The sequence below is a fragment of the Triplophysa dalaica genome, chromosome 9, assembly GCF_015846415.1.
Source record: "Triplophysa dalaica isolate WHDGS20190420 chromosome 9, ASM1584641v1, whole genome shotgun sequence".
Classification (NCBI taxonomy): domain Eukaryota; kingdom Metazoa; phylum Chordata; class Actinopteri; order Cypriniformes; family Nemacheilidae; genus Triplophysa; species Triplophysa dalaica.
Genome location: NC_079550.1, coordinates 5,690,717 through 5,762,522, shown reverse-complemented (window position 1 = coordinate 5,762,522; position 71,806 = coordinate 5,690,717). Strand labels below are relative to the sequence as shown.

The 71,806-nt window shown below is 37.9% G+C and overlaps 5 protein-coding genes across 6 annotated transcripts; 3 read left to right on the top strand and 2 right to left on the bottom strand.

The window, feature by feature from the left end:
* Positions 1 to 18,175: 18,175 nt before the first annotated feature.
* Positions 18,176 to 21,788, bottom strand: lipt2 (lipoyl(octanoyl) transferase 2). Its single transcript, XM_056756602.1, has 4 exons — positions 21,753 to 21,788; positions 21,345 to 21,429; positions 20,225 to 20,718; positions 18,176 to 19,158 (listed from the first exon to the last, which is right to left on the bottom strand). Exons 3-4 carry the CDS (start codon positions 20,667 to 20,669, stop codon positions 18,929 to 18,931), a joined length of 675 nt encoding a protein of 224 aa, XP_056612580.1. The 5' UTR covers positions 20,670 to 20,718; positions 21,345 to 21,429; positions 21,753 to 21,788; the 3' UTR covers positions 18,176 to 18,928.
* rnf169 (ring finger protein 169) lies at positions 21,789 to 30,989 on the top strand. The gene is made up of 6 exons (XM_056756601.1): positions 21,789 to 22,224; positions 23,050 to 23,123; positions 23,479 to 23,571; positions 23,727 to 23,833; positions 24,950 to 25,052; positions 25,793 to 30,989. Exons 1-6 carry the CDS (start codon positions 21,858 to 21,860, stop codon positions 26,966 to 26,968), a joined length of 1,920 nt encoding a protein of 639 aa, XP_056612579.1. The 5' UTR covers positions 21,789 to 21,857; the 3' UTR covers positions 26,969 to 30,989.
* A 517-nt stretch (positions 30,990 to 31,506) lies between these two features.
* On the top strand, positions 31,507 to 34,258 carry spcs2 (signal peptidase complex subunit 2). Its single transcript, XM_056756820.1, has 5 exons — positions 31,507 to 31,582; positions 32,199 to 32,282; positions 32,487 to 32,639; positions 32,843 to 32,985; positions 33,071 to 34,258. The coding sequence occupies exons 1-5, from the start codon at positions 31,544 to 31,546 to the stop codon at positions 33,255 to 33,257; spliced, it is 606 nt and encodes a 201-aa protein (XP_056612798.1). The 5' UTR covers positions 31,507 to 31,543; the 3' UTR covers positions 33,258 to 34,258.
* Positions 34,259 to 35,772: 1,514 nt separating this feature from the next.
* Positions 35,773 to 36,140, bottom strand: defbl3 (defensin, beta-like 3). The gene is made up of 2 exons (XM_056756001.1): positions 36,073 to 36,140; positions 35,773 to 35,942 (listed from the first exon to the last, which is right to left on the bottom strand). The coding sequence occupies exons 1-2, from the start codon at positions 36,137 to 36,139 to the stop codon at positions 35,773 to 35,775; spliced, it is 237 nt and encodes a 78-aa protein (XP_056611979.1). The 5' UTR covers position 36,140.
* A 2,747-nt stretch (positions 36,141 to 38,887) lies between these two features.
* abcg1 (ATP-binding cassette, sub-family G (WHITE), member 1) lies at positions 38,888 to 58,009 on the top strand. Of its 2 annotated transcripts, none has more exons than XM_056756801.1 (15): positions 38,888 to 39,214; positions 40,287 to 40,530; positions 47,101 to 47,218; positions 47,806 to 47,938; positions 49,178 to 49,228; positions 51,143 to 51,288; positions 52,112 to 52,235; positions 52,336 to 52,450; positions 52,919 to 53,067; positions 53,177 to 53,278; positions 53,494 to 53,662; positions 53,839 to 53,939; positions 54,645 to 54,803; positions 54,904 to 55,022; positions 56,863 to 58,009. In XM_056756801.1, the coding sequence occupies exons 1-15, from the start codon at positions 39,155 to 39,157 to the stop codon at positions 57,089 to 57,091; spliced, it is 2,019 nt and encodes a 672-aa protein (XP_056612779.1). In that variant the 5' UTR covers positions 38,888 to 39,154; the 3' UTR covers positions 57,092 to 58,009. The 2 variants fall into 2 exon arrangements, with proteins under 2 accessions (XP_056612779.1, XP_056612780.1); XM_056756802.1 differs by having other exon boundaries at positions 54,904 to 55,089; positions 56,863 to 56,930.
* Positions 58,010 to 71,806: the final 13,797 nt, after the last annotated feature.

Below are 71,806 nucleotides of genomic sequence, written 5' to 3'. Positions count from 1 at the left end.
TCTCCTAGGTGCTCAACGTCCTCTGTTATACTCCTTGTCTGGCTTACGTACCTCTTTACCGGAATCCACTCTATCAAAACCCACCAGAAGCAAAGACCTTCATAACAATGTCACTAGACAGCCATATTCAAAGCACAGGCACTTAGTTTAATTAGACCGATGAGGGAAATGCATCACTTCTGCTGCTGACACGACACGGGCATGAGATTCGTTTCTGTGCACGCCTCGATTTTATTCTGCTGGTGTCCATAACAACTAATGAATGGGTGAAGAAAACACCAGACTCTTTGGATACAAACACCACTTCTATCTGAAGAAGCACACTGCATAAATACACATACATTCATATTTATATGCACTTAAGTCAATACATACCGTATAACAATGTGTTGAAATATTGTGTGCAATATAAAATATGGAAGATGCATCACAGATAACATAATCTTATTTAGAAAAATACCTTTTAAAGCCCTCAAAATTGTTTATCACACACAATTTACATATTTCTTTATTATGAATCACAGCTATGAATCAAGATTATCTTCTTGCTATTGCTATAGTTAGAAGCCGGGGATAAGAGACAATATCAGATTAATAGTCAATTTGGTCAGACTTTCCTTGAAACATGTATCTAATATCCATTGTAAAGAGTTATTAAAAGGTCAAATGCATTATAATTATTCATAATGCGTGTTGTAATGCATTATATGTAGTTGTATAGAAATATAACCAATTTAAAATGTGTAGTGTAACAATGAATTTCTAATTGTTATAATGCATTAACTTTCATAACAATTATTTATAAGACATTACAATGCATTTAAAGGGGCATTACATTGATTTAAAACTATTTTTATAATGCATTATAAATACATGCTTCAAGGAAAGTATTACATCAATTTTTATTGGAGAATATTTTGGATACATCTGCGAGTTGATAGATTTTAAAGTCTGCGTTTCTGGAGGGTTCCAAAGAGAAATAGGTTGTAAATTCTGTTTCAGGTCCACCTTAAAGTTATAAAAAAAAACATTTTGCACGAAATGATTAAACATGCTCACAGGTTGAGTGTGGTGGGTGGAAGAATATAAGGCTTTAAAATGGGCATTATCAGGGTCTTTACTGGTGTCTTAGAGAACAAAGAAAATCCCATCTGCCTGGATAATATAAAAGGGATGCTGAGAAAGATGCCTGACACTAAAGCACTGTTGAGTCTGTTCGGCCTTCCATTTAGTGTTTAAGAGATGGAAAATGAAAAACCGTCGGCTGAAATGTGGTACTGTATTGTGCGTCACCAAGTGTCACGCTTTTCAAGCACTGACAGCAACCCATTTCATATCCAGTCAGACTGAAAGTATTTACTTTAACTCCAGTGTAGACTAAAATCAAGAAACGTCAGTCTAAGAAGTCTAAGAAACATTTAGAGCCACATGAGGCCGTGAGAGACACAAGCACAGGAATCTCTTAATGGGAGAATTTTTTCTTCAAGAGCTTCTGTGCACCCTGCAATTAGGGTGAAAGGCTTTTCCTAACTTCTTAATGTTTGCATAAGGCAATATTGGTAATTTATTGACAAATAGAGAGAGGGAGATTGCTCTTAATATGATGTTTTACAATGTATAAAACATTTCCATATACTGGAAACCAGTCTCCAGTTTCCTGGTTTTCTTTTTTTGCCATAAGTCATTATAATTAGTCGCCTTTTATGTTTGTCACTGGGATCTGCAAATCTCTAAGAAATAAAAAGAGTTAAAAAATACTTGTGAACTTTGACAACACAGTAATTAATCATTTAAATAGCACATAGATTTCCAGAAATACAGCGAATTTGTACAACAGAGGTTTCGGAAGGACAGCAACAATATATAAAGTGAATATAGTAAATATTATTCAATATATTGTAATTCTGTATATTAAGAATGTATTATTCTATATATTTTCAATATACTATATTAAAAGATTTTTTATTGACAGTTAATGTTTAAAAAAATATCTGTGTAAAGTTAGATATTAAGGAAGTTAAGGATGCTCTCTGGACTTTTGAATGCTTACTGAAGAGTCATATCTTCAGTTTGACCAATAAACAGGTTTTATACAAGACATTTCTGAGAATGGGTTCTTCATATCAATATGACCTACTTTAGCATTGTTGTGGTAATAATGGCTGCGATTTCACATTCATTCAGATATAACTGTTTAGTCATCTAGCAGATCCTCTTCATAATCAAAAAGCCATATTCAGTCTTAAACCCCTGATTTGTTCTGTAAACGGGCGAGGCATTCACTCTGAAGATTCAACCAATGAAGGAAACTGACACATCCTGCCACCAGAAAAGCCACCAAAAAAGTCATGTACAATTTTGGAGAGTTGTTTCTCATCAGAATCTGTCATCCTCCATTCAGCCTTATTAAGACCTTAATTTCATAGTGCATGCCGAGGCGTCCATTCCATTCAAAGTCCCGCCCCCCTTTTCTCCTTTCCACCCATGAGCACTGTGCATGAATACTAACGCGACCAGCTGACCGCTTTGATTGACAGGCTGTTCGACCCTGACCATCAGTGATGGGTCTGCATGCCCCAGTCCAATTACAGGATCCAGACCGACCAGAACCCTCAATCCCATGGTTGGCTGCCTTTGTACTGACATTCAAAATAACATAGCTGCGTGGCAGGAAAGGGTTCTGGTGCTCGGTTCACCTGAAGAAATGGATTATAGCCAAGAAAACATCCTGCCCCAGAAAAATGTAGAAAGAAAATCGTACTACTCACTGTTCTCGAAATACATTAAAAAATGGAAAATCTCCAACGGTGGGAACTTTGACTCGTTTTCCTCCTCCATTTAAAAAAATCTCAGTCGACCAGAAAGAGCAAAATGCTATAAAGCACTGTCAAGAGCATGTCAAACCAACAAGTTGGCAATATAATCTGGTTCCATAATTTATGTATTTGAATACACAATAATTCTTCACTCCCATGTTATCGTAAAGGGATAGTTTGTCAAGAGAGGAAAACTCATTGATTTATTATAGCTCACTGACATGTTATTCCAAAGCTGTATGACTTTCTTTCTTCTGCAAAACACAAAAGAAGATATTTTGAAAAATGTTAATAACTAAAAAACATTGACTTCCATTGATATTTCTTAAAATATGTTATTTTGTGTGCCACATAAGTCATACAGTTGACAGTACAGCCATTACAGTTTTCTCTCTTCATGTACAGTAACTCAATAAAAGAAAATCGTCGAATTTCTATATTGAAATAGTTTCTGTGAATGATTTACTCTGAAAAAAAAACATATTTTAATAAATGTCTTTTTAAATAGGTATTTATAGAAATATTCCTTGCGACAAAATGTGATAACAGCACCAACATTTTGAAAGAATGAATGAATGATAAAAAAGTAATTATCTGGTATTGAAATACATTACATTCTGAAATAATACATTGTGTGTGACATTACTATTATTGCTTCCACTGTTATGATCATAATAGTTTTAAGGGTATGCATATTGGAATCATTTGATGTGCCATATAAAATTAAGAATGATCCCCTGGTAAATGCAAATTAGGTTTCAGGTAATGGAATTAACATCAAGAAAAGAAGGGCCATAACAAAATATACTCGCTTCAAGCATTGCATTAAAGCCAGCAATGAACAAACATAGTATTTAACCACAATTCTTCTAAAAATGGACTTGCAAAACCACAAAATTCATTATTACTATGAACACTATGATCTGTTGCTACTACATCACAAAAACCAGGGACATCTTTTGAAATGTCAGCATTTGATAGCAGTTAAATCCTGCTATTGGAAAATATGATTTTCTCACACAGATTTCTCAAACATTATTTCCTAGGAGAACATTGATGGTTTGGACATTATGTTCTTTATGTAGTGTTCAGGGTGCTACGGTTCTTTCAGGAGAAATCCTGCCTTCCTCGATTGTACATAGTAGCACACTAAATGTTGGGTAGCTCAGTATTAAAAAACATTAAGTGTTCTCTTATTCTACTAAAGATTAACAACAAATTTACCTTTGACTTGCCTTTCATACATGCACCTTTAATTAAGATTGTGTTCCAGACATTCATCAAAGGCTTGTTTCTCCCTCAAGTGTACTGTCTCTCTGCAAACACGTTCCTAAATTGCTTTGGGCATATTATGTTTATTTTTTTACATTTAATTTCCTAAGCAAAACATATTGCAAATGAGGTTGTAATTGGCAATAAAGGCAGCATGTTTCATTCATCATGAAACAACGGAATGAATGGCTTACAATGTCGATAATTCACTACAATAACATCATACTCAGACACCAAGGAGTCTTAGTCTTGAGGAGCAGGAATCGATCAAAGCACTGTAGCTAATGGAGTGTGTGCCAGCACAAACACTTGCATATGTGTAGACTATATCAAGGAGCATGATCCTGCTCTCCAATCCAATATAAATTCAGTCAATGCACACATCGTAAAGCCCATTTTCAAACCACTGTTTACTTTCACATTTGCCCTCAATTCCTGATAATCCACTCCCTTTAGCTCTCTTATCAAACTAGCCACCAACAGATCAGCTCAAAATAGTAGTGGGTGGCGTGTTCTAACAGCATGCCACATGCATCGCTGCGTGTTCAGAGCTGGTTTTTATTCCCCTGTGTCTGTGTTATGTACACTGTACAAAAAAGTGAAGAATTTTCTGCTTTTTTTTTTTTAATTAAAGTAAATGTCAGAAAACGACAAAGAAAAGATTCCCTTTTTACAGTTAATTTGTGAATTACAGTCAAAAACTACAAAATTACAGAAAAGGACAACACATTTACAAGAAAAATATCCTTATATCGTAGAATTTTACATTAAAAATACATTATTTTACTGTATATTTCTGTTTATTTTTTAAGATTTGTTTTTCTCCAAAAAATCATAAATCATTCATTTATGACTAACTTCATTACAATCAAAGTCATTTATTTGGAGAAAGGAGGTTACGGTTACACTTAAGCCGCTTTAATGTTTGCTTACCTCAGGTAGCTTGAGATCCTGGATCAGGCTGAAATGTCCTCAAAATATTGTCTGGCATCAAAAATATCAATCCTGGCGAGGTGAAATATACATAGATGCATGAATGACATTTGGGACCGAACAGGAAAAGTTCAAGTTTTAAGTACAACTTAAAGGAGCAAAATGTAAAGTTTTTGCATATTCAAATATCACTAGCAATGTTTTATATTTTGTTCACTTCTGGAACATCACTTTTGTTGTTTCTACAGGAAAGGATTATTAGGAACACCTGTTCAATTTCTCATTAATGCAAATATGGTGGTGGTGTAATGGTGTGGGGGATGTTTTCTTGGCACACTTTAGGCCCCTTAGTGCCAATTGGGCATCGTTTAAATGCCACGGCCTACCTGAGCATTGTTTCTGACCATGTCCATCCCTTTATGACCACCATGTACCCATCCTCTGATGGCTACTTCCAGCAGGATAATGCACCATGTCACAAAGCTCGAATCATTTCAAATTAGTTTCTTGAACATGACAATGAGTTCACTGTACTAAAATGGCCCCCACAGTCACCAGATCTCAACCCAATAGAGCATCTTTGGGATGTGGTGGAACGGGAGCTTCTTGCATCCCACAAATCTCCATCAACTGTAAGATGCTATCCTATCAATATGGGTCAACATTTCTAAAGAATGCTTTCAGCACCTTGTTGAATCAATGCCACGTAGAATTAAGGCAGTTCTGAAGGTGAAAGGGGGTCAAACACAGTATTAGTATGGTGTTCCTAATAATCCTTTAGGTGAGTGTATGATTCACAACATACAAACTAGCTGTACATTTATAAGATTAGATGTAAAATAATAACAAGCATTCCTGTGAGATCAGCTTGAGAATTTAGGAAACTGGGACAGTTTTTGACATTGTTATGATGACTGTCAAAAACTTCCTCAGCTTAACAGAACTCACTTTTAAGATTGACAGCCCCTTCTTTCTATTTTCTATTGTTATATGGAAAAGACTAGTAACACAATAAATCGTTATTGCGTTCCAGGAAAGAATGACACTAGGATAAATATACAATTACAAATGTTTCATTTTGGGCTAAATATGTCTTTATGGCTGGGAGGTCATTTCACTAACCAATCAGTTCCCGTCTATTTTAGGGTCAGTTTATATTTAGGGTAAACTATAAGAATGCGGTTCCCAGACCGCTCTGCTTTACAATAAATCTCAATGTGCAGACTCTGACCATAAGTGGCCTATCTGGGGTTTATTTTGATATTTCCATTGTTCTCTGAAGATCGATGACATGCGGCACTTTTCAGTTTCTTCATTCTGTTCCTCCCTCTGACCATCATCTGAACCCCTGCTGCTCTAGATCTCAGAGTGGCACGAGGATAACAGAGTGTTTCCACACTGCAGCTTATGCCTGAAGCGCCGGCAGCTGCATCTTTATCACATCCACCTGTCTATCATCACGGCTGACTTAAGGACCGTTTTCACACATGCATCACTGATATGGCTCACAGCTTCCGTCATTATAACAGTGAGAAGAACCTTACATGACAGCGTATGCTGCATTGCATTCCACTTAGAATCTCGCTTTTTTCAACTTGGTAAAGAAGTAATAACAACTTAAAGCTTTATGTGGAATTTACAACTGATTCAGGTGAGCTGCAGGTGAATGACGTCACCCTAAACCCAGAGAGAAAGAGCAAATAAAGTGCAGTATTGTAGTAAAAAGCCTCTTTGGCAAATGTTGAAATGTGTAAACAATGCTACATAATGCATATCGACAATAATGCGCCTGCGGAACACATATGAGCATTTTTCTTGCTCTTGGTTGCCAGAAGCTAAACGTGTTTCTACTTCTGTTAAACTCCATTTTACATGCATCTGGTAGAGCATTTATTGGGTAAGAATACCCCACTTCTGAATAAAAACGCAATTTAAGCGCCATAAAAAGCTTTACAAACACACCACCCTGTTGAAATAAAACCAGCATTTGCTACTTTAAACTGATCCTGAGCTGGTTTTAAGATGATTTGAAACCAGCTCAAACCAGCTATCACAAGCATATGCTGATTTTCATCAGGGCATCTTGACAAACCAATCTTCATTAAGAATACATAATAAAAAATCTCAAGAAGTTTCTTAATTACATCAAGTCATTAATAAATGTTGTCCAGATGGTTCACGGCTGCTTGAGAGAATTGTAGCGGTAGCAGCAAATGTATTCTTCTTTTAACGCTCTCTCAGGGAGATAATGATGTCCTTCCAGAGCTGCTACTTTCATTTATTCATTATACCGCTGCTGTAAAATTGGTTGTCAGAGAGAGCTTTTGAGCAGAAGGGACAATGTGACCATATAGCACAATGCAAATGACAGCAGTTTGCTTGTTTATTACTGCTATATAGCTGACTACAGTGTTATAACCCTCAAGGGGGTGGTTACAAAATTCAGAGGACAGGTTGTGATAGGGTTGTATTAAGTACTTGCTTCTTGAAAAAAAAAAATGTATAACTGATGTTGTAGATGACAACGATGATCTCTGTATATTATGATTGGGATGCATATTGAGAATGTATGTTGTTTCATGATGATGATTTTTTACAGCTACTTCTCTCAATCCTGTTGTGATGGAGCAAATCAATGGATGGTAGGTGGTGGTTATATCTGCTTGTTCTCTGTTTTTATAGACATGATCTTGGGGGAATGATTAGTGTGCTGATTCGATCGAATAACACTTACTTTAGTTACATAACAGCATATGAATAAGAAATTAATGTTCAATACACGCAATCTATAAATGGAACAAAGAAGGCATTTAGGGGACTGAAAAATATATTTCTTTTCACCATGCACCTTTCTGCTCACCACGCTATAAAAAATAAAACATTTATCATGACTATTGTTTAAAGTGATAGATTACCAAAAAAATATCTCATCATTTATTCATCTTCCTGGGTTTCAAAACATGTTTATAACTCTTTCTTGAACACAAAATATATTTTAAGAAATGTCTATGAGAAATGATTCTGTGCATACAATGGAAGTCAATGGGGGCCGATGATGTTTGGGTATTAACATTCTTCAAAATATCTTCTTTTTTGTTTTGAAGAAGAAAGTCATACAGGTTAAGAATGACATGAGGCTAAATTATGATTTTTATGAGAACTATCCCCTTCCGGTAGCTCAGTGGTTAGAGCATGGTGTTAGCAACGCCAAGTTCATGGGTTCGATTGCAGGGATTGCATATACCTAAAACATATGTATAGTATAATGCAATTTAAGTCACTTTGGGAAAATGCGTCTGCCAAATGCATAAACGTAATAATTCTGGTGACGTTACTGCCATCTTTTAGCTCAGAAGAGAGCATTTTACACAATTTTGTTTGCAGCCATTTAAAAGACAGTTACATAAACATGAACCTATTCACAAAACAATCCCTAAAAAATATTGTGTTTCCATATTATGCCATTTTAAATCCCATGGGTGTGTTGGGAACTTTTCTGTTTTGTCTTTAAAAATCATGTTTTTGGTAAAGATACATTTGCATTTAGTCATTTAACAGAAGTTTTTATCCAAAGCGACTTACAAAGAGTTTAAGGAGCAATAAGTGATATGTCATACAGGATCAATAATAGAGTAGGTTCCAATACAAAGTTACTGGTTTTAACAAAAGTTAGACCACTACCTGTTGAGAGAAAGAGAGAGGGTTAGTGTTTTTATTATTATTTTTTCATTTGTTTACTAAGTATTCAAAGAAGAGATGGGTTTTAAGTAGTTTTTTTAATGTTGTGAGAGATGTTGTTGACCGGACCGAATTAGGAAAAATGTTCCACCAGGAAGGAGTTGTGAATGAGAATGAGCGGGAAAGCGATTTACTGCCCTTATGGGAAGGCAATACAAAACGCTGCTGGTTTGCTGAACACAGGGATCTTGATGGAGTGTGGGAGTGTGTGAAAGTATGCCAGTGCAGATCCAGTGATAGTCATGTAGGCAAGCATTAGTGACTTGAATCTGATACGGGTCTGGTAAGGGGTGTCACATGAGCGCTTTTGGGCTGTTGGAAGATGAGGCATGCTCCTTCGTTCTGAACCAGCTGGAGCGGTTTGATAGCCTTTGCCGTAGATACACACTAAAGCACTGCTATCTGCTGGTTAAACACTGTAAATACATTTAATTTAATGGATCATCTCAACCAAAGTAGAAAATTCTATGATCTTCTCACCCTTCAACCTATCGCATAGTGTCCCACAATTAAGAACCATTTTTGTCTATATAGTTCCATAAACCTTTAACGTCCACAGAACCTCTTTATTTCACAAATTCACAGAGATAAATATTTCTTTCAAAGGGACATTTCCCCCCTCCAAAAATCTGTCTTCATTTACTCACCTTGAAGTTGTTCTAAATCGGTATACATATCTTTGTTCTGATGAACTCTGACAAAAATATTTGGTAACAGTGCTTGGCCAACATTGACTACTTTAAGAGCCATTGTTTTTAAGAGTGTTGAGTTATCCCAAACACAAATGCTACAAAACATTTTTTATGACATGCAGTTATTTTCCATACAACAACAGTTCATGGTGATGTCTGTCCAGCTCCACAAAAGACAACCAACTTACTTACTTATGCCTGTTACTCCAGGAGGAGCATAGGCCACCGACAATATTTCTCAACCTCGTGCTGTTCTGTGCCAGCTTCTTCAGATCTTGCCATCTGTAGCCAGCTCTTTCCATCTTGGCTGTGACACTCCTCCTCCAGGTGTTTCTTGGTCTCCCTCTACCACGTTTGCCCTGTGGGTTCCACCGTAGTGCTTGGCATGTGATGCCTTTCTTCGGTTTCCACAATGTGAGCCCAATCCATCCCCATTTTCGTTTCTTTATTTCCACTTCCATTGCAGGCTGCTCTGCTCTTTCCCAGGGCTTTTTGTTCCTTATTTTCTCAGGCCATCTGATGTTGAAAATTTATCTCGGGCAGTGATTGGTAAAGACTTGTAGCTTGTTCAAGAGGTTTTTTGTTGTTTTCTACGTCTCAGCTCCATAGAGGAGTATGGTTTTTATGCTTAAGTTTTTTGGCCGTATTTTTGTCTTGAGTGTGTGTAAACTAGTTTGTTTCGAACTTTAAGAAAGGAGTCGGGGTCGGCGTGGCTGGGAAAGTAGTAAGACTTTATTTCTCTTTATTTCCGGGTTTCATACACTTCCGGTTCTTAAATAAACTGTTTCTATAATTCACAACAAACAGAGATTCTTTCTTGCTTCTCTGGCCACGTCTTGGCTCCTGTGATGCAACTTTCCCAGACGCTCTCTCTCGACTCTCTGCCGATCCGTCGGTTCCTTTTGAAGCGTCTCCTCGCCAATTACTATAACAAGAAGCAGGTGATTTCACTAAGTGGTTGATCTGCCTACTTACCGTCTTTCTCCCAACTCTCTCTCTCCCCGCAGACCGTGCTGAACCACGCCCACCTCTCCACAGTGTGATGTTACTTGTTCTCCTTATGACCCCCATCATGCCAAATGCTTCTCTTGCCATGCCTATTCTCCTCTTTACATCTCCTTCTGATCTACCATCACTCGCTACTTTACTTCCCAGGTAGATGAAGGAGTTGACGTGCTATAGTGGTTGATAGTTTACCATCAAGTTGGTCAACATCTTTTTATTTGCCTTGAGCGCTTTGGTCTTCTGTATGCTTATGCGAAGACCTGCCGCAGCTGCCTTATGTTCTACCTCACTCTCTTGCACTTGTTGGTAATTATGGGACAGTAATGCGATATTATCTGCAAAGTCTAGATCATCCAGTTGTGTGAACAGGGTCCAGTGGATCCCATTGTGGCTGTTGTTCGTGGCTTACCTCATGATCCAGTCGACCACTAAAAAGAATAGTAGTGGGGAAAGTAAGCATCCTTGCCTTACTCCTGTTGTGATGTGGAAAGCTTCTGTCTGCTGGCCCAAAATAGGTGTTCTTTTTATTGATGGTGATATACTTCTCTTGTAAATTGTAGTGTCTCAGTTGCCAGAGTACTTCCCTATTCAGACTATGGAATGCTTTCTCGAATGGTGACTTAAACTCTTGTGACAGCTCAAGAATGATTCACAGGGTTGCTATTTGGTCGGCACATGATCTATTTTGCCTGAAACCAGCTTGGTTGTCTCTAAGCTCTACGTCCACTGCTACCTTGAGGCGTTGCAAGATTATCCGGTTAAGAAATTTCCTGGTACGGATAGAAGCATTATACCCTTGTAGTTGTGGCAGAGGCTTAGGATGCCTTTCTAGGGTATGTTTACCAGATGGCCTTCTTTCCGTTCCCAAGCCAGTCTTCTTCCTTCCAGATCCTACCAAACAGGTCATATAGTATTTTTGCGGATGATTCTACATCTGCTTTAAGAGCTTCTGCTGGGATACTATCTGGACCTGGTGCCTTGATGTTCTTGGCTGTCTGGGTCAACTGAAAGGGGGATTTCTGCAGGTTCTATGTTTGCTCTTACTGTCTGAGATGTTTTCTTTTCTTGGTCCCAACTGCTGCTTAGCAGACCACTTTAAATGCTTCCTTTACCTGCTGCCAGTGGTTTTTAATAGTTCTGAGTTCCTCATCCCTTTCTTGTAGTGCTGTTAAACGGTTTCTAAGTTCTGTTTGAAAGTCTGTTTGTTTGTCTTTGATTGAGAATAATGACATATTGTAGCGCTTACCTATTGAGGTACTGTTGTGGTGCTTTTTCAACTTAAGTCTTAAGTTAGGTACCACTAGATGGTGGTCAGTGCCTGCATCCGCACCTCTTTTCACCCGAACATCCTGAAGGCCAATTAAAATGGTGAGATCCTTTTCTTTACATTTTCTCCTGGTTTCCTCTAGCTTTTGATAGAAATCTTCTTTTGTGTCCTCCTCGGCTTCATTGGTGGGAGCATAGCATCGGATGATGTTAATGGCAATGCGCTTATGTGAGGTCTTAAATTTGCCTATAATGATCCTTGGGCTCACTGGTTCCCATCCTAAGAGTGTTTTCTGAGCTTCATTTGATAGCATGATTGCTACCCCATCTGAGTGAGCCGCATTCTCTCCCATATGTCCGAGTATATAATTGATTCTCCTGACGGAAGCTTTATTTGCCCTGCTTCCTCCCACCTGGCTTTGGAAATTCCAAATATATGGATGCCATATGCCTTCATTTCATTTGCGATGGTCTGCGCTTTTCCTACACTCTCGGAAGAAAATGTACTATTTTGTACTAAAGAATGTACAAATTCTTGTCACTGGGATAGTACCTTATAATGGTACACATTTGTACCTTAATATAGAGAAACAAATTTGTGCCATTCCATTTTGTACCTTTAAGGACATGATTTGTACCATGAGTAACCAAAGTGTTCCTTTTGTATTTTGAAACTTGCTGGTATAATATTGTACCTGCAACAAAGGTACAAATATTGGCCTTGAAGGTAACTCCCCAGTGACTAGCACTTTTGTACCTTAACTATGGCAAATGTGTTCCTTTAAGCACTAGTACAGGTCATTTATCATTTTAATAAAACACATTAAACAATTAAAGTGAGAAGGCATAAATAAATAAATGTATATACATAGGTGTTTGAACCAACACTGTTCTTTAGCATACAGAAGAATCTACTTTACAATAAAATGTAGAAAAATAAAACACTTTTAAAAACATTTCTTTTTTGGAGTAAAAACCATTTTACTAAAACATGTATATATATATAATGTAAAATACAATTTCCCATCAACAATATAATACTTGTCAAAAACTGTTCACAATACAATTTAACAAACTTATATTGCTTTTCATGCAATACCAGTCATTAAAGTTATGGTTCAGACAAAAATTTAAATTGTGTCGTCATTCTCTCACCCTCAAGATGATACAAACCAGTTTACATTTATTTGTTCTGCTGTATACGTTTACATTTATGCATTTGGCCGAGGCTTTTATCCAAAGCAACTTACATTGCGTTTTCCTATTCTTTGTTTTTAGTAGTATCTGCAATCCCCTGGGATCGAACCCATGACCATGCTCTTACCTCTGAACTACATGAAAGCTAAATGTTTTTGTTCTGCTGTACTCAAAGTAAGATATTTGGAAGAATGTTGCTAACCAAACATATCTCAACCACCATGAACTATATAGTAGAAAAAAATGCGGGGCGAGATCTGTTTGGTTACTGACATTCTTTCAAATACCTTCCTTTGAGTACAGCAGAACAAAGAAACGTATAAAGGTTTGGATCAACTTGAGGGTGAGTGAATGATGACACAATTGTCGTTATTGCCTGAACTATACTATCAACATTACAATTTTAACATTAACATTTTAAAGCATAAATTATTCCTAATACAAACGAATGCGATGTTTAATGCAAAAACATCCAAAAAACATTGTAACAATTCTACAAAAACCTGTTAAGTGACTCCAAATATCTTGCTCCTACATACAAAACATCATCAACCATATAAAGGCCAAGTGCCGTGTAGTCCAGTTCATCTCATAGCATCATACAAAACCAGTCCTTGTCATATGAAACACTTGAAATTCATGAAAATGAGAATCAAACAAATGTGGAAGCAACAGCTTTCCACACAGTAGCAACAATGTGTCTATGTTGAAAACATAGTTAACCTGAAAGAATATTGGAACTTCCGCTGTATGCACAATAGACTAGTTTTTGCAAAATAAATGCAGACATTCATCAAGTCCGCAGCAGATAGAAAAATTTGGCTAATGAGCATGAATCAAGCCTATATGTTTAATTAGTTTTACTGCGGTAAAATGTCAATGTGAAGACTTTGGACAACCATAGGGCATGCTCTGAGTCTAGGACAAAAGATGAATAATCCAATCCAAAATTGGAAATGCCTTGTCACCAAGTGTCGTTACCTTCAACACATGCCTCTGGAGAAAGAGCAGGGTATTCCTGTTGTGCACATAATACACGCAAAAAGCAGAAAGAACTCCATCCTCGACTCCAACTGCTTGGCAAATTTCAGATCCCTCCATTTTCACAGTGCTGAAGATTCTCTTCTCATGAAGACCTGTTTCCAGTCATAAATTCCCAAAATCTGTCAAGTGGGATATGGTCTAGCTGGTCATCCTGAACAAAAAGAAGAAAATCAGTTTAAGAAAAGTCTGAAGTAAATTTAAAAAGCCATTCAATTCATAATAATAATAATTAATATCACTGAGTTTACTGGTATTTTAGTAAGGATGTGTGAATGCTGTTTTACCAGTGAAGAGATGGAACGCTGATGCATGTGTGAACAGCACATTAATGCAATTACCCATTAAGTCATTCTAGCAATCTTTCATAAAATGTACTTTCTAACTGAATTCCGATAGCACGTTAAGGCAGCGTACTTTAAACCAGGACTGCACCTCATTAGACATTCATGTAAAATTATTCAATCAACAGTATGTGCCGCCGTACTTAAAACGTGCTAAGATAAAATATAAAACTCACCTTTGAATTCTCTCTTCTCTTCCTCTGTTTGGTTTCCGGGTCATAGGATGGAGGATAGAGGAGCGTGGAGACGAGGAGGGATATTTAGAAGCACCCACAGACGCGCACGTGCAAGTCGTGGCCACAAGATAATGCTGTCATTCCCTCATCATACTAAGTCGTGGCCACAAGATAAGGATGTCGTTCCCTCAACATACTAAGTCGTGGCCACAACATAATATCGCATTCCCACGAGTTAATATCTCGTGGCAACAACATATTATCACGTTCCCACAAGTTAATATCTCGTGGCCACGACAAAACTAAGTGAAACTCGTATGTCCCCTCCCGGTCACCGTAGTTTCCCGCTCTCCGTTCTGACTGAAAATTCCGTAATGGCTGCAGTGACTTCGGCCAATCTCGTATCGCTTCCAATGCCTAATAGTCAGCGAAGTTCATGGTTAAAGTCAACACCCTACTGTCTATGCACCCGCGAGAACCTAATTTTAAAGTAATTAAATAACTGTATGTAGAATACAGGTGCGGATGCAGGCACTGACCACCATCTATTGGTACCTAACTTAAGACTTAAGTTGAAAAAGCACCACAACAGTACCTCAATAGGTAAGCGCTACAATATGTCATTATTCTACAAACAATATATCTGACAGCATTGGGTATATACGTAGGCCTAACGTTACGTGAACTCTCGAATTCACCGGGATACGCAAACCTCTCCACCGCGATAAGGTGCTGGTTCAAGGAGAGCACAAAAGACAAACCAGCATCATATAGTCCATACGGATATTTGTTCGTATTTATTCTTTACTAAAATAATTTCCTTCGGTCACAGCTTCAACTTAAATCTATAACACATCACATTTGATGTCAATGTGATCACAAAACAACCGATACCTTCATGACACATGTGGTAGAGCTGTTATTTTTGTTTCAAAATATTTGTTTTAATTGTTTGAGCTTAACAGACCAATAAGGAGGCTCAAACAACATCAAGTTAAAATGTGAACTTTGAGTTTCTGGTTTCAGAACAGCTGATAGGAGTTAGTTCTATCAACTCTGGGTAGACTTACCTTGAGTTAAAGGCTTGCACCACAACTACGACTATCCATCATGATCAATGGAGCTCCCATGTGATGATTAACCATGGCAACAGGACCAAAGAAAGCATATGGAGGATTTGCTAATGTGCTGATAATGACTTATAAAAAGATAAATGTTCCATTAAACAAACAAGTCAATCAGTAAATGAATGAATACATGAATGAAACAGAAATAAAACAGAAATAATCAAAAAAATTCTCCTCATCAGTGCTCTAGTGATGAGTGTTAGATGTCATGCTGTATATGACACTTGTTATGGTGTCAGACTTTCATGTCAAAGTTAGACTTATCAGTGGTTCGAACCCTGCTCGGAATAGATTTGGTAGGAATTGTTGCACATCTTAATCAACTGTTTATTACCTTTATAGCTTCATTTCTGCATCTACTGTGTGTCTGTATTTATTCATTTCTTTGTTCATGCTGTCAGGGTTCCTGTCTGGTGTGTCTTTGTTTTCACTCGTGTCAATGTTTTGTCTCATTGAGCACATGTTGTGGTATCTGCCGGCAGTTCGAGCCCTCTCCTCGCTGTACGTGTTCCCTTTGTGGGTCGGAGTCTCTACTGGGCTGGGTCTGCTGCCGCTTCTTCCGTGGGTCCATTCGGGTCGAGTGCTCTCCCTGTGGACATTCGTGGTTCCTGTGGACTGTGTCCGTGGTGCCTATTGGACTTTTTAATCTTTCTATGTTGTGGACCATAAAAAATATACCCATTTTCCCCGCAATTGAGTAAATGAGATATGTTTTGATACATCTAATCCACTCTAGAGAAACATGGTACAGTTTTAATGCACAGGGAAATGACAAAATTCCAATCTGGTCCTAAATTCCTCTCCTGAAATCCAAGTACATCCCTATGAATTAATGCAGCCTCTTCCCATACAGGATCCTCTATAAAATCACATATGACATTTTATTCACTGAGATTGTCTCTGTGTAATCAAAATGTGTTGCATGAATGACTGTATTAATGAATGAGGTACAGCACTTATGCCGACGACACACAACTCTATATAAGAACAAACTCAACTTCGTCTGCTGTCCAGCCATTGTCTACTCTAACTACCTGCTTGGAGGAAACAAAGGTGTGGTTGAATCAAAACTTTTTGCAGCTAAATAGCTCCAAACGGAAATCATTCTAGTTGGCACTCCAAACCAGGTCCGGACATCGAAATTAACCACTATTGCCTTCTTTGGTCAAGACTTTCCATTCACTACTACAGTTTCCAGCCTGGGTGTTAAAATGGACCGTAATCCGACTTTTGAAGCCCATATCAATCAGCTATGTAAGACATCTTTTTTCCATCTCAGGAATATCTCCAAACTTCGTTCCACATTGATATGTGGAGATGCAGAAAAGCTTATCCACGCCTTTGTTTCCTCCAGACTAGATTATTGCAATGCACTCCTCATCGGGATCTAAGGAAAATGCCTTCAGAAGCTGCAGTATGTTCAGAACTGTGCCGCAAGGATCCTAATGAGGGTGCGCAAGTACAATCATATTACTCCCATCCTTAAATGCCTCCATTGGCTTCCAGTCTCATACAGGATTCAGTATAAGGTCTCTCTCCTTACCCACCAGTGGATCTATGGCGATGCCCCTGTCTACCTCAAGGAACTTCTCACTCCACAAAGCTCAAGACGTAGCCTCCGCTCTGCCTCAGCATATCTTCTCAAACCCACTAGGACTAAGCTTCGTACTATGGGTGATCGGGCCTTTTGCTCAGCTGCTCCCAAACTGTGGAATGCTCTTCCTGACCATCTGAGGGCACCGCAGTCAATGAGTGCATTCAAATGTGTCTAAAACTTATCTTTTAAGACAGGCTTTTAATTGATTGAATCCTTGAAATTTTGTAGCACTTTGAGATTTCTGTAAATATAAAGGGCTCTATAAATAAAATGTATTATTGTTGTTATTATTATTACCAATTGTGCTTTAAAAAGGGGGAGGAGATCGAAAGTAACTCTGGGTTTACCACAGAAAACATGCTCCCGACCAGGTCCACATAGCTAGTTACTGTGGTTACTGACTCTGAGTATAAGTTACCTCTCGTTTAGAAACGGACTTGAGTTACCCCTCTTTCTCTGGTTTGACATACCTCACATTCTGAAACGGAAAACCCAGTTTCCCTCATTTCAGGGTAAATACAGTTTTCACTAAACCTCCTTTCTGAAACGGGCCTATGGTCACTTTCAACTGTCCTCTGCATGGAAAAAAGCTTATGTAAAGATCATAAAAAATACATTTTCTGTTCCACAGAAAAACCATGCTAGCATGTAAAGAGCTGCATGTGACCCACAACGCATTAGAAGACAAGTGAGATCGGATGATGGACGAATGATATGAAAAAGGAGAAGAATGAGAAATGACTTTAAGTATTCTTTTAATGCCTCCTGCAGCCTGGGCTGTTTCATGTAATAGAACTAAAAGCCTGTTGTCAAAGACATACTTTGACCTCTCAAAAAAAATGCCCATAATAGGTTAATTTAACCCAAAAGCTGTGTTCTTCCATATTTGACCCAACCATAGCTTAAAACAACTCAATTTTTTATAGTGTATAAAAACAAACCTTTGAGTACCTAGCAAATCCAGAAACACATTAAAATGTTCAAAATGCTTATTTATTGTCTGATATATATAAATGTATCAGCTTCAAAGGTGACGTTTTATCAATGATAAACATGTTCACAAGGTTTTGGTCCCAAGGACACGTATCTTCCGTGGAGGACAGGACGTGTAATTGAATCCAGTGGCCGTCCTTTTGCTGCCTGTTCACTCAGTGCCATACAGCAATGATCAGAAGAGAAAAAAACACGTCTATAAATCACCGCTGTTTCACCACCACAGGGCTGTCATTTCCACAAGCCTGACAGAAAATAAATCATGTTTACAAAAATGCCTTTACTAGGAGCTGTTCCAAAAAAATAATTACAGCGTCTACATTTTGGCACTGTTTTTAGACAAAGGAAAGGAGAGAAAAATGGTAACAAGGATTTGATACAAGGGAGACATCTCATCTTGCTGGAGCCAGCTCATCTTTATGAGAATGTCTCTCGTGATGTTATCAGGGGTTCATGGGAGTCATAAATCCCAGAGAACCAACAAACATGCAGAAAATCTACATATAATTTATCTTTGAAATAACACATTTTGATGTATGGGGATTAAGTATTTTGTCATTAAAACTATTTCCACAACTCCAGCAACCAATTGAAGGGATTTCAGCTTAGCACACCTACTGTATTCAGTTGGAGGTCTAAGAACATACAACAAAACTGTTTATTGTCTACAGATTTAAGCATAAGGAACCAGATTTAAAATCAAAATTTTTGATTTTTATAATAAAATACATTTACATGAAGCTATTGTTAGAAATTAAAGAGCAATTGAACTGTTCACTAAAGGCTTCCAGTAGTTTTGGAATGGCTTCTTCGGCTGAAACATCCCGCTCCAGCTCTCGACTCAGTGATGTGACGCCTTTACCCACAAGCCCACATGGCACGATGTTGTCAAACCAACTCATGTCTGTTTTGCAGTTCAGAGCCAAACCATGGGAGGTTATGTATCTTCCGCAATGGATTCCTGCAAAACATGACACTTAGCAATGTAATAATCTCTTTAGGTCTTTTCTTAAAAATAGAACAAAACTAGAAATCTTTCAAAAGGCTAAAACAAATGCTACTATAAATCTAAAATATAAGCAACTTTGTGATTTTGAACATGGTAGCTTTTTAAAGGGACAGATTTCACCCAAAAAATCTGTCATCATTTACTCATACTCAAGTTGTACCAAACCTGTACATATTTCTTTGTTCTGTTGAACCCAAAGAAAGATATTTGAAAGAATGTTAGCAACCAAGATTTCTGGGGCACCATTGACTACCATAGTAGAAATAAAAATATTTAGAATTATTTGGGAAAACAAACAGTTCTGAGGCACATTTGACAACTATTTTAATTGTAGTCAATGGCGACCCAGAAATCTCAGTTGCTAACATTCTTCCAATTATCTTTCTTTGATTTTGGAACAACTAGAGATTGAGTAATTCATGACAGAATTTCAATTTTTTGGATAAACTATTTCTATTTTTTAAAGAAAATGTTGCATTTAAATATCAAATATCAAAATAACCCCTTAAAACCCTACTGGAAGCCTCGACGTGGCAAGGGGGCGGCAACGTGGACACGGCAACGCGACCACGGCGAATTCCAGTTCAGGTCGTCGACCTATAGGGCTAGCTACCCAGGAAGACGCAACCATCAGCTGCGAAACACAGTGGAAGGAAGCGTGTGCCCGTCGCCGTACCCCGGCCGACTAGCGGGCATCTAAGTATCTAAGTAAGTATATCAAAATATGCATTTATACATTTTTAAAGTCCGACCAAAGGAACATACAACTCTTAGGGCCGGTTTTACAGACAAGGAATACAGATTTTGTAATCTTTTATTTACATTTGATTCACCCAAAGAATGCCCAAAGTGTGCAGCACTGTATTCTAGGCAAATACTTTATCAGTCACAGCATAATTTCATGATTGGTTTATAGTGTTGACTTTATTATTATTATTATTAAAAAATATGGAAAATAAAATAATAAAATGTAAATGTTTGCAAACCCCAAAAATAATAAAAACAAATTGTAACTTACCAATTGCACATATTTTATTATTGCCAACCCAGACACCAGTATCTGGAGAGGTAGAGGCTTTGATTCCAAATTTGCTGCATGTATTGATGACAGTCCTCTCCAGTTCACACACATACCATCTTACACTTTTTTTAAAGCAGCCCAGATTCAGGACAGGATAACACACTAACTGACCAGGCCCATGAAAAGTTATCAGACCTCCTCGGTTTGTACGGAAGAAGTCTGCGCCCAGGTTTTTCAGTCTTTGTTCCTCTTCAGGGGGGTAGGGGGCCTGTCTGATGCCAATGGTGTACACAGGTTCATGTTCACACAGCAATAAAGTGTTTGGGCTGCTATTAGACAAATCAAGGTGTTGCTTGATGTGGTGCTGCTGTATCTTCAAGGCATTGGGGTAGGAAATCCTGCCTAAATAGACCACCCTGACAGCAGCCTTACCACATGACATTGTGATTTTAGATGGTTATTGAAGCAGCAACGGGCCTGTTATTTCTGACCTATAGGGATGAAAAACAAGCGTAATGCAATAAATTTAAGTTTTTTCCATAAAAATGAAATGAATACATGGGGAGATTATGTGAAACCCTGTTCCTAGAGGGCCACCATCTAAAGCTCGATTCAAATAGCGTGCGATGAGGTAAAACTAATGTTAAACTTTTATAAAAATCCCTTGAAATACACTTTTCTGCATGATTAGTGCATCTTGAGACAAAATGGTACAGACATATTTTAGGTTATGTCAGGGCAAGTTATTTTCAGTTTTGAAAGATCAAACATTCCTTTTAATCTGGGACTACTTAAGCTGTTTTAGGGACGCGATCATTTCATTTTATTTCCCTGGTATTGTACCTCCACCTGCTGGTACATTTTGTAAATCTTGACGATTTTTAAAATAAATTGGAACTTTATTTTTTTTCGTTATTAAAAAATAAATAAAGCTGCGCATTACGTTGTTTTTTTTGCAGGAAAGTAAGGTACGCCGACCGGGGACGTTACATGGTTTGACATTCAACTGCATGTCAAGACGAACCAAACGACACCTTTCAGCTGATATGGTGCTTTTAATACAAGCATTAACACAAAACCTCCTGAACAAAAAAAGAAGACAAAAACTGCCGCTAACCTTTCGGAAAGGTATCTGATCCATGATTTGCAGTGCTGTTTTATTACTCTCTGTGCGGCTGCCATGCATTTCTGATGTAACTCTTCTGCGGGAACATATAGAACACGTTGTGCGTTACTGCCATCTGCTGGCCTGGTGCACTTCCACGTTGTAATCTTTAATAGATTGTTTAATGGTTTAAGAACACATATATGATCTTCTACTTGCAAGTCGCTTTGGATAAAATGTTAATGTATATGACGCTACAATGTTGTGACATGTAGATATGATATATAACGTTTGTGGACATTGACAGTAAACGTTATAGGTCATTGCTTAAGAAATAAGCAAAAACGTTTGACTTTTTCCTTAATGATAAAGACCTTAATTATTCGTCCAGACCATGTGTGTGATCTTAAATAAACTTACATAAACAAAATCTGGTAGTTTAATTGTCGGGAACTTGACAGTTTACACGAGCTCCACACGACAGGGCGGGGCTTGTTTTCAAACTCCAGACGCAGGCACATACCAATGAAGATGGCGGCGGTGGGGTCCGCCAAATCCGCTGGACCGGGGCAGAGAGGCAAAACAAGGCCTGTCGCTCTCTCTGCACCTCTGACTCTGGAGGAAGCCAGGTGCCCGGTATGTTCAGAAATACTGCTGGAGCCCGTAACGATGCCATGCGGACACTCGGTCTGCCTGCATTGCTTCCAACGGACGGTGAAGTTGATCAGTCTGTGTTGTCCGCTGTGCCGGCTGCGGGTGTCCAGCTGGGCCCGTAAACAGTCCCGGGAGAAGGGCCTGGTCAATACCGAACTCTGGGACCTGGTTCGCCTCAGTCACCCGGAAAGGTGTAAACGGAGGATGGAGCAGAGAGATGTGGAGACGCCGGACGGAGGTCAGTGCTCGATGATTTATTACATAATCATCACTTTAAAATCACTCCGAGGAAGACACAGTTTTCTAATTATACTGATAATACGAATATATTTAGCGAAAACTTTCATTATTTTTTGTGGTTGTGGATCACAGAAGTGCAAGTAAATGTGATTTTATAATGTAAATATAAAACAGGTTTGTTTTGATGGGGGGCAACCACATGTCGGTCTAACGTTGTTTTGTGTACGTGCAGCTGTGTCTCACACTTTGGACCTAATGTTTTTCAAGATGACGTGTTGCGGTTATTTGAAAAATGTGTCAAGAGCCCTACATTCATTCTGATTTTGACAACACAATAACGCTTTTATCAAAAACTTGATCTGTCATGTACAGAACTGACGGAAAGGTCTGTGGTCATAGCGTGACGTCGCGTCTGTCTGTCAGCTGACGCACATATACGCCAGGCCGTCACGTTTCTCCCGTATTGACGCTTTGCGTTCTTTTAAATTCTTCTAATCTTCGTTCAAAACGCAATAATAACGCACCATATGTTACTTGCACAAGTCTTTCTTAATGTACTTTAACAAAGCATTGTCAAAGTTAAATGTTGTAGTTTCAGTTGCTGGGACAGAATGTATACTTGCCCGGGCATGTGTGTGTTCAGTGGGAGGAGACACTCAGCTGACTAGGGTTTTTTGTTGAATGTTTACATTGTTGTACAGCTCTTAATTACTCGAGAGAAAGGGATCATTTGGTCACATTTAAAACTCCAACAACAATGTTTACTTGATAAAACTTGATCTTTTTTGTGTGTGTGTGTGTGTGTGTGCACGTTTCCTCATAGATATTTTCAGAGCACCTGTACCCATTCATAAACCAAGGGAAATGCAGAAAGAGTATGAAAAACAAAAAATCAAGGTGAGTTTCAAAGGTATAACTTTTTTCCATGGCCTTACCATGTTACTGAGATACAGCATGGTGTAATTTTATTATCAGGTAATATTATGGGTTTTTTTTGGACGTCTAATTTGTGTTCTTTAGAGGATGTATTATTTAGAGTTCATTGTTTTCATTAATTTCAATAAATGAATGTTATATCGCTTTGGTATGTAAGTTCTTTGGATTATCGCCAGACACGCATATGATTTTATTGAGAGCAAATCTTTTATTAAAATGCAAAGCAATTATGGTTTCTAACAAGCTTGTTTTCTGATGTATATTTCGGTCACAAATTCTCTATCAAATGAAATAAAGAACAATGTTGTCTCCTCAGGGTGGAGGCGGTGATGAAACTGAGGAGAGAAAGAAAAAAGTCCCTTTGCGGAGAAAGGAAGAGTGTGGGATGCTCAAGCATTGTCAACATCCTGTATGTTTTCTTACAGAAATCGATAATCTTTTGCATCACTTACCTAGATCCGAAGAATCATATGATTAATAATTCTGACATATTACATATTAATCGTATTGTATTTAGTTAATGGTGTTTGTCGAAGAAAATCTTTCACTTTCTGTGTGTTTCAGTTCTGCGGAGTTTCAGACTCTGAGAATGAAGAGCCCATAGGAAAGAGGACCCGACATGTGTCTGCGTTTGTGAGAAAGACAAGGTGCTCCCCTGCTTTCAATAGAAGGTATTACACTTCTTATTTTGTGTAATTTTATTCTTCTACTTAAGTTTTTTTAATATTTAACTTGTTAACCAGCATACATTATTATTTGTTGACCAGTCAGGTATTGGCAGATTCTGATACCTGTCAATCAGTGAGAGCTGTCACTATAGCACCACCTGTACAGCGATTACATATTTATTTAGACCAACATGGAATTTAGCATCATACTGGTTCCCTTCACAAAAAGCCAGGTTTTTCCAATGTCTTTTGAATTATTGCAAAAAAATGAATGTTATAAGAATTTTTTACATGTTACTACAAATTTTGTCCATGAATATAATCTTAACAAATGATCAACACTCTTATACAATACAATTGCCAGAAACCAAAAGCTAACCTGAAGCTATAAACAAACTCTACCAAAGTCAAAAAGCTTCAAACAACTTTTAAACTAAACGAAAGATATTAAAATGTTTCCTTATAAGAAACTGCTATGTGGAGGAACTGCCATCCACATATGGGGGGGGAATTGTGCCCATGTTGCATTGCCTTTTATGCATAATGATGATCAATAATATCCGCCAACAACATCTCTAGTCCCATTTTACAGAATGTTAGTTAAAGCTAAAGCTTTTAAAAAAATCACAAATTTAGGTATTACTTTTATCTCGTCGAGCAAAAATGATCTGAAAATATATTGTTGTGTTAGCCACAAACTTTCAGGACAAGGAAACCAGAAGTGCCGAAATGCTAACTTATTTCTGGATTTTGGTCTACGAAACTATATCATGACTGGAGCACTGCATAACCATTTCCAGTTCAATTGCTGGAGACAAAACATGTGGAATATTTAACAAACATTTATGGTGCTTTTGAGTACTTTTTGGGACTTGGCAGTAACCGCCATAACTTACACACAACCAGTATTAGATTTGGACCTTGTCACTTTACTATTAGTCAACTAAGCAGACACAGTTATCCATGGATGTCAATAATGTCAGCAGAATCAATCGTGTAATCAGATTTGGCGATATATCCGTCTGTCACTATTTACTGTATTAGAATGTCAACAACGTGGAAAAAAATATGTTAATATTTAAAAGGTAACATCCATACCACATTTTTACTACGTTGCAGTTGCCTTCATAGCAGTGCCGTTCAGCGGAGCAGGAGCTGCACAGACTCTGAGGATGGCAGAGGGAAAAATAAAAGTCACACACACCATGCTGTCCCTGAAAAGGTATAAGAATTCAGTTTGTTCTTGCATGGATTATTTGAAATAATTATCATTGTTTTTTTTGTAAATAACTATCTTTGCTCGATAATAATAATAAGTGCTGAATTAATAAAAAGGGGCCGAACACCAGATAAGAAGCGCCACATCACACCACCTTTTACATAATATTTGTCCCAAATCGTTGTCGTTGTACATTAATATTGTACATTGTACAATATTAATAACATTTAGAAGATAACAATAACAGATTTACCAATGTGATAATATAACAAATTTGTTTATAGACATGCTGCAGGCTTGATTATAGACATAATGTTTTTCTTTATATCAGTCAGTAATGTCAGTCATCTCTACCAAAGTCCTTTTACGGAAGTCGTGCCACTCGGCGGCAATGTTTGCAAAGCTTCTGGATTATTGTTTATGTCATAGCAAGTCAACAATCCTATCTACTTGAATGGTGGAAGGCAGATATTTAAAAAATGTATGGCAAAAATCACAATTAAATAGCATATCTGCCATCACTAATTAAACCTGATATGGATTGTAACATAACTATTTAAATTGTGCTAAAAATCAAAATTTTCAGAGGTCGCTTCAGCATGCGCACAGGCTTTTAAGTGCCTCACATAAACTCCACCCCAGAGAATCGTCAGTGTTAATCGACATTCCTCCCCATTTATTGTAATTGCACAGGCGCATCTTGACAATATGCTATCTTTGACTCTTCTCTATTTCTGTTCTAGGCCAACATCACTCATAGTTACAATGCTGGAATTCTTCTGTCTTCTGAGAACAGTCGGTCATTCTCTGCCCCGCTACTCAGTCTAGATAAGAAGCACCACTGGCGGGGTGTCCACACGTCTGCCGCCTCACTTCTGCTTCAAACAAAATGTGAGAGGTCCATTAGCCCTGAGAGCAACGATAGCATATCAGAAGAACTCAATCACTTCAAGCCTATCGTCTGCTCGCCATGCACTCCCCCCAAACGACTGCCTGACGGGCGACTTTTGGAACCGATGATTGTGAAGTCAACCCCCAGGAACTTGACACGCACTCTGCACAAGTCCACGAGCTACGAGGCCAGCCCCAGCATCCTGCAGAAGTGGAAGCAAATCGAGGTGGACCGTCAGTGCATCAAGGTGATATCCAAAGGTACCGTCACAAGTCCGATTGAGGAGGATCTTAGCCTTAAATTGAGTCCCGTTGAAGAGCAGGACAGCCAACCTTGCAGTTTTGTTGTAGCCAAGGATGGTTTTCAGGATCCCCAATACGTTTGCAGCGCAAGTGCAAGATCATGTAAAAATCGGAAGGAAAAACATGCCGTTTCTAACAAGCGCCGGCTTGTTTTTGATCAGGGTACCAAAGAGGAAGGTACACCACCAGCTAGTGCTCTCATTAGTTTGACGACTCATGCTGTCGCAGATACTCAAGAAGGGCACAGCAGATGTGAAACACTTTGTAAATACAGACCGGAAGTGAACGAAACTATGTTCGACAAGTGTGTTAAACATTGTAATCAAAGTACTGTAGACCCCGATAACCTTATAAATGACTCCGCTACCAGGAGTTGTGTACTTAACAGACCTACCTCAAGAAGGGGCAAAAAGAAAAGCCACAAAACCAAACATTTAGAAGACACTGTACAAGCAAAGAGATCTAGGACAGACTGTTGCAATGCCTGCGACAGGTTTGACGATCTGATCATTCGACGAATGAATCAGGAAAAGGTCGACAGAAATCTGGCGCTGAAGCTGCAAAGACAATTTGACAGAGAATCTCAAAAAGTGGACAGACACAAGACAAGCTGTAACAAATATGAACTACGGTCCTGGGCCACAAAGGATGGTGTAGTGGGACGTAATACACGAAGATCAGGACGAATCTCTAAAAGAAACGAGCACTTTAACGATAGTTGTTAAAGGGACTACACTTATAGTTGTGTTTGTTGTAGTTATTAGTCACTTAGAGTTTTCCATGTTAAGGCACTAAAGAGGTTTCCTAACATCTGGATAAGTATGGCAAGTAATGCAAGAAAAGTATTTACCCATTTCGCTTGTCATTTAGCAGACGCTTTTGTCCAAAGGGACTGGAAATACATCAGAGTAACATGGGCTCAGGTGCCTTGACACTCTGAGGCACAAAATCTTTAGGATACACTGTAAAAAGACCCAAGTGTTGGGTCAAAAAGGGATGGACCCAACCGTTGGGTTGTAAATAATCTAGGGCTATCAAACGATTAAATGCAAAAATGTTTTGTGCATATTAATCTTTCATGTATAAACACATACACACAGATGTTTATATATTTAGAAAATATTTACATGTTTTTATGTATATTTACCAATAATTTAAATTATATAAAATGTTAATTAATTTTCTATTTTTGTATAAATATAGGCATGTTTGTGTATGTTTTTATAAGTTCAAAACGAATCTGCACAGTACACAACATATATTATGTAAACAAATTTTTTGTTCTAGATGGGATTGATCATTTGACAGCCCTAAAATGAACCTATGTTGGGTTGTTTTAACCCAACGGCTGGGTTCATCTCTTAGTGACGCATTGCTGGGTTGAAAACCCAATAATTGGGCTTTGAGCAACTTTCCTCTTGATTTGGATCTGGATTTAAACCTGCAGTGTTTTCAGTTCAGTTATTGTTTATTAGAGAAATCAAGTTATGAATCTTTGACGGACAGAGATATATAAAGCCAGAGATAACAGTATCCCTTACAATCGCTCTTTGCTTATCACGATTTGTTTGGACGTTTGAAAAATCACAGGACATGTATTAAAACAGATGTGGTTTTGTACCAAAATGTAGCATAACTCTACAGTAGGGATGTAACGATTCACCGTGAGCCCGTTGAAAATCGATTACAATGTGAGGTGTGAACTGAATCGCAAAAAATTTTTGGGGCCACCATGTTCACTGCAAACCTAAACGTGGACATGCTGATATTTCTGAAATGCAAAAAAATCAAAGAAAAGCACAGACAGTATTAGTTTGTTTATATTAAAGAGACATTTTCTATTATTAATTTGTTTTAAAATTGCAGTTTAGTTTTGTTCTGTGAAATAAACATAATTTATTATATAAAGAAACGTGAAGCATTTAAGAAATAATGCAAGGGAAGTTGTTCATTTCTCATTTTTTTCAACTCATTTTGTAAAAATAAATTGTGAATAAATCGCATGGTGAGATCAGAATCGTGCATCGCATCCTGAATCGCTCCATCCCTACTCTACAGTATTTTTTATATTATTCTGATTTTCTAGTGTATGGGGAAATTTTCTCTTAAATCATTCATCTGTAAGTCATTATTTGGGTGGGAAGAGTAAAACTTAGTGCAAGAGTATAGCAGAGAAAACATTCCTCGCAAGTACGCAAACATAAAACTAATATTTACTTCTGCAACAAACTTGCCTCACATCAAACTCTTCTGCTTTACTATTGGAGAGGCACTTAAGCCAATCATATACTGTAATGGCCGCGGTTGTAATGAAATGTAGTAGTCATGTGATGGAATTATAGTTTTACTATAGTCACGTACAGTTTGTTTTGCACAGTTACTTGTCATGATTTTAGATTGTTTGTTACAAACATCCTCATTCGCGCTTTGTGTTGTATGTCTACTCCGAGCTGTTATTGGTCATCTTGGTAATTAGAGACCCCCCACTTTGTGTTACAACAGTATAATTACTACTTGATAGCATACGTACAACTGGCAGATGCTGTTTTCTTATCTGCCCTACTTCTCTGAGACGTTTGCTGTCAGATGTCATATGTATACCTCTAGGTGATCTCTGTAAGATGTGTATGAGTTAGAATGGATATACAACAGCTCTTTATAAGATGTTTATATGATGTTTTTACACTACAGATGTTTTCCAGATCTTAAGCAGACATCTTACAGATGTATGTGGGCTGTGACACACCAAACCAACATCAAAGAACTAGCGGCAACAAAAGCAGATTGTGTATATGTTATAGTGTTTTTCTAAGGTTAGATTCTATTATTAAGACCTCAAATATAAAAATATATGTGACCCTGGCTCACAAAACCAGTCATAAGTAGCATGGGTGTATTTGTAGCAATAGCCAACAAAATATTATATGGGCCAAATTTATCGATTTATCTTTTATGCCAAGATCATTATTAAGTAAATTAATATTAAATTACTAAACAATTAATTTTAAGTAAAGATCATGTTCAATTAAGACATTTTGTAAATTTTCTACCGTAAATATATATAAAAACTTTATTTCTGTGAGTGGAAGCAGCAAAATCACGAACAAAAATGCCAGGAAACTTTGCTACTTCTGCCCACATTTTTGAAATAACCCACTCAAGTGTGGTATCTTTGTAAAGCTTAGAAATTCGGCTTTTGGGTTCATCTATTTTCCACAACGTCATTAAAGCAGTAAGCCAATAGAGAGCATTAAAACAAACCCATTTCTTCTTAGCAACGGCAACTTCAAATATATCTCAGCCAAATACTGTCCTAACAAAGCATACAACAATGTAAAGCTTAATCATTTCAGATTATGTATACATCTCATTTTCAGAAAATTGCCTACTATGACTGCTGTCCAGGGCACAAATCAGATTGATTTCTCTCACTTCTTTCATTGTTTTGACACATTTTGCAATGCGATGGCACATGAAATCAAATTTGCATAGCGAGAATCACTATGTTTGCGTAGTTGTGTTGAGTATGTTTGTGACCTAGCAGTGTGCAGATGCTTCTTACTTATTATAACTGCTTTCAAATGTATTGCTCTTTTAAAGGCACCATGCGAGAATGTTGAGTTTAGTTTGGGTATGCAATCAGACGGTTTTATTTTTCATTTGAATTAATTTTAAAATTCAACTTTTTTAACGCCTACATTTATTTAGATAACAGTTTGGACAAGTTAACATATTTGAACACTTCTACAAATGGTTTGCATGTGACGCCAGAATAAAAAAAGACCTTGATCCAATAACACATAAAACAAATATTTAAATTAACCTAAACTTTTTTTTCTGTCACTTCAACTGCAAAACACTTTGAAGGGCTATGCTTTTTCATTTCTAAACTTTATCTTATAAGCATTTATTAGAGAAATCTATTTTGCGGTCACCAAGACCGTTTAAAGATGTTTCTTCTGCTGAAAATGGAACATACACTTGGGTCTTGAGTATGCTCATACATTTGTTCTTGCTTATTTTCATCTTGATCTTAATTTTTGTATCATATTTTCATTGTATAGATAGTCGTTTATTTCTGTGTAATGTGCTAATATGGCTGGTATCTGGAAATTTGGCCACTTTCCCTTTATTTTTTCCTTTTACAGATTATTTTCCTTTTAATAATTCCTGTATAGGCTACAAAATGTAGTGGAAGTTAGTAGATTATTATTCATTGCTGTACTATAGTGAAATACAACTACTTGCCTATATTTATACTGATTCAAAGACATTGTTATGGATTGTGTGACTGGCTTTCAAAGCACTTGGAGTCTTCCATTGTTTTTCTTTGCTGGGTTTGAGAGAATGTTGATTTTTTTGGAGGTGTAAAACATGCATATTTATTTAAACAGTACTTTGTGATGACGTACAGTGGAGAAATATGGCCTTTTAAAAATAGAATTGTCTTATTTTTTATTTGCCACAACACTAATACAGTATATTGTATAACAGGAATGAGAAGAGTAGCTTTCATTCAAATTTTTATTTTGATTTGCCTTTTTTAAAAAGTAGGTCTTCAATGTGTTTTATGGGATGCTCAAGGGGGTGAAATGTTTCTGTTGTAAAGACTGCATTGATTTCTTTTGGCATTCGGTTTTCGAAACCTTTCTTGATCAACTCTATATTACTGTCATGTTATTTTTATTTGCACATTTGTTTTGTATATCAAAGGAATGGAAAAGACAATAAATTTGAAGACAATTATGACAATCTAACTTTATAATTTAAATTACACTTTTTTTAATACAATTAACAAAACAAATGTTATAGATCACTCAGCAGTCATTTATTTAACATTATGTGGTGAAATATAAATTCACATCTATGTCCAAAGGTTTGTGAAAGATCAATCTTAAAATCTAAAATTTGCGATTTTAACTAAATCCTTCTTAACATTATTCATTTTCTCAGATTAGGTTAATGATTCTGAGACATCCAAATCGTTTTTATTATTTGAAAAGATTTTTTTACCAAGTCAATTTGGTAAAGCATCTAGAACCGTATATTTAAGAAATTAAAGATAGGCCTATAATAACGGTGCTTAAATAGTTATCAAAAATACACAAAAGAATCCGTGAAGACTTAAAACCCGGAACTATCAGTTCAGTCGGTCAACGTCATCGCTTTTAACCAATTACAGACATAATATCCGCCCACTTTGACGTTTTCCGCTTCTGACCAATTACGATTGGGCGCCTTTAATGTGATTCTAGCCAATCGTTGTGACCCAGGTCACAGCAAATGAACAGGAAGAAAAGATGGCGGCGAGGAACGAGAAGAATGGTCTGCTGGAGAAAGTAAGAAATATTTATTACATCGGATTTTTGGATGATATGTTGATAATTATGCAGCGGTACTCAGAGCACGACACGAGTGACTATTTTATCGTTTTCTAGCGTATTTAACTGCCCAGGCGTGAATGTTGGTGTCATTGCTGGTTTCCGTTGGTGTAACGTAACGTTACTTGGAGCCAAAACGGAAACGTCAAAAAATGGATCTGTGTTACTCATTTAGCAGTTTCTCTTTTCTGAAAAGTGAAGTCCTTTCAAAATGAACATGCATGCTAATGATTATACAACATTGTATAGTAGAAATGATGATGCTATAATGCATGAATGTAAGCATATGGTGCATAAGAAGTGAACTTGGTCAGTTAGCATGCTCCAATCTATTCACGTTAGTCCTTTATGTCCATTCATAACTAACTATCTTTTTAATTGAACGTTGTCCGACAGCAATGTCAACAATGGTCTTGTGATGCAATTTCAAAGCGTCAATATTAATGAACAGTACTTCCTAAACATCGATATAAACGTCCCTTACAAAAACTTTTTAAATTGATTGATACAGATGTAACGTTACTGATGTGTCTTTAAAGTTTTTCTGTATATAAGTTTGATATTATGATTTCAGTGGAGAATTGATGAAAAGCCTGTGAAGATTGACAAATGGGACGGTGCAGCTGTGAAGAACTCTCTAGATGATGCAGCCAAGAAGGTATGTCGTCCCCATGCATACTTTCCATAATACATTTTTCTCACGATTGCTCGGTTTTGCACGTATTACCCTCTAGTACTGGACTGTCTCTAGAACTTCATCTGTTATGCATCTAAATGTTTTAATCTACTTACCCAAAACCTTGAGAATTAAACATGATTGTATGCTTTTGTTAATTTGCTTGTTAAATTTTTTTCATTCTAGGTTCTGATGGAAAAATACGGCCATCTTGAGAGTTTTAATTTAGTTGATGGACGTCTTGTCATTTGCACAATCTCGTGCCTTTTTGCCATTGTAGCTTTAATTTGGGATTATCTTCACCCATTCCCTGAGTCCAAACCAGTACTGGCATGCTGTGTTGTTTCATATCCTTCATTCAGCAAACTGGCTTCAGAATGCCTCAATAAGTTTGGTCAGATCAGATGTTTAATAATGTAAATAAAAATAGCCCTGTAGTAGCCCTGATTAGTCTAGTTTGACATGATATTATAGTCTCATCATTTCCATTGCACTATAGGTACAGGAAGAAATATTTTTTCCATAGTTCTTAACCTTAACAGCTTATTACATATTTCGTAATGATGGGCATTTTGACCCTGTACACCTCTTACAAAGAGAAGAACATCTTCCTAGTGGCCATGCAGAGAGACCCAGCTGGTATGGACCCAGATCACATGTGGCAGCTCTCTTCTAGTCTAAAAAGGTGAATGTTCTTAATACTTTTTAACAACAAAACTGTAACACTTATTTTGTTGTGGTTCTTACTAAATCACCTTTGTCTTGGTTAGGTTTGATGACCAGTACACGTTAAGAGTGTCCTTTACAGATGGGAAAACAAAGCAGTTGAGAGAGATGGAGTTTACGAAGTCTGTCGGGATTTTCTTCGACGAGAACGGAACGCTGGTGATGGACCAATTGGAAAAATTTGTCTCAAAGCTCCATGACACGTTGGCCGTAGAAAAGAAAACAAAGTAGCTTTTAGTGGAATCAGGTGGCACCAGGCTTCAGCGGCCCTGTGCACACAGTAACAGTGGCTTTAGTGGGACAAAACATAGATGTTATTGAGGGCTTTGTGTTCTGAGTTTAGCTCTCAATTGTAATATTACATAAGGTCAACACAGTGTTTTTTGTTGCTTATGTTTTTGAACTGGTCCAATTTTTTCCTTAAATTTGTCAAATTCATTGTGATGCTCTTATTTTGAAGTAGGCTGTTAAGTCGCCTAATAAGCATAACAACAGTGTTCATGAAAATCTGTATATTTTAGTGCACTTCCATATTGCTTTTAGACATTCGGAGGATAAATAATATTTTCATAACAAGATTAGTCACTTCTTACACTAAGGAGTGTTGGATGCTCTCCCTGCCTAACAATACATGTCATGCTTCATAGACACAATTCTCAATCAAGAGTGTCTAAAACAAGTACTTTTGTGGTACATCTTAGAACCAGTGTAATATATATTCCAAAAGACCTTATTTAAACATCTTTTTTGTCCAACCATACTGCGATTCTTTTTTTTTTTTCTATTTAGATTTTGTTGAAGCCTTTAAAGGACAACAACAAGCAAGAAGGGGCTGTATCCATCTTTGGTGCTGTACCCTTCGCCGCTTTGATACTTCTGTGTTTTGACGTTTATGCTTGAACCAGGGATAATCGTTTTCTGTCTCTTGAGGGTTGGAAGTGGATTGGTTTTGGCCTGTTTTCACACTTGAGAGAATAAACCTGGATTCCTCATGTTTTTTTCTTTGTCATCCACATGCCATTTTCAAGTAGATGTAATTTATTTTGGAAAGGTTAGACATATACATGTGGATGCAGATGCTTTCTCCAAATTGTGAAGAAACTGGTTCCAGAAATGAGTTCCACAGAGGAGTCACGTTTTTTTTGTCAAAAAATATTCAGCTTCAGCTTTCTATATTGGTTGTGCCTGTTCTTCTCAAGTTACAAATAAAGTGACAAGGCATTTTTAAAAGGTGTGTTTAATTGTCTGTCTTTTGTAGAAGCTTGTCTAAAAAGTGTTTATTTTTGCTTGCGTGTCAGTGCCCATGCACATAGGCAATTCTTTGAAAATGTCAACCTTGCCATGAAATGGTATTAATAATTATAGAAATAATGTGCACAGATGTCAACATTTGGTGTTTCAAATGGTCTCCAAGCCTTTTTTGTCGTATCCATAACGCATGTTTACTTCCAGTTTTTGGAATAGAAAACTTGCATACACTGATATTATTCTGATCAACAAGGGTTTAGTCAATATAAGCAGGTGGTTCAGTATACCCTTAATAAATACATTTTCTGAGAGTATATGTCACATCCATAATTCTTTTTGCCCTGCAATTCCTGCATTTGAAATAAGACTTACTTTAAAAAAAGAGTGACTTTATACATGGACAAAATACGTTTATAACAATTAGAAATGGCTCATTTTCCAAATGGTCCATAGCATATTTGATCAAATATTTAAAGTGTGGAATGGTTAACCCGGTTACAACAAAATGTAACATGTCACTTAAACATACCTTAGAGTGTATACTGTAACAAAAGTGTCACAGGAAGTGCTCTATAAAGTATCTTTTCACATGACCCCAACTTTCCGTCAAATCATATTTTGTCTTATATGACAAAATCATTCATAGTGATATTTTTTTAAGTGTAATTAATTGTGCATGTAAATCAATAGCAGCAAACTAGAAATCTGTGTGAATTTAATTAAATTGATAAACCATTCATTACAAAACAATGACTAAACCTTCAAAAAACATTAAACTTTAATTTGCCCTGTTATTTACTGAGTAGTTGTTTTCATTTTTTTATATGAATGTGGGTCAGTTAACCCTTACCCTGTGCATATCATACTGTGGCTACCAAAGCTGAGCTGCTTGGTCTCCGATAATCCAATTGGAGCGAATAGCCAAAAAATATATATTGCATGTGTACAGTGACCAGTTTTGTAAAATCATAGGTAATAAATAACAATCTGAAAATAAAGGGTAATCACAGTCCCCCTGAACACATTTTGACCATAAAGTGTGAATACATGTCATTGAATATTTGTTTGTTTTGTATCTGATTAACTCAAAAAAGGACAGATATATGAATACGCTATCAGATGTGCTACCATTCTTCGCATATTTTATATATAAGGTTATCAGCACACGGTCTTGATGAGCATGCTTCTTCATGATGGTTAAAATCGCAAAGCACAGCACCTATAAATGAAAAGAAACATTTTGTTAAGATGTATTTTCGTTTAACACATTGATAATCCATTGTACTGCGATTATATATTTATATCGATTGTAATCTATGAAGTCTTGCATAATTTACTTTACAAAACAATTCATAACCCTACAATAACTTAAGTGTTTTACGTGTATATATGTATTTTTAATTTATTGTTAAGTGATTTTTTGTAATTTCGATAATACTTTATTGTTCTTATGCAACATTAACAAAATTACATTTTGTTTATATACTTAATTCTTAAATTATTGAATTTTAGTGACATCATTTAAATTATGCGCCACTACAAGAACTGAAAAGAACCTGTGTCTTCTCGGGCAGCCATGGTTACCGATCATATACTCTTGTGCATAGCAGTGCTTCCTGCAAAGCCCTCGATATCCACAAGTCCATCTTTGTACTTTAGTGTCATCAGCTGAAAACAATAATCACTGAATTAAGACATAATCAATAGAAGAAGGCGTAACTGTGCAACAAACACATTTATAGTGTATGTGCCAGCAATGACAAGGTGTCAAGATAGTTTGATGTATTTGCTCTTTTACCTTGTCCAGCTGTCAGCAGCAGTAGAGTGATAACAAGCAGTCCCAGGACTCTCATGTTAGTTGCCATATTGTGCTTCCAAACACTTCTGGCTCTGTGGCTGACCGGTCACCTTTATATTGTACTACAGGCTGTCAGAGAGGAGGGGTGGGTGGGTGTGAGCTTAGTTGATGCAACTGTAAACAGCATTGCTGTCATACCTTCATCTATCCCCAGGCATGTCATATTGTATAAACTGTTAGATAACGTTTACTCATGTCTTTTAACTTCAGTCCACAGCAGAATGTTTTGGATGTTTTAAATCATCTGATTCAACTTGTTAGAGTGTTAAACAGGGAGACATCTAAAACTTTTTGTCATGCAAAGTCTGTTGAGCGGAGTTGAAAAACCCTGGTCTATACTGTGATTCTGTGTTCGTCCACATCTATCTATCCATTCACATGAAAAGGGAACTTGCAGTATCTTGTTTTTAACTACATTTACATTACATTTAGTCATTTAGCAGACGCTTTTATCCAAAGCGACTTACAAAGAGTTTAGGGAGCGATAAACGACATGTCATACTGAAGCAAAAATACAATAAGTGCTAATACAAAATTACTAGTTTCAACAAAAGCCAGAACAATACCTATTGAGAGAAAGAGTTTTTTTTTTTAATTTTTCTGTCAAGTATTCACAGAAGAGTTGGGTTTTAAGAAGTTTTTTGAATGTTGTGAGAGATGTGGTTGACCGGACCGAGTTAGGAAGAATGTTCCACCAGGAAGGAGTTGTGAATGTTGGAATGATCTTGATGGGGTCTAGGAGGGTGTGAAAGTATACCAGTGCAGATGCAGTGATAGTCCTGTAGGCAAGCATTAGTGACTTGAATCTGATACGGGCTTCAACCCGTAGCCAGTGGAGAGACATGAAAAGATGTTTCACGTGAGCCCTTTTGGGCTATTGGAAGACAAAGGGTGCTGCTTCGTTCTGAACCAGCTGGATTGGTTTGATATCTTTTGCAGGAAGACCAGCAAGGAGTGGATTGCAGTAGTCCTACTTTGAGATTACCAGGGCCTGGAAAGGGAGTTGTGCCGCATGCTGAGTGAGATAGGGTCTAACCTTTCTATTGTTGAATAAGGAATATCGTCATGACGGCGTTGTCTTTGCAATGTGATCATTGAAGGAAAGCTGTTCATCAAATATGACTCCAAGGTTCCCGGCTGTTTTGGAAGGAGTAATTGTGGAATTGACAAGTTGGACTAAAGTTCGCTGTCATCATTTATTCATACTGATGTCATTCAAAACCTGTATGTGACTCTATCTTCTGTGGAACACAACAAAATATATTTTGAGAAATGTTCCAGTGGTTTATACAAAGAAGTCAATGGGGGTCAGTGGTGTTAAGTAACTAACATTCTTCAAAATATCTTTCTTCTTTTTGTGTGTGAAAAAAGTAAAACCAGTTCAGAATGACATGAGGGTGAGTAAATGCTGAAAGACTTTTCATTTTTAAAGGAAATGGCCCTTTAAATGTCTACCTACATTGACTAAAAGAGATACATCATCACACAAAAGCATATTCAGTAACCATTGTAGAAATTGTGTTATTTAGACTTGACAAAAGAGTAATCTATCTAAAGTTGCAGATAAAAAAGAGGAAAGCATAGTATTAGGCTGGTCATTTGATCTCAACATGTTGTCCCCCCATAAAAATGCTTTTATCGTGTTAAACAGGACAAGTTCTTTATATTTGTTTGTGTATTCAACTCACTGAGTACACCTTTAAAAAACCTCATTTTAAAAAGTGTGTTACTCTGATTCTGATATTCTGATTGATAAGATAGCCACACCATCATAATTCACATAAATACATATTTTCTGCTACACCATATGTTCAAAAAGACCTCAAATACCACTATGTGTGTTTCTGCAACTAAACCTCATTGATAAACAATTAGTTGTGCATCTCTACCAGTACTTAGTCAGCAAAAATGTTCAATTCAGAACCCACTGCAGTGGCAATAGCAGGTCACATGCAAAACCTTGTGACCAGGCCCTCTTTCTACACACACCCAGCCACCTACATCCATTTCAACACACCCACTGGTTTCAAAACGGTCAGAGATGTTTGGTAAAAAATCTTACCTAACTGAGCATATACTGCTCATTTGTTACCTTTCGGTTATAAATAGATTTACACAAAATGAAAATGTGGGTTGTTCACTCTCTCATGCACTGAAATATTACATTGAATGAGCAGCCACCAGAGGGAGCGTGTGTATTAAACCTGGCGCATGTTGCATTGTTGGTTTAGTAAAACGGGCTAAATGAAACGCATATTTATATCAGACGTTTAAGTTTATAGAGTTTATGAAGTGAAATGATATAGGTCTACTCCGTGTCAATTTGTACATAATGGTGGCCTCAAAGGTTGGACTATTTTGATGACTAGTGGATGACGTCATCCCATCAAGTTCAGCAGGTGCTCAGAGGTCTTTACATTAACAACTGGGGACCAGAAAGTGTCCTATTGTTTTCTTTATTGTGTATAGCCTGATAAAACCTAAGAAACCTATTTGTTGAGTTTCCCTTAAAAACTAAAATTAAACACGATTTTATTATGGTAAACTTACGTTTCTGTAGTTTACCTACAAATAACATTCATAGTGAGACCCAAGTTACTAAAAAACTGTGGATACTAAAGTGTAGAATAGGCTATAACCTTAAACCATGTGGTTAGTAAATGTAGATAAGTTATAGCCTACATTCATTTGTATTCGCCTATTAATGCAAGAAGCCTCAACATTTAGCAAACTCAACAACTGTCATTCCTGGTGACAGCTGGATGAACGTTTGTCATCGCACAGTTAAAGGGGGTGATCAAAACGATCCAGTCCAGTCTTGAGGATTTTTCAGGCTTTGAAGTATCATCATACGCCGACGAGAACTCATCAGCTGCACAGCCAGTGACGTCACCGTCAGGTACGCAGGTAGCGCTTGTAAACAAGAAGAACGTTCGCGAGGAGACAGCTCAGGACCAAACAAATGCACAAGATCCCACTGCAGCGGCTGAAGTCGGATTGAGTCGCAACACATTTCACAGGAATGTCATGTTTTATGGCAGCCTTTTCAGTCAACCATACAGTGACCAACTCTATCATAATGGTAAGACTGATTTTTTTCATTGACTTCTACTTTCATTTATGTTATTCTTTAAATATTAGAAAAAATATATACATCATTTGACATTTTAATTAGGGTATTTATATGGTATTTTAAAACGATTATTACATTTTGGATATTATTGAGGCCTATTTAAATATGGTTACATACAGTCGTAATAAAAACGGCATAAACAATTCATTAATAAAATCCACAGCTGGATGTTCAATTCGCTTAATAGGACTAGGTGTTATAATCCCACTATTTCATCAATAAATGATCTGTCTGCAGCTGAACTAGAGTAACCTTACCGACATCACTTTTTCATCGAAATACCACATATTTGAGTCAGCGAATGACTTTTCTATTGCATTTTTTTGTAGGCTAATATGTTAACCATTAACAAAAATATTTCTTTTGAAATTCCAATAACGCCTTTATGACGTTTACTTTGACATGTGCGCTATTTCATAAGTGATAAATACGTGACTTAACAGAATTCCCTCGCAACATCTTCAATATGACAAACGCATTGACATTTGGTCATCACTGTTTTCCCTGAGCTTAGAATAAGCTTTGTCCAATAGTAACCCCATCTGTCCTCTGTGGCTATACAGCGAGAGGGATTAGCCTACATCTTGTTTTATATTTAGCGTACAATTCCCCAATAAAAGTTTTACTATGGTTAAATTACCCATAGCTATGGTTTACTAAGTTTGACTAATCTGCTTATACGTCCCCAAATCAAGTACAAAGTTTTGGGTTTAAAAACACATGTTTATTTCAATAAAATTAAATGCATTTATTTTGTTTGAAATTACTGGATTTTATACAGAAAAGAACTGTGGACAACAGTTGTACAGTAGCCTACACATATACTTTGTATGCTTATATTTTAATGATAAAAGATATCACAATTCACATATGAAGTTAATTATATTTTTGTTTTGCACAGCTATTATTTCTGAACCTTTAAAGTTTCTTAGGAAGTATCCTATTTTTTTCAAAACAAAACTGTCTTGAGTTTCCCAATTGCTTAAGGGCGTAACACACGCCTCTGTTTTTCTTTCTTCAGAATACAAATGGACCTCCTGATCTTATGCTAGACCCTAGAAGTGTCTGCGTGTCTATTGATGAAGTGATCTCAAGTCACGCTGGCAGTCAGCAGATGCCATTATTACACGGACACCTGAAAAAAGTGGAAAACAACCTCACAGAATCCCAGAGATTCTCGTATCTTCCCCGCAGACCAGCAGTTAATATAGATTTCAAAGATCTCTCATATTCGGTTCCCGAGGGCCAATGGTGGAGAAAGAAAGGTAACATGACATTATTGCTTGAAAGTGAACAACAAAAAAGTTGCACTATAAAAGGAACAATACACCCAAAAAATTTAATTCTGTCATCATTTACTCAGCTTCGAGTTCCAAATCTCTGATGAACACAGAAAGATATTTCCAAGAATGCTTGTAACCATTCAGTTCTTGGAAAACATTGACTACCATAGTAGGAAAAATATTTTTGTAAAATGTAAAAATTTGGAAGAATGTTGGAAAGCAAACACTTGTTGGGCACTTTTTACTTCCATTGTGGTCAATATTGGCCAAGGACTGATTTTTTACAAACATTCCAAAAATCTTTCTCTGTGTTCATCAAAACAAAGACATTTATACAGATTTGGAACAACTCAAGGGTGAGTAAATGATTACAGTATTTTTATTTTGGGGTGAACTGAACTATTTTACATCCGTTTTAAAATATTTTTTGCATGCAACAATAATTACATGTTTAAGTATTTTATTTCATTTATTTTGAAGAACTGTCAGGTCCAGGATGTGAAATTGGTATAAAGTGAGGCCTTAAGATCAATTTAGAAATCTGTGGCAATGTCATTTCAGGACCGTTGAAATACAGAGTTAAGACACTGCCATACACCTCCATTGTAAGAATGGAATGAGGAAGTAACACGAGTTATGGAGTGACCAGTAGTTCCAAACACTGCCCTGAATCCGTTCTCATTAATTTCAGTGTCTCCCACACTCATTTACTGTATAGTTGGTGAAATAACTGCATGTTTATACATTTTAACGAGTTGGCAGACAAATCTTATATTCATAGATCTTATGTGCATAGATTAGGATGACCATATGAGCCATTTCTTCCGGGAGTCACATTTGTCTACCTCATACGTCATCAAGGTTTATTACTTCAGGTTTTATTTTATAAAGGTAGCCGTTATATTTCAATGTAAGAATGACTACGATGAACTATAATGATTATACGTCTTAAGCAGTGTTAAATGTTAATTTAATAGTGCTTTTTTTACTGAAATGTGAGAACCTCGATGACGTCTGGGAGAAATGGCTCATGTTGTCAACCAAGCATAGATATTATCTTTATTACTCTTTATTACTCCACTGACAAAATGCTGCCCCAATGCTGACAAAATGCTGCCCCATAAATCTAGTAATCAGTGTACAAAATGTGCTTATATATTTAGCAAAACTTATGCAAATATAGTAGCTGTTGTGTGTCCCGCTAAAATCCATTCAACTAGGTTGACAGCACGGATTTGTTTGGAACTCTTGAGGGCTCCATGAACCACCTGACCACAAGGCGGCGAGATCGAGTGTTGTAACTCTGTATTTCAGGCGGGAATTACTTCACTAAAGTCGCCATATTTAGCGTTGCATTACTCGGCTTTCATCGTAATAGCAGTGGTGCATCTTGTTAATATTAATATCTTTGCTGGGAATGCTTTCTAACAACCTCATAGCTACACTTTTTTGCTACTGTAAGAGTGAATTTCAACAATTCGACATTATTTAATACAGACAGTATGAGACAATGAAAGTGACTAGTCATGCATAGTGCTTTGAATTCAGTTTTTTGGTTTAAAAACATCCTTTTACAAGAGGTTAACATGAAATGCCTCATTAGATGTCAGTATTACAGGCCAGCTGTCAACATCACCTGAGCTTTGCATGTGCTTTGCTCTTAAGAGGTTTTTCTGAAGAGTAGTGATGTCTTTTTTGGCTCACCATCTGGATTTTAATTTGCTTAAGTTATTTGGACACAACACTCATCTAGAAACAGCATTATGCTCAGTCCTCAGCTACCGAGCCTGAGCAGAGGGCAAAGTTCAGTTCTGTCGTTATTGGTCCTTTTTTTACATCTTCATTATTTCAGGCATGACATATCAGGTCATGTTTCTGTTACGCTCTCCCTGTGGCTCCAAAGTTGGCCAAGCTCATTTGCTGTGACCTAGTCTTCCTCAAAGAAGAATAAATAGCTTAGTCCCTGAAGGCGCTGACATTTTTACATCGAGTTTGCAGATGTTGGTGATGTGAAATGTTGGTCCGTATAACACATTTAAACTGAAGCTTGTCTTTTCTGCATTACTTGTGAAACCAAATTCAGTTGGCTTGTTTGGTGATGGTGGCAGAATTTGATGGTACCTCTGTGTTAAGCTTACAGCATGGGTTGATGTGTTGCTGTGTCAGCTTGTTTAGTCCGAAATGTAATGTTTTATATCAAGTTTACACTTGGGGGACTCAACCTAGCTTACTTATTGTTGTCTCTGCATATGAATCTAGGAAAGAAAGTATGTTAAAATGTTCAATCTGTGAATAAAATGCAGTTTAAAATGTAGAAACTACAGTGAAAAGTCAGTTACAAAAGGTGACGGTCGTTCCAACGTTCTTGTCATGAAATATACAGTAGTCCTAGTCCCATAGCCAGCTGGCTCTCGGTACAGGTCACGTCACTTATTTACTTTGCTTCACTCCTCTTAGAAGGCCATCGCTTTTTTCTGACCTATGTTTTCCCAGACTGAAAGAAAGGATCAGATGTGAATTCGTCTGGTTTGATCCTGCTGTGCTGTGCAGTTGCAGACATCGTAGGGATCAAATCTTATAGAGCATCAGGATAAACAGGATAAAATTGGAGCCTCTGGCCTCTACAATTGATGTGTTATTATCAATTGGAGATGAGCCTAAATTAAATTTAAGCATTAAATTAGTTTAATTAAATATGCTAATTAAATTAATTAAATTAATTTTAATATAAAAGCAATGCTAACTTGTATTTTTCAATTCATGCTCGTTATTCCATATTGATGTTCGCAAACCGTGTAAACTATACTTTGGTGTAACTAAAACTACACCAAAAATGTTTAAAAGCAATGAAAATTGACGGTCAACTTTGGCGTGTGCATCTCTCATTGATAGCAATGGAACTGGGTCTTTGGGCTGTCCAACAAATGTCTGTAATCCATACTTAGAGGAAAGAGAGCGAGACGGCAGCCTCTCATTCTGGTTACTATCGGTCAGTAAACTCCAGTAACCTCTCTGCGTAGCTGGAACAAGATGAGACTGTCAGTGGTGCTAAGATAAGGCTGCTGCTGAGGGATGTTGTGGAGAACACATATGGTGCTGTCACTAGGTTACATGTCAGTATATCTCAAACGTAGGTTGTTTGCTTAAGGAATGGTATAATTTTCCATAGGTTAAGAGGTAATACCAGACTGTCTATTTGTTCATGAAATTATACTCTTTTAGGAATCACAAATAACATATAGTATCATTTTTGATCTGGAAACTAATGCAGGGTGTTAAACTACAATCCTGAAGGGTCACTGTCCAGAATTGAGGTCTAGTCTTTCAGCACAACAGCCTGTCATTTTTCCTAATCATGCTGAGGACCTATTTTTTAAACACGATATTAAGATACATGCCTACTTTTATAATAACATGTAGGTTCTGCATACATCTTTCACTTTCTTTCCTTGCATATATTTATTTAAAAATTTTGTTATGCATAATATAAATATTATAATTCATAATTTGTAGAGTTTAAAAGTTAACAAAACATTGCACAACATAATGTTCTTAAAATCCATGTTTTTTTATTTGGGCCTGTAGCATTATGTATTTGAAATATTAATAACATTATTAGTAATAATTCATGTTTGTTATATCTAAACAACCGATTGATGTGGTTTCAGGTGACATCTGTTTTAGACGTTGAAATTAAGCTGTTCCCATTTGTCACGACCAGAACACCACAGTTATTTACTGAAAATTCGGCACAAGGCATCTTACACACTTCAAGCATATGCACTTGCAACAGCATCATTGAGCTTTTACAGAACCTTGAATCTCAAACTACAAACTATAGCTGAACTAACCTGTATTTTCAGTCTTTATGTATGCTTTTAAGGACATAGGCCTACTTAAACTGAATAACTTGCCTGCAAGGCCGGACACCTGAGAGACCTGTTCATTTAGGTGCATTTGTCATATAGTGTGTGCAAACCGTCACATGGACCAGGCAAGCATTGTGACAAGCATTTCTGAAGGTTATGTATTTATGTCACAACCAAGTTGTAACAATAGAGCAACTTCGCCATATTGTTAACAACACCTGTCCAAAAGAAATTATGCACAATACAAAACAGCGAGGCAGTAAGTTGCTGGACTATGTTCCCTTATGAAAGCACATATATTGCAAAACAATTGTGCTTAGTGGTTTTCTTCTGGTATTGACTGCAGAAAATGTATAAAAAAAAATAAAGTGTTTGGATGCTTTCTTTGTTTATTTTGATCACTTTTACATTGCACTGTTCATGTGTTTGTTGACGCTTCATTCATTGGAAAAAAACACTTTCAGCCATGAAATGTCTAAAACAACTTTTTCCTTTTTTTTGCGAGTCAAGCTTTAAATAGCATTTGAAATCTATTAAAGAATCTGACAAGGCCTCATTTTACCTTAAGTGTGGGTTAAAATGAAACAGAAATGAATGTCTTTGTCCAGACTACAGAAGCATGCAAAAGACAAAATCAGTTAGTCCTCCTTATTTTGAGCTCAGTTGATCTTTTATGATTGAATAATATTCTCATGATGTCATATGTTTTAAGCCCTCCCTCAACTGAGGTTTCTAAAAAAGGCTAGCCTGATCTCAGAGGAATTCATAACTACTATGAAGTGACTAATTTGTATGAATGTGTACAATGTGAATCATACCCAAACACGCAATACTGAAGCCCTGCACCCTAAACCTAACCGTTACTTCAAAGGAATGTGATCATACAATTCATGCAGATCACCACCTCATATAGATGCAAATTGCTGATATTGTGTGGTGAGATGTTAGCTGGTCACAAACGTTTCCGTTTGTTTTGGCACTGAGCAATGTTATTTTGATTTGCATACATTGTATTGTAATGGATGAAACATCCAGAAGGTACCAGATGCTACTCTCTTCTCTGTTGACGTACAGCACATCAGGTGGACTAAACAGGAACTTTACTTATTATCATTTTACACTCTATCATTCCTCTTTAGAAATTGTGTAGAGAACCCGTTTGTGGGGTTACTATAGTTCACACATGTAGAAGGAGAAGCGCTGTACTAAAATAGTATAGTGAAGGTCGGAAGAATTTGTGCATTGCTCCCTTGGATTCCAAATCCAATTAAGATGGCAGCCACTGCAATCAACTGGATTAACATCTCAGCCCCAAGATAAATAACAGGTTACAATCTGTCATCGGGGGCACGGTGCCTTAGTGGTTAGCACGTTCGCCTCACACCTCCAGGGTTGGGGGTTCGATTCCCGCTTCCGACTTGTGTGTGTGGAGTTTGCATGTTCTCCCCGTGCCTCGGGGGTTTCCTCCGGGTACTCCGGTTTCCTCCCCTGGTCCAAAGACATGCATGGTAGGTTGATTGGCATCTCTGGAAAAATTGTCCGTAGGGTGTGAGTGCGTGAGTGAATGAGTGAGTGTGTGTGCCCTGCGATGGGTTGGCACTCCATCCAGGGTGTATCCTGCCTTGATGCCGATGACTCCTGAGATAGGCGCAGGCTCCCCGTGACCCGAGGTAGTTCGGAGAAGCGGTAGAAAATGGAATGGAATGGAATCTGTCATCCTCAAAATTTGTAACACAATTAAACCTTAGCAAACCGAAGTTATGTTACCGTCAATATCAGGATGAATCATTGATCGAAAACATGCAATTTAATTGTGATTTTTGCCAGCGTTTTTTTTTTTATATCTGCACTATTTAAAGAGATAGGACTGTTAAATTGATAGAACATGGCCAAGAGGCTTCTTAAACATGGCCCCCGAGTGGCACGACTTCTGTAAATGGACTTTGTGTGCTGTATTGGGTGTTAGCCATTTTGTACTTTTGTCTGAAACCTGAGTAAATAGCTTAAATCTCTACATCTATTCCTAAATGAAAAATGTATACATTTCTTCACTTTATTCTGTGTAACACAAAAGAAGGTATTTTGAGAAATGTATTGGTTGTGTGCGCTCGCAATAAAAGTAAACTGGGGCAATGTTGTTTCTTTAGCAACGTTCTTTTAAATATATTCATTTGTGTGCTGTAGAAGAAAGAAATATTAGAAAATACAAGATTGGAATGACAGGGGAACAAATAATGAAAACATTTTCATTTTGGGGTAAATTTTCCCTAAAAGTGTCAAAATAATTTATGAAGCCGCTGTATATTAGTCTAGAGACCAACAGATTGTTTAGTTGTTTACAATTTTTTATTACACAAAATAGCTTCTGTATGTGTGCGGCAGATTGATGGCTATACGAGAAACAAAGAGTCAGGTGGGACTGAGAACAAAGGTGTGTGCACCTACAAACAGGTGCATTCACCTGGAAAATGTCAGAGACCAAACTATGAGCAAAAACAAATGCTCCTTTCCACCTGCAATTACAAGGTGGTCATTATGCGAACAGAGGAATTTGAACAGAAGTTTGGCAAGCACGATTTATTATGTTGAGAGGGAAAGTTCAGGACGTTCATTGTACTCATTGTCAGAAATGTGGGAGGTTTCTCACAGGGTCTTTATTTCTCTCTTTTTACCTCTGTATCAGGTTACAAGACCCTTCTGAAAGGGATCTCTGGGAATTTCACCAGCGGTGCTTTGGTGGCCATTATGGGACCCTCAGGGGCCGGAAAGTCTACACTAATGAACATCCTGGCAGGATATAGGTTAGTATGATCATATTAAAGTTCATGATCCACACATGGTCATGCGTATGTCCCCTATACTGTATAAGTGAACAGGTTTGTATTTTGCAAAGTATTTATAGTTATCAAAGGGATTCTGTCACTCTACAGAAAAAAATACTTTATCTTTTTTCTTCTATTGAGCGGAAAAAAATACATTTTGAAGAACGTAGGACAGCAAACAGTTCTGGGGCACTTTTGACCACCCTTGTATTTTTTCCTACTATGGGAGTAAAAGGGGGCAAGATCTGTCTGGTTTTAAGCATTCTTCCAAATATCCTTCTCCGTGTTCATCAAAACAAATACATATATACAGATTTGGAACCACTCGAAGGTGAGTAAATGTTGACAGAATTTTCATTTTTGGGTGAAGAATCCCTTTATTGTTTAACAGTAGTTGGATGGGTCTCTAGGAGGTACTTCAGATTTCATAGATTTGTGATTTTTTTGATCAATGAATTTCAAGCAAAGTGACCTACTATTTGTGAAATGGATACAATTACAGCTTAAAAAAGGGAAGTTTATCTTTACACAACGAAAGACATCTGAAGCTGTGTTTCATCCCAAAGGGAAAGAGGCATGAAGGGTGAGATCCTCATAAATGGACAGCCCAGAGATCTGCGGTCTTTCCGGAAAGTGTCCTGTTATATAATGCAGGATGACATGTTGTTGCCACACCTCACCTTACAGGAAGCAATGATGGTACGTGACTGCTGAAATTATGTCATTGATTAATTACATGACCGGCTGGTGTTAATGCATGTTATGCTCATTAATGCTTATTTTATACTATTACTGAAAGATGTTGGCGGCTGTGGCACTTGAGTTGTGACAAATTGAAAAGTTCATAATATGTAGCACTGTGTCAAATTGCACAAAACTAAAAGTGACAATTCTAACCTCTATGGCTTGCTTTCTTCTGCAGAACACAAAATAAGATATTTTGAAGAATGTCGTTACCTGGCACCCATTGACTTGCATTGGTTTTGTGTCCATACAATAGAAGTGAATGTGTGCCGGTGCTGTTCAGTTACCGACTTCCTTCAAAGTATCTTCTTTTGTGTTCTGCGGAAGAAAGAAAGTCATACAGGTTTGAAATGACAAGAAGATGATTAAATGATGACAGAATTTTCATTTTTGGGTGGTCTATCGGTTTAAATGAATAAATCATACTGATAGTTCATGGTGAACATTCTGTCATCATTGACCCTCTTGTCATTTCAAACCTGTATGACTTTATTGTTTCTGTAGAATACAAGTTGAGATATTTTGAAGAATGTTGGTAACCCTTCTTCGGCGGTACTCATTGATTTGGTTTTGTGACTACACAATAGAAGTGAATGGTTACCGCCATTGTTCAGTTACCAACATTTTCATTATTATTAAATACTATACATTAATTATGTACTTCATTAAAAATAATACACTGTGAAAAATATGTGTATCTATGAAATCTTGCTTATTACTTTTAATATTTAATTTTCTTTAAGAAATGAAGTAAAAAAAGTCCAATTGCAGAAATGGATTACAGATTTAGGTTTCAGGTGTAAAATAACTATAACATAATTTATATTACATAAATGTCATTTTACGTTTATCCTGTGCACCACCTGGGAATAGTCTTGTTTTTAATATAATATTATTTGTCAAATTTACTTAATTGTACTTAAGTATAAGGTTTTAAGTAATACTTTCCAAAGGGTGTAAACTCTATATAGTACTCTATATAGCAAAACATAGCCAATAACAGGCAAATGTTACATCATGTAAAATGAGGCTTCAAAAGACAGAAATAAAACCGAGAGATATAATCAGCTCTCAGAGTTCAGTAGAACAAGTATCATGTAATTGCCGCTGTTGTTGTGTTGTTGAGTTCAGGTAAATCTGTTTGCTTCAGTTGTGCCCGCTAATGCTCATCATGCTCTAAATCTCCCTCCTCAGGTATCAGCTAATCTCAAACTCCAGGAAAAGGATGAAGGCAGACGTGAAATGGTAAGTGAGAGGCGTGTGAAGCTTCCCACCCAGTTACATGTGTGCAGCCTGATCTTTAGCACCTTTGTGCTTACACACAGTACGCCTCAAACATTATTTCACAAGGATTCTTTCTATACAACTACGTAACATGCTTTGAAAAACTTGTGGATTTACATTATGCATTATGCATTTGACTTAAGCTGTGCTTTTAGAATCACACAGCTTTTTTACATTTCATTAAAGTAAAACAATTTGAAGTGGGGGGAATCACACATTATGAAAACATTTGTTTTCTCTACTACACCCTGGTCAAAATTATTCTGACACTTGTATCCAAAACTTTCTGCAACCTCCATTTGCATGAAAATGAGTCTTTTCTTTAATGTCTGACGAGGTTTGAGAATATATGGCAAGTCATCCGAGTCCATTCATTCCGTATCTTTTACGATCTTTCAAATGTTGGTGCTCTTTTATCTTCAATCCATCCCACTCATTTTCTATAGTGTTCAGATCAGGGAACTGGGATGGGTAAGGCAGGATCTTGATTTTGCGTTCAACTACATATTTTTTGTTGATTTCAATGTTTATTTTGAACCAGTGTGCTGATGGAAGACCTAACCAAGATCAATTATAATATATCTAGCAGACCAAGTCAGGTTTAGATTTTTTCATTTGTTTGTATTTGAATCTGAACAAGATGTCCAGGACCTCTAGCATAAAAATAGGTTCACAACAATAAAGATATGGCGACATATTTAACTATGGACAGGTAACTTTTTATCCCTGTGTGCACCAAACCTATCTTGTGTTATTGCTGCCAAAAAACAACAATTTTTCATTTCATATGGCCATAGAACCCGGTCCTGGTTGAAGTTCCAGTATGACAGATTAATATGGTGGAGTTTTTTTTCTGCATGAAAGCAGAAGATTTGTTTCTTGAACAATGTCCCAAATAACTTGTGATGTGGAGGTGCAGTTTTCCTTCATTTTTATTATATGCTTTCTGACCCCAAAATTCAACTGACTACTGCAATTTTCCATCTGTGTAACTTGAAGAGTCTTTTGCCACTCACATTTGTCTCCTAGTTGTGCATTGAGACAATATAGACACACATCCTGTTTCAAGATGATTCAACATCTCCAGTCCATTAAAACTTCTTGGACATTCCCCTGATTTTGGAAATGAGATTTTCTAATGTTTTAACTATTTCCTTTAAGCCATTTTGTATTTTGTGTATCTCTACAGAACTTTATTGCACATCATTGCACAACAACTATATTCTTTGGATTTATCTATTGTAATAATGTTTAAGGGGTGGGCTTTGTGTCACTTATATTTATTCTACTGTGCAACAAGAAGTCATGACTGGACAACATCATGTTTCTAGTCACCTTGGTTGACTCAATGGGAATATGAGATGTTTACTCATAAGAATTAATGGCATAAGGGTGCCAGTAATTGTGACCAGGGTGTATAAGATAAACATATTTTTAATATTAATATGTTATATTCCCCCATTTCAAATTGTTTTACTATAATTACATGCTTGAATATTGTTGATTTTTAAAATTAAAGATCATAGGAGAAACAATGCAGTTTTATTTTTACAGCCTTTTTTGCTCAAATTTTCCAAGGGTGCCAAGAATAGTAGAGGGCACTGTTCTTTTGTATTTGTAAACACATATTGTACACACACACACATATATTTATATATATATTATATTTAAGAAACAGTTCCATGTATACATTTATATATAGTTTAAATTATATATATGATATATATTTATATATGTATTGTTTATAAATACAAAACTAATATGCACAATGCACAGACATACAGTATATTATGTAAACACAAACTTTTATTCTGGATGCGATTGGTCGTGATTGATCGTTGAAAAGCCCTCTGCATGTATTATTCTGCTGCTCAGGTGAGAGAAATCCTGACGGCACTCGGCTTGTTAGAATGTGCCAAGACCCGTACATCAAACCTATCCGGGGGGCAAAGAAAACGACTCGCCATCGCTCTGGAGCTTGTCAACAACCCACCCGTCATGTTTTTCGATGAGCCCACAAGGTAAGCCTCCTGCATGTGAACACGTGTAATGATATGCATAGAAGGACCATATCAATTCGACCCCTCCAAGTGGCACACGATGATGTGAGCCAAAAATATAACTCTAATCGTGTGAAAAGAGAAAAAATGTGAATGATATGTAATCGCATATTCACTTACGAGCTTCCCGTTGGGGTTTGGTTTGACAGTTGTGATCTGGTCTCTGTGGACTCTATTAAGCTTATCATCTGAGGAATTCTGACTGTCTTCCACTGGGATTTTCCTCCAAGAACAAAAACGGTTCTCTGAGTCTTTGGAGAGGGACAAGCTAAAATTGTTTTGACGTAAAATGGTATCTCATTTACATAATTGCTATGTTTAGACAAGGATAAACAGAATATCCTTCATAGAGGGCAAAACAGAATTGTAATTTACGTAACAGTAGTGCATGCAATTATCATGATCATTCATAAAGCCTTATGATGTCAGAGCTATGTGCGGTTACACAGGACAGTTCCATGTTTTTATATTGTTCAGTGTATGTAGATTAGCCAAAATTCAGGTATCCTCCAAGTTAAAAATACATATTATATAAAATTACTTTATTAATTAATTATTATAACATTTATTAAGGGTATTAAAGGTGAACTGGATGGGAACTTGATGCAGGCCAGTTTTAAACTTGTGCTCTCATGGGAGCAGCTGTGATGAATCAGGAACACCTGCGTTACTGCTGCACCACGGCTAAGACAAAGAGCTTTTAAAATAATATTAAACACGTTTGTGTGTTCAATGTCTGCTAACTGTGTAATTTTCCTTTTTATTTTGCAATACGCACCTGAAGTGGATTGGATAGCTCATCGTGCTATCAGGTGGTCTCTCTTATGAAAGCTCTCGCTCAAGGGGGTCGGACGGTCGTATGCACAATTCACCAGCCTAGCGCCAAAGTGTTTGAACTCTTTGATAAGGTGAACATTATATATTAGTCCTTCTGTAAAGACGTATTTACAGTTTTTACAGTTTAAAATGATGTCTCTTGTCTAACAGCCCACTCTTGGTGTTTTCTAGCTATATGTCCTCAGTCAGGGTCAGTGTATATACCGGGGAAGAGTATCAAGCCTCATTCCTTATCTAAGAGAACTGGGACTCAACTGCCCCACCTATCACAACCCTGCAGACTTCAGTAAGAAAACATCACTCTCTGTACACAGAGTCCAAAAATAACACTGACAAAGTGCCATATGTAAATGAAAATGTGTCTGGTGAGTAAATAAAACTGGCCAGTTGATCAGTAACTTTGTATAATGTATAGTATAAACATGATATACGATATAATAATTTCTGGTTGATTTCCCTTAAAAAGTAAACACGGGGGCACTTTATAAATAAAATTTTGCTTAACCAATGACATGCATTTGTTTTAAGGATTGTCCAACCAATGAAAGACAAGGCAATTGTTTTGGAAATCTATTCCATTTCTTTGTCCCGCTATTCAGTTCAGTGTCTCTAGTGGACTACAAATTACTTCATCTTAAATAATGTCATAATGCAAAGAAAAATCTGTCAACTCGGCATTAGCAAGACATTACTCTCAGATCCTGTCAAATAAGCAAAACATGTTATTTTCGTACTTTTGAATTATTTTTTCCAGTCATGGAGGTGGCCTCTGGTGAGTACGGTGACCAGACGGCTCGGCTAGTGAAGGCTGTGCAGGAACAAAAGTATGAGAAAGACTACAAGAGTGAAATGAACGTTAACGGGGTCCATAACCCCTTCCTGTGGCACAGACCGCCTGATGAAGTAAATGATATAGCCCAATGCCTTTATTTTACATATGTATTCTGTTATTAAATCGTAACATTGCACTAACACTGTCATTGTTCTGTAATATTGTTTTTGTTATCTTTAGGACTGCACCACATCTGAGGGTTGCCATAGTTTCTCGGCCAGCTGCCTAACGCAGTTCTGCATCCTCTTCAAGAGAACCTTTCTAAGCATCATGAGGGATTCAGTAAGCAGCGCTGCCACCTAGAGGACAACACACAGCAGTGCATTATTCCCCACACTGTTATTAGCATTATCCTTTTTAATAATACTAGCACGGTCTGGAATTTAAGTATAGCTCCAAAATAAATAAACACACAACATTACGTATCTTTCATACTATTCACATTAAAAGGATGTATATACAGTATACTGTGCTGATTTGGAAATGGTCTGTTTTAGGTTTTGACCCACTTACGCATAATCTCTCATCTTGGGATTGGAATACTGATTGGTCTTTTGTACATGGGAATTGGAAACGAGGCCAAGAAAGTTCTAAGCAACTCTGGCTTTCTGTTCTTCTCCATGTTGTTCCTCATGTTTGCAGCTTTGATGCCCACAGTTCTCACCTGTAAGTGTGACGTGTTTTCATTTATAATTTTCCATTTGTATTCGGTTCCATTTTATTCTTAATGCAAAAAAAAACTTTGTAGCACATTGTTTGGTAAACTATTTCAGTACTATGATGACTCAGGAAAACAACTTGCTACAATGCATGGTTTCTTCTCTCTTTTTTTGTCACTGTAGTTCCCCTTGAGATGGGCGTCTTTTTAAGAGAACATCTGAATTACTGGTACAGCCTGAAGGCGTATTACTTAGCCAAAACAATGGCGGATGTCCCATTTCAGGTAACAGGACTCTTCATGCGAAACAAATAAACAAGAGGTTTCCCACTGTGCTGTTATGTTTGCTTGTTACAACTCATGAACAATTTGAAGCACAATTGTTAAGCACTTTTGTCAGTTTACACAACATGAGGATCATAGTACAGCACATGCAGACACTGCCTTCTAATAAACAATGTCTATGATAATATCCCAGATCTATTAATAGTATTGAACGTAAAATGAGATTTAGGTTAATGTTTTCTCGTACTAACACCTAACAGGATAAAAAGAGGACAGAGAGAGCAGGGGAATCACTACATTCGGTTTGTTGTTGGAGCTCAAAGTGGATTTGCTTCGACCCTTTGATCGGTTTAGCCATGCCTGTAGTAACATTACAGGAATTTGCGTTTCTAACAACAACAGTATTTCTACTTGAATTATTATAATAAGTATCGAAATATATAATAACAATAAAGTTATATTCTATTTTATATAATATTATAATAATATGGTAGAAATATGAACAAAAACTTAGATACAGTGGGGTACAAAGCCTGGGATTGTTTTCAACCTAGAAAATAGAAATCTAAATACATTTTAACTAGCGAATTAATTTATTTGAACCCTGTCACTGAATGAATTGATATTTGAAAAACTTGATGAAGCAAATAATTAATGTTGTTATGGGTTAAACGGCTAAAATGAATCGTCTTTGATATCTTACAGATTGTGTTCCCTGTGGCTTACTGCAGCATTGTGTACTGGATGACGTCTCAGCCGTCAGATGCTGTTCGCTTCATTCTTTTCCTGGCTTTAGGGACGCTCACTTCCCTTGTGGCACAGTCACTCGGACTGCTGATAGGGGCAGCGTCTACATCATTACAAGTAAATACCTGTGCATTTGTCTTTCTACAAAATATATATTGTTTAATTTTCATTTTGGGAAAATTGTTGCAAATGTCCGTTTTTATTGTTTCATTGACAGGTAGCAACCTTTGTTGGTCCGGTCACTGCCATTCCAGTGCTACTCTTTTCAGGCTTCTTTGTCAGTTTTGACACCATTCCAAAATACCTCCAGTGGATATCATACATTTCTTACGTCAGGTACGGCATCCACTGTGTCAGGAAAAAAACTTAAAGGTCTCCTCATACGACCACTTTCAACAAGTTGGTATGATTTACTAAGGTCTTCATAAATTGACTGGAACATGTTTTGCTTAAAAACACTCATTGGCTGTGTAAACAAATCCCTTCTTGCCAGTTCAAGAACAGCTAAATGTTTTAGTGAATGTCTCTTTAAATGATAATGAGTAACAGCGGACCCCACCCCCTTCCGTCCGACTTTTCAACACACGCGTAGTACTGCCATGGCAATGGTTTAGCTAAATTGTGTTTCCTGAATTCCTCTGCGGTTAGTTTCGTCTTAAACGTCTCAAAACATTCGTCCGGAGACTAAAAAAATCCGTCATAGCAAACAGCGCAAGTTGGGCTTGAATGTTTGCCTAAAATCCACGGATTGCGCACCATTGCTCACCACCTGCAGATCTCAGCGGAATAACGTCGATTTAAGCGCTTGTCATTGACAAGTTATAATGTTACACACACAACGTGACAGAATAACTAGTGAGCTGTGAATGATTTTTCATCATAAGCACGAATGATTAGAGACGTTTAAAACACCTGCAGTGTTCGCCGTGTTCATTAGCAAAACAAACAGCTTGCCGCAGTTAATCATATTAACACATATAATGTATCAACATTCATACAGTTTAACACAAGTGTCGATCTGCACATATATACAGTTTTGTCTCGTTCAGTCGGTCTTGATCCCTCTTGAGGAACAACTTTGAAGCTAATCCTGCTTGTGCTGTCCCAGGTTGAAGTACTCGGTTTGAAGTGATTCTTGCAAACATGCAGATTTAACTTACAAAAGAATTAATAAATCAATGTCTTTGGACATCACAACCGGAGCGAAATCTGATCGACTCGATTTCTCACATGCTTGCAGGGAATGGCACATCAAAAGAAATTTACTGGGTTCTTATTTTCACGTATTCTGGGTTGCTAGATGCACCAGGGGCCCGATCATAGCACCTAAACACAGAAAAAGTGGGGGTTTCATGTGATGTCTCCTTTTAATAACTGTTAAATGTACCATATTTGATTGTATTTGGTTGAAAGAGCACTACTTAGAAACATGAACATTACCAAAGTGAAAACAACATTTGACCTATATTTTATTTATCTTGTGCATGATATAAACAGGAAATGTTTTTTTAAAGAAAAAAAATTGTTTTTAGCTACATTTCGTAAATGTTGTTTTAGGAGATATGTCCCACACTGCACAGCATTTTTTATTATTTATTTAAGTTTTAGTTAAATATTTTGTTATTTTACTTTTGATTTTAGTTTTATTAATATTTTAGATTTTTAGTTTTTATGTTAATTTTAGATCAAGTTTTAGCCATTTTATTATATGCTTGTGTCATTCTATAATTATTTGTTTATTATTATAATTTTAGTGCTTTAAATGTATTTCAGTTTATTTTTAAGGTAACATTTACATGTTTCATTTATTTTAAGTTTTTCCAATCGTGTGAGGTCAATTTTTTATTTTATTTCAACGAACAGAAACGTTTTCAGAGTTTTAGTTTTAGTAAACTAAAATAACATTGCTGCACAGGCAGCACTAACAACCAATAATGCAATATGATATTATAAGTGTTTCACATTTTGTAATGGCATCATCCACCAGGAAGTGATTACTTTTGATTGGATAATAACGGCACCAACATCAAAAAGCTTTAGCAGTTTGATATAGTGGATTCTGTGATCTATTTGGGTATTAACTTGTTTGTCAAATAGCAAGCAGCTTTAAAAAAAGAAAACAATATGTAATGTTTTCAGTGGTCTTCTTCTAAAGTAGATGTTTTATGACTTTCAGATATGGTTTTGAAGGAGTCATTTTATCCATTTACGGGCTTGACCGTGAAGACTTGCACTGTGACAAAGATGAGACGTGCCACTTTCAGAAATCAGATGCTATTCTGAAGGAGCTGGACGTTGAAGATGCCAAGCTCTACCTGGATTTTATCGTGCTGGGCATCTTCTTTGTGTCACTTCGTCTCATTGCCTACTTTGTCCTTCGATACAAGATCCATGCTGAGAGGTAGAACAGTGAAGGAATATGATGGACTGTCAAAACTTTCATGCACATAGAGGACTAGAGGCAGAGAGAGCCAAAGCAGAAGGGGTGTATTCCATTATGAAGAACAACAGCTGTTTGTGCAGGCCTTGAGTTGAACTTGAAGTACCAGTGCGCAGATACCCTATATTTGCATGCTTTAATAAGCGAACAAAGAATTTAGATGCAACAGTTTTGGGACTCAACCGACCATCTGTACGGACAGTCAAGATAAACTCAAAGCGTGTGATGGTTGACATGGGCAGTTTTACATAAGACACATAATGTTTGTTTTGTTCCTTCTCTGAACAATATTTTATTATGTATTCCTTATGCTGCTGGTAATGGCCTTAAAGTTTAAGTATGAGCTGGTCTCCAGAAAATATCGAATGCATACATCAACAAATGTATAGATACGTTGAGGAATTTAAATTACAAATTGATTATTTATGGCTGTCTTTTCACAATATGCTGAGAGATACATATTTTTCTATGTCAAAATGCGTTTATGACCTTTAAAGATACAATAGGTTAAGTTTTAACCATTTTGTCTTTTTTGGTTTTTGGTACTTGTCTGATTATGGCACCACAATGTCGGGCAAAGGAAAGCTGGAAAAAATTAAATAAAATTTGAGATGAGATAAAATATGAAATAAAACAAACAGGAAAGTGACAGACTGCATTTTTTTAATGTAAATGCCAGAATTTCCTTGATTAAACAAATGTTCACAAAAGTTATCATAAAAGATCTCACAGACACTGATCCTTTTATATGGCACACTTGGAGTATAACGTCCAAATCACATTAAATTGACATGGTCCTTGAAAGCTAAGATTTTTCCTCATCTTGCAGTTTTCATGCTTTCTGGTTAAGGGCTCTTTTGCAAAATGTAAAAATGTGACAATAATAAAGCAGACAAATTTAATGAATTTTGTTTGTTAGCTTTTTTTTTGGAACTATCTTTTTATTTTGTTAAACCATTGTTTAACCAAAACAACATTGGCGCCTGGTGAATTTTCTTTGAGATGGGGCTGTGGGTAGGGTGACCACCACCCAACAAACTAAATGTGGGATAGGTAATCCGTTTGTGTGGGACACCATTGAAAAACGCGAAACTGTGAATGATACGGAATGATAACATTTGTATAAAATATTTTACTTATAAAAATAAGTGCATATTTAGTCCATTCCATAATTAAGACATAGATAAAATTTTATGTAACATAAAACAATTTTAATGGCGATTTCAAGTTAAGGGTACCTGTCTCTTAAAATTTTGAGCATAGATCATAAGCGGAGTTATCATGTTGTAGACTTTGAAGATCTTCTCCAAAAGAGCAAACTAAAGGAATAAAGAACAAACACATAATGAAAATGAGTTCCCTTTCTGTCAGTCTCTCGACGCTGTGTCGAGAACAACAGATGGGGTTCGCCCTTGAGAACCAATCAACTCTAACTACTATAGAAAAGGCCAATGAAATTTGGCGAATGAAATTTGCATGCCGGTCTCCGCCCCCGGATGTCCGGTATAAAATGAAGCCGGCGTGCAGAATTCATTTACCTTTTGTTCTTCAGAGCCTTCGCTCGTGATGTACGCTACACCTCTGGAACACCCATGTCTGGTCTCTAGACAGGACGAGAAGATCCTGAGTTCGCTACTCCCCCTGTATGGCGGAGACCATCACCCAGGCTAGGGCCCCATCTACTAGGCGGTTACACGCCTCTAGACGGCGCCTCTTCTCGTCCTGGTGTCTCTCTCAATGAGAAAGACCCACTGAGGTGCTCGATCAGGAATGTGTTGTCCTTCTTACGAGACTGGAGACTAACATTTCCCCTCCACACTGAATGTGTATGTAGTCACTATTGCCACTGATCACGACTCAGTGATTGAAAGTTTCTAGGATGACACGACTCTGGTCACAGAATCCGCCTCATCTCCGCTCCATACCCTCTTGGGACCCTAAAGTGGTCCTGGGGGGCCTCTGGGCCCCCCAAGAGCCCCTCAGAGGTTCCGACCTTCCACACCCGAGTAAGACGGGCCCTCCTGATGGCGCTCGCTTCCTTCAAGAGGGTAGGGGACCTCCGAGCATTCTCCGTGTCCCCGGATTGCCTTGAATTCGGCCCTGGAAACTCTCACGTTATCTTGAGACCCAGGCCCGGATGTGTGCCCAAAAAGTTCCAACTACTCCCTTCTGGGGCAAGGTGGTTACCTTGCAGACGCTCCCCATCGGGGAGGAAGACCCAACCCGATTCATGCATGCAAATTTAATTCGCCAAATATCATTGGCCGTTTCTATAGTAGTCAGAGTTGATTGGTTCTCAAGGGCGAACCCCATCTGTCGTACTCGACACAAATTTCTCGTTCCCTCCATCAGGGAACTGAGGTTACATACGTAACCAAGACGTTTTTCTTTTAAAATGTGTTATTGTTAAATATTAAATTTCATGATTTGCTAATAATTTTTTTTAATACGCTAACCAAAACCTACAGGCTAAACAGAAAAAAAAGGAAAAAAAGTTACAAGGCGACACAGGTTATGATGTTTTAGTGACTTTTTATTTGCCAAGTTGACATGAGAGGATCGCCACCCGATCTACTTACAGACATTGCAGCCTCTTGATGGCTAAAATCACATCTAATATAGAAATGATTATACCGCTAAGCAAAGATGAAGCTAAAGTCAAAATCAGATTAGCAATTAAAGGAAAATGGGAAGATATGTGGAATGCGGAGGGTAGAGGAAGGCATTTGTATCCCATTCAGAATTAAGTGGGAAGAGGGAATTTTGGTAACAGAAGAGAGGACATGATTATCACATGACTTGATTGGTCAAACTGCTCTTAAATCTCTACTTATTTACAATGGGTAAACATGAATCTGGGAATTGTAGTCATTGTGGATTGTTAGAAACAGTTTAACTTGATCTATTAAATTGCTCAGCCTATGAAAATGATAGATAATCATTACTGGAAGAGGTAAAAGAAATGGGAATTGAAAGAATTTCAATGAAAACCATGGATAAATGGATCAAATACATATAAAATATAGTGTGCTCCGATGAGATTCATAAGAAAGGTTCATATGTTTAATATAATTAAGAAGATGCTGGGATTGAATACTTAGGTTTCTTAAATTTATTTACAAATGATATATATAACCTTTTATTTTTTTTCTTGTTAAATATTTAACTCTCCGTCAATGTTTCACACTCCAGTAGGTGAAGGAAATGTACCAAGTACCAAAAGTTTGCCACCCGCCATAAAAATCTAAAAGAAGAAGAATATTTGATGTCCCCCTTGACCCTCACGAGGATCCGTAGTTTTAGTTAACCTCACCTGCGTGCTGCTTTCAATTGATAAGTGGACATATTACAGATCGAAAATTAATGCGCTAGATACATATATTACATTTCTATGGGTACCAGCTCACGTTGGAGTGGAAGGGAATGAGTCGGTGGATAAAATGTCAAGTGAGGGATTGAAGAAGAATGAAGTTGATATTAAGATACAGTTAAGCAAAGCTGAAGCGAAGTGTATAATAAAGAAAACTGTTTTATAGAGTACCTAGCATATGGTGTCATGTGATTGGTCAGATGGTCTAGTCTGTTGTCAATTGGTCAAACGCGTCCATCATTTGGCACAAATGGAAACCCACTACCATCATTACAGGATTAGGGTTTACATGTGGTTGGATGTCACGTACATTATATGTGTAGCCTTACGTTCAGCTACTATATATAGCTGTGTTCTGCAGCCATAAACTAGCTTCCATTCAAGCAAACATTAGATGATAACTAACGTTAGCTATACACAGCTGTCTTGGCGCCAGTAGCTACATAGCATGAACAAACTGCACGGAGAGCTAAGATAGTTAGCTAGCACAAATATGTGCAGAGCTCAAGTTACACATGAAATTAATTTAGCTATCGTTAGTACTTACTTGTTATTTTCTCCATCACGAGTGACAAAGGGGTGTCTCCGTTTCAGATGCTCCAACATTGCTGTTTTGCTAGTGTGGTCTGCCAACTTCATTTGGCCAAGAGCGCAAATAACGACACCTTTACGTTTGGGACTAAATTTGAAGTATTCCCATATTCTCATACCCATTTTTTGGTCTCCCACGTGTAGGTGGCAAAGCGTCGAAGCAAAAATATGACTTATGAAATTTTGACGTTGACGCAACGCTACAGGTCAGTTGATACAGACCCCAGCATAGGAGAAAGGAACTTTAATGGTTAGGCTTAAGACCAAGTCTATGACCAAGTAAAAGTCTAAAGACTAATTCTTTAGTGGCTATCATAGAGCACCTCTTGAGATCGGGGAGTGAGGTTTACTCCATTACGCTTGTCACCCAGCATTTTCACATTCAACAATTCGTTTTTTGGGTAATTATTTGGCTTAAGTTGAAACTGGCATTCTGTGAGGTCACACGTCAAAAAACATGCACAAAATAAAAATGGTCCCACATGGAAGACATAAGAACATTTAACTGCTGATTTTTCATTCAGAGCTTAACATTTTATTTTTGAATATGAAAAATTAATGAGGTCTGGACCTTGGTCACCTTGGCTATGGTCATTGGTGCTGTCAGGGATGTGACTGACTCAGTTCTGACTATTACAATCATGGTAGGCAAGATTAGGGTGCAATATATTTGCAAAATAACTATTACACTTTATATTTTCTAAATATAATTTTACACCAGGGGTTTCATTTTCACATACGGTGATCCACCTTCAGTGGATCCTGAAAGGTCTCTTTGTTATCACGGTAAGAAATAGTCCCTGACCATGGCCCTTTTTTGATATTGTGTAATTTCAGCTCAAGAGGACAGCGAGTGACGATACCTGAAAAATAAATCAAAACATGTCACACTGTTAACATCAAATATATGTCCATTTTTTCTTCTCCCAAAGTGCTGAAATTGTCTCACCGCTTCCTCGAGGCAGAGCTATTCCAGAGAGCCAATGTCTTCATCAATGCCAATCAACCTCAGAGAGTCAATCAACTCAATAAGAGGTTGAACAGACTCGATGAAAGGATTGTGGAATGTTCCGTGACTTTCTGGTTCTGAAAAAAAACTTTAAATTTAAAAACATAATTAATTAACATACATCATTATAAAACATGATTATATTAATAAGAATTAACAATGCTCTCAAATGCTAATTATTTAAATGTAAAAACTATGTTCAAGTTATTAATATGATAATGAAATTGTCCTTTTTTTAGCAGTTTTTGTTCATAGTTGTCATGAATAATATGAATAATAATGTATTATAGCTTTATTGTGTATATTTTATCCTAACTATCTAAATCGCAAACAGTACCTCTCCTCATCTTTAGAGTCATGGTATGAAAGATTAGATTAGATTAGATTCAACTTTATTGTCATTACACATATACAGGTACAGTGTAACGAAATGTAGTTTAGGTCTAACCAGAAGTGCAATTAGCAAGTGCAGGATATGCAGTGTGAATAAATACAGAATACAATATTAGTAAAAATACTATACAATAGGCATGTACTATGAAAATACTTTACAGAAGGAATGTTCTATAAAAAAATATGACAGTCGGTATGTATTATGAACAATATATTCAAAAGGCAACATACTGTGAACATTAATGTACAGGTGGTTATGAACAGATAACAATTTAGATTATACAATAGTGCAAGTGACTTAAGTGTGTATTAAATATAGGTATTAGCTTTTAAAGTCGCAGTGCAATAGATGAGTCAATACGGTTATTAAAGGTACGGTGCAGTATATGAGTTAATGCGGATATTAAGGTTACAGTGCAGTAGATGAGTTAATGTAGTTATTGAAGATATAGTGCAATAGATGAGTTAATGCAGTTATTGAAGTTATAGTGCAATAGATGAGTAGATGCAGTTAATAGAGTTGCAGTGCAGTAGATAAGTTAATGCAGTTATTGAAGTTATAGTGCAGTAGATGACTTAATGCAGTTATTGAAGTTATATTGCAGTAGATAAGTTAATGCAGTTATTGAAGTTATAGTGCAGTAGATGACTTAATGCAGTTATTGAAGTTATATTGCAATAGATGAGTTAATGCAGTTATTGAAGTTGTAGTGCAATAGATGAGTTGATGCAGTTAATAGAGTTGCAGTGCAGTACAAGAGTTAATGCAGTTATTGAAGTTATAGTGCAGTAGATGACTTAATGCAGTTATTGAAGTTATATTGCAATAGATGAGTTAATGCAGTTATTGAAGTTGTAGTGCAATATATGAGTTGATGCAGTTAATAGAGTTGCAGTGCTGTGGAAGAGTTAATGCAGTTATTGAAGTTATAGTGCAGTAGATGACTTAATGCAGTTATTGAAGTTATATTGCAATAGATGAGTTAATGCAGTTATTGAAGTTGTAGTGCAATAGATGAGTAGATGCAGTTAATAGAGTTGCAGTGTGTAACAAAGTTCAAGTTCAAGGGAAGAAAGGAGGCAAGGGTCGGCGTGGCTGAGAAACGTAAGAATCTTTATTTTTACTTCCGGGTTTCACTTCCGGGATCAAACATTCACACAGTCTCTTTAACTCTTCGTTGAGTAAGATTCTTTGTCTTTCCAATCCTCTTCGTCGAGGGAGATTCCTTCTCTTTAGTCCTGGACACAACGTCACGAGGCTTCCTTTCGAACACGTTTCTCAGCCGTCTCTCTCTCCCCGTTTGCTTCCTCCGTTGAGCCTTAAAAGCGTCTCCTCGCCAATTACTAGAACAAGAAGCAGGTGTTTTCACTATAGCGTTGATCTGCTTGCTTACCGTCGTTCTCCCGACACGCCTCTCTGCCGCAGACCGTGTCAGACCACGCCCCCCTTGCCACATACCCCCACCGCCCGACTCAGGCCGAGGCTCCATCCGGCCTGTAGCCTCGTCCCCCCCCCTCCGGGAGAGAAAGTCGGCCACCGCCATCTGAGTCCCCGGCCTGTGGATCACCTGGAATTTAAATGGTTGCAAAGCAAGGTACCAACGAGTGATCCGCGCGTTGGTGTCCTTCATGCGGTGGAGCCATTGGAGTGGTGCGTGGTCCGAACAAAGCGTGAATTCCCGCCCCAGGAGGTAATAACGGAGGGTGAGAACCGCCCATCGAATCGCCAAACACTCCTTCTCGATGGTGCTGTACTTCATCTCAGCCCGAGACAGCTTGCGGCTGATGTACAGCACCGGACGATCCTCCCCCTCTATCTCCTGGGACAGGACCGCGCCCACGCCCCTATCGGAGGCATCAGTCTGCAACAGAAAAGGGAGTGAAAAATCGGGAGAGTGCAATAACGGCCCGCCACATAGAGCAGCCTTTACCTGGGTAAACCCCTGCTGGCACTGCTCTGACCATTGGACGGTATCTGGTGCCCCCTTTTTAGTGAGGTCAGTCAGCGGGCTGGTGAGGTCCGAATAATTTGGTACAAACCGTCTATAATATCCCGCCAGCCCCAGGAACTGCCGCACCTCCTTTTTGGTCTTGGGTCTCGGGGCGGTTGCAATTGCTGCCGTCTTATCAATTTGGGGACGCACTTCCCCGTGACCCAAGTGGAAACCCAGATACCTTACCTCTACTCGCCCAACCGCACACTTCTTCCGGTTAGCCGTCAGCCCCGCCCTCCTCAGCGAACTCAGAACCGCTCTCAAGTGCTGCATATGCCGCGGCCAGTCGTTACTATATATGATGATATCATCGAGGTAAGCGGCGGCATACGCTGCGTGGGGTCTGAGTATACGGTCCATGAGACGCTGAAAAGTAGCAGGGGCCCCGAATAACCCGAACGGAAGTGTGACGAATTGGTGTAACCCGAACGGCGTCGTAAAGGCTGTCTTTTCCTTGGATAAGGGAGATAGAGGGATCTGCCAATATCCTTTCGTCAAATCCAATGTCGAATAAAAACGAGCCGTCCCTAGCCGGTCAAGTAATTCGTCAATTCGTGGCATTGGATAGGCGTCGAATTTCGACACCGCATTCACCTTGCGATAGTCCACACAGAACCGGACAGAGCCGTCGGTCTTCGGTACTAATACTATCGGGCTCGCCCAGTCACTATGGGACTCTTCTATTACCCCCATGTCCAGCATAACTTCCAATTCCTTCTGAACCACAATTTTTTTGTGTTCAGGTAACCTATATGGTCGACTGCGCACTACCGCACCCGGTTTTGTCTCAATGTGGTGCTCTATGAGGTTCGTACGGCCGGGCAGGGGTGAGAACACATCTGCAAATTCTGCCTGTACCTTTATCACATCCGTAAGCTGGGACGGCGAGAGATGATCTCCCCCTGGAGTCAGAGCGAGAGATTGCAATTTTGTGTTCGCTTCTGGCCCAAGATCATCTACTCTACTCACTGTCGTCGCCAGCATTACGGAGTTCAACTCAGTCCACTTTTTGAGGAGATTGATATGATAAATCTGATGTGCCCCACTCCTGTCCGATCGTACTACCTCATAATTGAGATCTCCTATTCGCCGTGTGACCTCAAATGGTCCTTGCCACTTGGCGAGTAATTTAGATGTTGACGTTGGGAGTAATACAAGCACTTTCTCTCCCGGTGAAAATTTCCGCAGTCTGGCGCCTCTGTTATAATGTCGGCTCTGTCTGTCTTGTGCCTGTAACAAATTCTCCATAGAGAGCCGCCCCAGTGTATGGAGTTTTGTTCGCAGGTCCAGGACATACTGAATTTCATTTTTACTCGCGGAAGGTCCGTCCTCCCAAGCTTCTCTTAGGACGTCTAAAACCCCGCGAGGTTGACGGCCGTAGAGAAGCTCGAAGGGGGAAAACCCCGTAGAGGCTTGGGGGATCTCGCGGACCGCAAATAACAGAGGTTCCAACCACTTATCCCAATTTTTGGCGTCTTCGTGTACGAATTTCCGGATCATGGTTTTTAACGTACGATTAAACCGTTCGACCAGTCCGTCTGTTTGTGGGTGATAGACGCTGGTCCGAATCGTTTTAATCCCCAATAATCCATACAATTCGCGAAGCGTTCGTGACATAAACGCCGTGCCTTGATCTGTGAGAATCTCCTTAGGGATTCCCACACGGGAGATTAATCGAAACAGTGCGTCCGCAACACTCGTTGCCGAGATATTGCGCAGCGCCACTGCCTCCGGATATCGGGTTGCATAGTCCACAATGACTAGTGCAAATCGATGTCCCCGTGCGGATCGCTCTAACGGCCCGATCAGGTCCATATCAATTCGCTCGAAGGGGACCTGAATAAGCGGAAGCGGGCATAACGGTGCCCTTGGGGTGGCCGGTGGGTTTACCAGCTGGCATTCAGGACAAGACGCGCACCACCTGCGCACGTTCTCATGAATGCCCGGCCAAAAAAAACGGGCCGTTAGGCGATTTAAAGTTGAGGAATGTCCCAGGTGCCCCGCCATTGGATTACAATGAGCCGCCTGGAAAAGCATTTCCCGACGGTTCTTCGGTATAACTAACTGGGTTGTATCCTGCTTTGACTGAGTGTCCTGGGTCACTCTATACAACCGGTCTTTTAAAATAGCAAAATATGGATAGGTCAACGGTTGCGCAGGATGGAGAAGTTGTCCGTCGATCTTACGGACCTGATCGAACGCATGTTTGAGCGTCTCGTCCTGAGACTGCTCCAGAGGAAAATCATCGCTCTGGGAGAGATTTCTTCTCACCACCGAGCTCCGTTCCTCTGGGGCCGTCGTCAGCGGTCCCGGCTCCACCTCTCCCAACTGCGCGACCGCCCCCCCCCCATCGCTCTTGGTTTCGCCCAGAAACATCCGCACATAAGTGTCCCAACAATGTCGAAAATGACGGCCAATTCGTTCCCAAAATTAGCGGATGCCGGAGGTGCTTGTTAACAGCCACCTCTACACTATGCTTTTGTCCCCTGAATTGGATGGTCAAAGGCACCACAGGGTAGTTCACCACGTCCCCGTGCACACACCTTACCTTAACCGCGCGGCTCGTATCCATTGCCTCTGGTGGGAACCGGGTTCGCGGCGCCGGCCGCGGATAGAAGCCCCCCCTGGACCTGGGTAGGGGCACCGGTCTCGTCACTGTCGTAGACCTAGAGGGAGAGAGAGAAAGAGATGTTGGGGTTGTGCCGACCCCTGGGCACGCCACCAATTGGTCCTCCGCCAGCTGGATGGCCTGGGCCAATGTCGTCGGGCGGTGACACTGGACCCATTGCGCGGTTTTCTTGGGCAACCGCGCCACGAACTGCTCCAGCGTCACCAGGTCGACGATGGTGTCGACGGTAGTGGCCCCGGCCATCAGCCATCTGCGGCAGGCATCCCGGAGCTGGTGAGCGAAGGCAAAAGGTTGGGAACGTTCCCCGAACTCCAGGGATCGGAACCGCTGCCGATGCTGCTCAGGACTCCGGCCTACCCGTTGGAGGATGGCTTTCTTGAGGTCCGCATATACCAGGAGATTCGCCACCGGAAGTTGTTGGGCCGCCATCTGGGCTTCTCCAGACAGGAGTGGGATAAGGCGGGATGCCCAAGCGTCCGGCGGCCATCCGGATAGCTCCGCGGACCTCTCGAATAAGTCCAAGAAGGCTTCCGGCTCGTCCTGGGTTCCCATCTTATGCAGCGGTACCGTCCCAAAAAGCGTAGATGGTGATGCGCCTCTCTCCTGGCTCAACCAGCTCCGGAATGACTCGCGGTCCTCCTGCTGAGTCAGGACTAGAGCCTGGAATCGTGCCTCTTGGTCCTCTCGAAGCCTCAGCAGGGCCTGATGGTGTTCCTGGTGGAGACCGGCGAGTGAAGATATTACCTCCGCAAATGGCGATCCTGGCGGAGTCTGCATGGCGGCGGCTCTCTCCTTTCCTCCCGGGTTTCGGCACCAGTGTAACAAAGTTCAAGTTCAAGGGAAGAAAGGAGGCAAGGGTCGGCGTGGCTGAGAAACGTAAGAATCTTTATTTTTACTTCCGGGTTTCACTTCCGGGATCAAACATTCACACAGTCTCTTTAACTCTTCGTTGAGTAAGATTCTTTGTCTTTCCAATCCTCTTCGTCGAGGGAGATTCCTTCTCTTTAGTCCTGGACACAACGTCACGAGGCTTCCTTTCGAACACGTTTCTCAGCCGTCTCTCTCTCCCCGTTTGCTTCCTCCGTTGAGCCTTAAAAGCGTCTCCTCGCCAATTACTAGAACAAGAAGCAGGTGTTTTCACTATAGCGTTGATCTGCTTGCTTACCGTCGTTCTCCCGACACGCCTCTCTGCCGCAGACCGTGTCAGACCACGCCCCCCTTGCCACACAGTGCAGTAGATGACTTAATGCAGTTATTGAAGTTATATTGCAATAGATGAGTTAATGCAGTTATTGAAGTTGTAGTGCAATAGATGAGTTGATGCAGTTAATAGAGTTGCAGTGCAGTAGAAGAGTTAATGCAGTTATTGAAGTTATAGTGCAGTAGATGACTTAATGCAGTTATTGAAGTTATATTGCAATAGATGAGTTAATGCAGATATTGAAGTTGTAGTGCAATAGATGAGTAGATGCAGTTAATAGAGTTCCAGTGCAGTAGAAGAGTTAATGCAGTTATTGAAGTTATAGTGCAGTAGATGACTTAATGCAGTTATTGAAGTTATATTGCAATAGATGAGTTAATGCAGTTATTGAAGTTATAGTGCAATAGATGAGTAGATGCAGTTAATAGAGTTACAGTTTAGTAGATAAGTAAATGCAGTTATTGAAGTTATAGTGCAGTAGATGAGTTAATGCAGTTATTGAAGTTGTAGTGCAATAGATGAGTTAATGCAGTTAATAGAGTTACAGTTTTGTAGATAAGTAAATGCAGTTATTGAAGTTATATTGCAATAGATGAGTTAATGCAGTTATTGAAGTTATAGTGCAATAGATGAGTAGATGCACTTAATAGAGTTACAGTTTAGTAGATAAGTAAATGCAGTTATTGAAGTTATAGTGCAGTAGATGACTTAATGCAGTTATTGAAGTTATATTGCAATAGATGACTTAATGCAGTTATTGAAGTTATAGTGCAATAGATGAGTAGATGCACTTAATAGAATTACAGTTTAGTAGATAAGTAAATGCAGTTATTGAAGTTATATTGCAATAGATGAGTTAATGCAGTTATTGAAGTTATAGTGCAATAGATGAGTAGATGCAATTAATAGAGTTACAGTTTAGTAGATAAGTAAATGCAGTTATTGAAGTTATAGTGCAGTAGATGACTTAATGCAGTTATTGAAGTTATATTGCAATAGATGAGTTAATGCAGTTATTGAAGTTATAGTGCAATAGATGAGTAGATGCACTTAATAGAGTTACAGTTTAGTAGATAAGTAAATGCAGTTATTGAAGTTATAGTGCAGTAGATTACTTAATGCAGTTATTGAAGTTATAGTGCAATAGATGAGTAGATGCAGTTAATAGAGTTACAGTTTAGTAGATAAGTAAATGCAGTTATTGAAGTTATAGTGCAGTAGATGACTTAATGCAGTTATTGAAGTTATATTGCAATAGATGAGTTAATGCAGTTATTGAAGTTATAGTGCAATAGATGAGTAGATGCAGTTAATAGAGTTACAGTTTAGTAGATAAGTAAATGCAGTTATTGAAGTTATAGTGCAGTAGATGACTAAATGCAGTTATTGAAGTTGTAGTGCAATAGATGAGTAGATGCAGTTAATAGAGTTACAGTGCAGGAGATAAGTTAATGCAGTTATTGAAGATATAGTGCAGTAGATGACTTAATGCAGTTATTGAAGTTATATTGCAATAGATGAGTTAATGCAGTTATTGAAGTTACAGTGCAGTAGATAAGTCAGTGCAGTTATTGAAGTTACAGTGCAGTAGATGATAACAGGTAGATGCAGTTAATAGAGTTACAGTTTAGTAGATAAGTAAATGCAGTTATTGAAGTTATATTGCAATAGATGAGTTAATGCAGTTATTGAAGTTGTAGTGCAATAGATGAGTAGATGCAGTTAATAGACTTGCAGTGCAGTAGAAGAGTTAATGCAGTTATTGAAGTTATAGTGCAGTAGATAAGTTAATGCAGTTATTGAAGTTAAAGTGCAGTAGATGACTTAATGCAGTTATTGAAGTTATATTGCAATAGATGAGTTAATGCAGTTATTGAAGTTGTAGTGCAATAGATGAGTTGATGCAGTTAATAGAGTTAAAGTGCAGTACAAGAGTTAATGCAGTTATTGAAGTTATAGTGCAGTAGATGACTTAATGCAGTTATTGAAGTTATATTGCAATAGATGAGTTAATGCAGTTATTGAAGTTGTAGTGCAATATATGAGTTGATGCAGTTAATAGAGTTGCAGTGCAGTGGAAGAGTTAATGCAGTTATTGAAGTTATAGTGCAGTAGATGACTTAATGCAGTTATTGAAGTTATATTGCAATAGATGAGTTAATGCAGTTATTGAAGTTGTAGTGCAATAGATGAGTAGATGCAGTTAATAGAGTTGCAGTGCAGTAGATGACTTAATGCAGTTATTGAAGTTATATTGCAATAGATGAGTTAATGCAGTTATTGAAGTTGTAGTGCAATAGATGAGTTGATGCAGTTAATAGAGTTGCAGTGCAGTAGAAGAGTTAATGCAGTTATTGAAGTTATAGTGCAGTAGATGACTTAATGCAGTTATTGAAGTTATATTGCAATAGATGAGTTAATGCAGATATTGAAGTTGTAGTGCAATAGATGAGTAGATGCAGTTAATAGAGTTCCAGTGCAGTAGAAGAGTTAATGCAGTTATTGAAGTTATAGTGCAGTAGATGACTTAATGCAGTTATTGAAGTTATATTGCAATAGATGAGTTAATGCAGTTATTGAAGTTATAGTGCAATAGATGAGTAGATGCAGTTAATAGAGTTACAGTTTAGTAGATAAGTAAATGCAGTTATTGAAGTTATAGTGCAGTAGATGAGTTAATGCAGTTATTGAAGTTGTAGTGCAATAGATGAGTTAATGCAGTTAATAGAGTTACAGTTTTGTAGATAAGTAAATGCAGTTATTGAAGTTATATTGCAATAGATGAGTTAATGCAGTTATTGAAGTTATAGTGCAGTAGATGAGTTAATGCAGTTATTGAAGTTATATTGCAATAGATGAGTTAATGCAGTTATTGAAGTTGTAGTGCAATATATGAGTTGATGCAGTTAATAGAGTTGCAGTGCAGTGGAAGAGTTAATGCAGTTATTGAAGTTATAGTGCAGTAGATGACTTAATGCAGTTATTGAAGTTATATTGCAATAGATGAGTTAATGCAGTTATTGAAGTTGTAGTGCAATAGATGAGTAGATGCAGTTAATAGAGTTGCAGTGCAGTAGATGACTTAATGCAGTTATTGAAGTTATATTGCAATAGATGAGTTAATGCAGTTATTGAAGTTGTAGTGCAATAGATGAGTTGATGCAGTTAATAGAGTTGCAGTGCAGTAGAAGAGTTAATGCAGTTATTGAAGTTATAGTGCAGTAGATGACTTAATGCAGTTATTGAAGTTATATTGCAATAGATGAGTTAATGCAGATATTGAAGTTGTAGTGCAATAGATGAGTAGATGCAGTTAATAGAGTTCCAGTGCAGTAGAAGAGTTAATGCAGTTATTGAAGTTATAGTGCAGTAGATGACTTAATGCAGTTATTGAAGTTATATTGCAATAGATGAGTTAATGCAGTTATTGAAGTTATAGTGCAATAGATGAGTAGATGCAGTTAATAGAGTTACAGTTTAGTAGATAAGTAAA

Coding starts and splice junctions, on each gene's coding strand:
- spcs2 (XM_056756820.1), top strand. CDS start 31,544: ATGGCGGCGAGGAACGAGAAGAATGGTCTGCTGGAGAAA. Junction 31,583..32,198: donor AGAATGGTCTGCTGGAGAAA/GTAAGAAATATT, acceptor TTATGATTTCAG/TGGAGAATTGATGAAAAGCC. Junction 32,283..32,486: donor TAGATGATGCAGCCAAGAAG/GTATGTCGTCCC, acceptor TTTTCATTCTAG/GTTCTGATGGAAAAATACGG.
- rnf169 (XM_056756601.1), top strand. CDS start 21,858: ATGAAGATGGCGGCGGTGGGGTCCGCCAAATCCGCTGGACCGGGGCAG. Junction 23,572..23,726: donor TCAAGCATTGTCAACATCCT/GTATGTTTTCTT, acceptor TGTGTGTTTCAG/TTCTGCGGAGTTTCAGACTC. Junction 23,834..24,949: donor TCCCCTGCTTTCAATAGAAG/GTATTACACTTC, acceptor ACTACGTTGCAG/TTGCCTTCATAGCAGTGCCG.
- abcg1 (XM_056756801.1), top strand. CDS start 39,155: ATGTCATGTTTTATGGCAGCCTTTTCAGTCAACCATACAGTGACCAAC. Junction 51,289..52,111: donor TTTTTCGATGAGCCCACAAG/GTAAGCCTCCTG, acceptor ACGCACCTGAAG/TGGATTGGATAGCTCATCGT. Junction 55,023..56,862: donor TCATACATTTCTTACGTCAG/GTACGGCATCCA, acceptor TATGACTTTCAG/ATATGGTTTTGAAGGAGTCA.
- defbl3 (XM_056756001.1), bottom strand. CDS start 36,139: ATGGCAACTAACATGAGAGTCCTGGGACTGCTTGTTATCACTCTACTG. Junction 35,943..36,072: donor GCTGCTGACAGCTGGACAAG/GTAAAAGAGCAA, acceptor TATTGTTTTCAG/CTGATGACACTAAAGTACAA.
- lipt2 (XM_056756602.1), bottom strand. CDS start 20,669: ATGTCATGTGGTAAGGCTGCTGTCAGGGTGGTCTATTTAGGCAGGATT. Junction 19,159..20,224: donor TAATAAAATATGTGCAATTG/GTAAGTTACAAT, acceptor CATGTTTTGCAG/GAATCCATTGCGGAAGATAC.